Below are 72,089 nucleotides of genomic sequence, written 5' to 3'. Positions count from 1 at the left end.
TGGATTAATCTTCCACCTCAACTTCTTCGGTGTTAATCAGTAACAACTGATGTAGTTTATGCCTTTTGCCCCTAACTTTTGCCTGGATCGCCCCTTCGGGTTTTCAATCCACCGGGACGCTCCTTTTTGCCTAAGTTTCCTTTTCAGGTTTTCAACTTAGCGAGCTACCATTTTTATTCATCCCTAACTTTTGCCTGGACCGCCCTTCCGGGTTTTCAGTCCACCGGGATACCCTTTTTTGCCTAAATCGCCCTTTCAGGTTTTCGATTTAGCGGGTTTTTATTAGGCATAGTATTTTTTAACTGCATCAGAGTTCACGTGGTGTGAGAGCTCTTCATCATCCATAGTTGCGAGAATCAAGGCACCTCCGGAGAAAGCTTTCTTCACAACATACGGGCCTTCATAATTGGGAGTCCACTTCCCGCGTGAGTCCTTGTGTATTGGCAAGATCTTCTTAAGCACGAGGTTTCCTTCTCTGAATTCCCGAACCCGTACTTTCTTGTTAAAAGCTCTTTTAAGCCGTTTCTGGTATAATTGTCCATGGCACAAAGAAGTCATTCGCTTTTCATCTATGAGGTTCAACTGATCAAATCTATTTTGAATCCACTCAGCCTCTTCTAGCTTGGTCTCCATCAAGATTCTCATTAAGGGTATCTATACTTCAATTGGGAGAACTGCTTCCATCCCATATACCAAAGAGAACGGGGTTGCCCCTGTTGAAGTGCGGACGGAAGTCCGGTATCCATGCAGTGCGAAGGGTAACATTTCATGCCAATCCTTATAGGTTTTCACCATTTTTTGCAGGATTTTCTTGATGTTTTTATTAGCGGCTTGAACAGCGCCGTTCATCTTTGGACGATATGGTGAAGAGTTATGATGCTCAATCCTGAAGCTCTCGCATAATTCTTTCATGGTCTTATTATTCAGATTCGTCCCATTATCTGTGATGATCCGGCTTGGAATTCCATAACGGCAAATGATCTCTTTCTTGAGAAACCGTGCAACCACTTGCTTTGTCACATTAGCATAAGAGGCGGCTTCTACCCATTTGTTAAAGTAATCAATGGCAACCAGGATGAAACGGTGACCATTGGAAGCTTTAGGCTCGATGGCGCCAATCATGTCGATGCCCCACATTGAGAAAGGCCAAGGTGACGTCAAAACATTTAGCAGGGTCGGAGGCACGTGTACCTTGTCGGCATAGATTTGGCATTTATGACATTTTCTAGCATAATTGAAGCAGTCGGATTCCATGGTCAACCAGTAATAACCAGCTCTCAAAATCTTCTTGGCCATGGCATGCCCATTGGCGTGAGTTCCAAAGGATCCTTCATGAATCTCCTTGATCAACATGTCCGTTTCACGTCCATCCACGCACCTGAGCAGAATCATGTCGTGATTTCTCTTGTACAACACACCATTGCTTAAGAAGAATTTGGATGCTAACTTCCTCAATGTTTTCTTGTCAAGGGTTGTTGCATCTGTTGGATATTCTTGATTTTGCAAAAAGCATTTGATGTCTGAAACCAGGGTTTACCATCGTCTTCGTCTTCAACTGACTGACAGTAGGCAGGCTCAACTTTCCGCTCGATTTGAATGAGAGGTGCCTCATTATGGAATCTAACTTGGTACATTGAAGCCAACATAGCCAAAGCATCAGCAATTTGATTCTCAATTCTCGGGATATGGCGGAAAGTGATTTCGTCAAAGTATTTTATTAATTCCATGACATAGGCACGATATGGGATCAACTTGGTATCACGAGTTTCCCATTCGCCCTTGACTTGGTATATCACCAAGGCTGAGTCTCCACATACTTCGAGGATTTTGATTCGGAGATCAATGGCTGCTTCGATGCCTAGGATGCACGCCTCATATTCTGCTATATTATTTGTGCAATCAAAACACAACCTTGCTGTGAAAGGAGTGTATCCACCATTCGGATTTAATAGAACAGCTCCTACGCCATGCCCCATGTAATTGGAGGAACCATCGAACATGAGCTTCCACCGAGATCCGGGTTCAGGTCCTTCATCAAGTCCTGGGATTTCACAGTCTTTCACTACCATAATGTCTTCATCAGGAAAGTCAAACTTCAATGGCTGGTAATCTTCAACGGGCTGGCTTGCCAGGTAATCAGACAACACACTTCCTTTAATGGCTTTCTGAGATACATATTGGATGTCATACTGGGATAGTAACATCTGCCAACGGGCAAGTCTTCCAGTTAAAGCAGGCTTTTCAAAGATGTACTTTATTGGATCCATTTTTGATATCAACAAAGTAGTGTGGCAAATCATGTATTGTCTTAGACGACGAGCAGCCCATGCTAAAGCACAACAAGTTTTCTCCAAGAGTGAATATCGGGATTCACAATCGGTAAATCTCTTACTTAGATAATAGATGGCGTGTTCCTTTCGACCGGTTTCGTCATGTTGTCCTAGCACACATCCCATTGACTTTTCAAGCACAGTTAAGTACATAAAGAGTGGTTTCCCCTGAACAGATGGAATTAGAATAGGGGGCTCTTGTAGGTATTGTCTGATCTTCTCAAAAGCCATTTGGCAGTCAGAATTCCATTCAACTGCTTGATCTTTTCTGAGCAGCTTGAATATAGGTTCACACGTAGCAGTCATATGAGATATAAACCTAGAGATGTAGTTCAAACGTCCCAGGAACCCTCTAACTTCTTTCTCTGTACGTGGAGCAGGCATTTCTTGTATTTCCCTAACCTTGTCTGGATCTACCTCAATTCCTCATTGACTAACAATGAAACCAAGCAACTTTCCAGACCGGACACCGAAAGTGCATTTAGCAGGATTCAGTCGTAGTCGGAATTTCCGAAGACGCTCGAATAGCTTTTGCAAGTGGTCTATATGATCCTCTTCACTTTGAGATTTTGCAATCATATCATCCACATAAACCTCAATTTCCTTATGCATCATGTCATGGAAAAGAGTGACCATTGCTCTTTGGTAAGTTGCCCCAGCATTTTTGAGACCGAATGGCATTACCTTGTAGCAAAATGTTCCCCAAGGGGTGATGAATGTGGTCTTTTCCATGTCTTCTGGATCCATCTTGATTTGATTATAACCCGAGAATCCGTCCATAAAGGAGAAGACTGCGAACTTAGCAGTGTTGTCTACCAGAGTGTCAATATGTGGCAGGGGAAATCGTCCTTTGGACTAGCTTTGTTTAGATCCCTGTAATCAACACACATCCTGACCTTGCCATCCTTTTTGGGTACTGGCACAATGTTGGCTACCCATTGAGGGTACTTTGCAACTGCTAGAAAACCGGCATCAAATTGATGTTTCACCTCGTCACAAATCTTTAGAGCCATGTCGGGTCTTGCTCTTCGGAGCTTCTGCTTCACTGGCGGACAATCTGGCTGTAATGGTAGCTTGTGGACCACAATATCAGTATCTAAACCTGGCATATCCTGATACGACCAAGCAAATACATCTACATATTCATGTAGCAACTTGATCAATCTTTCTTTGATGCTTGCCCCAAGCGTAGTCCCAACTTTGACCTCTTTCTTGTCTTCTTCGGTGCCAAGGTTGATTGTTTCCACTGGTTCTTGATGCGGCTGAAGGGCCTTTGACTCATGCTCAAACATCCTTTCCAATTCTTCAGGGAAATCATAATCTTCCTCACTATCCTCTTCCGCTTGGTAGATGGGGAGTTCAAAATTATAGGAAGTAGTGGGGTCATCGAACTCAACTAGTTTATTGATTATTCTGCATGTTTTTTAATGATGGTTTTTTTTAGAAAAATGGAAATAAAATGCAAAAGAAGTAAAAAATATTTTTGTAGTTTTTTGAAAGGATTGCCATTTCAAGAAAAACAACAGATAAATGAACGACAAGAATTTGAACAAAATGCTCTTTATTTGTCATAATGATTTTTGAAATTTTAAAGGGGCCCTACAAATGATCCATTAGCCTTGGGCATAGCTAAGGATTTTCAAAAAAATCACAAAGGAAAACACAATTACTTCGACACGGGAAAAACTTCTGGAATCTCAACCGCTTCCCAATTTGTTAGGGCTGCTTCACATCAGTATATCAGGTTTGATGTTTCTCCATCTTCAGTGTCATCTTCCACTGCACCAACTTGATCTCCATGGATAAATCCTTTGCTCAGGAAAACTTCTTGTATGCTCCGCACACGATCCTTTGCAGGGACCAGGGCTCCTCCATTAGCAGAAGGCTTGTACCCCAAACCAAAACGGTCATTTTTCTCATTGACGTTGATGACTTGCCCCCAACCTGCAGGGCCTCCACCTTCAACTGCCGATCTTGCGCTCTTCAAAGAGGCGAATGACAAACTGGTTTTCTCAATAGGATCCTTAACTTCTTCAAGTGTGGCATTGGATATTTCAAGTGCTTGAAAAGAGGTTTCTAAGGCATCCTCATCGGCTTCAATATAACGGAAACAGGAGAGTTGACTGATGATAAAATCTTCTTCACCCGAGACAATGACGAGCTTGTTATCGACAACGAACTTCATCTTTTGATGCAGAGTAGAAGTCACTGCCCCAGCAGCATGTATCCATGGGCGTCCCAAAAGGCAGCTATAAGCTGGATTTATGTCCATGACTTGGGAATTGATGGGGAATACATGCGGTCCGATCTGTATTGGTAGCTCTACCTCCCCAACTACTGTCCTTCGAGAGCCATCAAATGCTTTTACCACAAGGGCACTGGGTTTCAATTCTGAACCTTGGTAAGACAATTTAGCAAGTGCCCTCTTTGGTAGAACATTGAGGGACGATCCAGTGTCAACTAAAACTCTGGCCAGAGCATCTTCTTGGCACTTTATGGATACATGCAAAGCGCGGTTGTGATTCTTCCCCTCCTTGGGTAACTCTTCATTGTTGAAGCTTAGAGTGTTGCAGGCTGTGATATTGGCGACCACTCCATCGAATTGGCCGACCGTTATATCTTGGGTAACATGAGCCTGAGCAAGCACTTTCAGCAGAGCCTCCCTATGAGCTTCAGAATTCAGAAGCAGAGACAAGATAGATATTTTTGATGGTGTTTGATGTAACTGATCAACTATCTTATAGTCAGATTTCTTTATTATCCTTAGGAACTCACTTGCTTCATCTGTTTGCACAGCCGGCTGTGCCCCTCCACGCTCTGGGGTAGGATTCACATTTGCAGCTTCCCTTGTTGGTTCTTGAGGGTTTACATCAAAATTGGGAGTATAAATCCGACCACTGCGGGTCATCCTGCTTGTCCCTACGATGTTAGTGATGTCGGTGTCAACATTCTCCAAACCTTTCTTACTTTCAGCAGCTTTGGGCTTTCCATCTACCACTCCATCTACCATTATTATGTCGTACTTCCAGGGTACCGCCTTGGTGCTTTCAAAAGGAAATGGGGTAGGCATGCAAACTACCACAGGTGATGGATGAACAACATCTCTTCTGTGATAAGTTACCTCAAACGGTTCTGGTATATTAAAAACGGGTTCAATGACTGAAACTTCCTCGTTTGTTGTTGGACCACAAATTTGTAAAACACCTTGATCCATCAAGTTCTGAATGTCATTTCGTACCACTTTACATCCTCTTAGATGAACGGCACATTCCTCACAGTTGTCGTGACATGTATCAATCAATCTAGCCCCCATCAATCCTGCATGAAGCGCTAGCAACGGAGTTTTAACATCTTCCACGTTTTTGATTATACACACATCAGAAGCATCTTCGACGACATTAACATCACCATGCGCTGGCAAAGGGTTACTTTTGACATTGGGTCCGACGTCTCGAAATGAAAGAATCTTCTTCTCAACCAGGTCTCGCACAATATGCTTTAAAGCATAACATCCTTCTAAATCATGTCCAGGGGCACCCCCATGGAAAGGACAATGGGCATCTGGATTGTACCACGGAGGTAAAGGATTTGGTGGAGGACCCAAAGATCTGGGAGTCACCAACCCTTTCTGTAGCAATGATGGGTACAATTCAGTGTATGTCATAGGGATTGAAGCAAACGGAAGTCTACCTTTCTGTACCCTATTTTGATTTGGAGGATTTTGTGGACGAGGAGCCTGTGCCCTTGGTTGTTGATAAGCAGGTGGCGCTGGCGCTTGCTGGTATATTGGCGCTTGTTGAGCAGGTTGATAGACAGGAGCTTGTGACTGGTTGAAATTTGGTGTGACTGCTGCCACATACGGTTGTTGAACATATTGTACTGGATAAATCGGTTGTTGTTGAGTGAATTGGTGTTGTTTCTTCCATGAATGACTCCTTCTTTGACTGGTTGATACTGCATTTGTATCACCCTCCTTCTTTCTTTGAAATCCTCCAGGAAACTTTTTGGCATTACTACCAGATGTTTCAGAGGTAGTCATCATCTTTCCATTCTTCAATCCAAGTTCGACCTTTATGCCCACGACGACCAGGTCAGAGAAGCTTGCAGATACACTACTTACCATTCTTTCATAGAACATCGGTCTGACTGTATCCATGAACCAATCTGCTAACTCCTTCTCAACAAGGGGTGGTTCGACTTGCGATGCCACTTCCCTCCATCGTTGTGTATATTCCTTAAAAGACTCATTATTCTTCTGGGACATGCTGAGCAATTGCCTCCTATCTGGGGCCATATCCATGTTATACTTATAATGTTGGATGAAAGCATCAGATAAGTCTTGGAAACAACGAATCCTACTCTGATCAAGGCTTAAGTACCACTTAGAGGGAGCACCCCTCAAACTGTCTTGGAAACAATGTATCATAAGTTTGTCATCCTCTACATGCGCAGCCATTTTTCGATAATACATGATAAGGTGACTCTTAGGACACGAGTGGCCCTCATACCTATCGAAATCTGGGGTCTTGAACTTCGCAGGAATCACAAGACCTGATACTAAGCACATCTCTTTAGCAGTAGCACCAAAAACTTGGTCACCTTCCATAGCCCTCAGTCTTTTCTCAAGCATCTGGTAATTCTCCTTCATCCCTCTTATGTCTTCCTGCCTTTCCTCATCTTCATCTGAAAAGTCTGGGACATGTTGTTGATCCTCAAAGTAGGGTTGCACATGTGCACGAACGAGAGGAGGTGCGAACGTGTGGACCACTGGATGACTTTCATTGATGGTCGGTAGAGGAGCCGTCTGCTGAGCAGATTGTGCAAAACCAGGGGCACCTTCAACTGTAGGCGTGAAACTGGGAGGTAAACCATAGGTTGGCCAGGTTGTTGGTACCGTCCTTGCAGGTTGGGGTTCAATCGTGGGACCGACGATTTCTGAAACGACCGTCGTTTGGGCGTCCAACTTTGCCCTGATGACCTGTAGTATCTCCATGACCTGACCCATGTTTCCACGTAGGTCTTCGAGCTCTGAGCTCACTCGCTCCAATTCATGCTCTTGATCTGCCATTCTTTGACGAGCTCTAGCACGAGTATTATACTGGTGTTGAAAATTCAGCGTGAAACTGGAGGAAGAAAGGACAGAATGAGACTCTAGTTTTGAAAATGCATGAATGCATGTATGGATGCATTTTGTTTGCAAAACTCTTGGTTAGTTTCAATCATTCATTTCAAAAATGTCACAACACTTGTTCGCAAATATTTAAAATAATAAGGAAATGAAACACAATAAAATGAATCTCAAAAGCGATTTTTCATTAATCTCATATCAAAGTTCAAATACAAACAACGTGCTCATGGCTTATGGGCTTTCCGAACCGTAGCAAGGTCGGTAGTTAACCCTTCTAACATTGCCTTACAAAACTTAATGAAGTTAAAGACTAGATGCGGTGTGTTCTCTGGACACATGCACCAATTAGCCTCTTGCAGCTTCTCAGGTAGCTCTTGCATGATGGAACTCGCAAATCCGGACAGCTTCAGAAATTTGCCCCTCCACCCAGTGTAAAGCCCTTGGAGATCTTGGATAATGCGCACGTCTTCAGCCTTGGTCACCTCTATGTCCCTATAGAGGTTTCTCCAATATCTGCACTCACCTAGCAACACCATATAGGCAGCATCCTGATCCCCACCTTCAAGTGCCTGGATTCTAGCATCGGCTCGATCCAAATGATATTTCAGCCGTGTGCAAACTCTTTCTGACTCTTCAGTCTTCAACTTCTCGCGTTCCAGAGTATCCTTGTATTTCTGAATGGTGTTCTCCAGTTCACGAGTATGAATCTCAGAAATCAGTCGTGCTTCCCTTTTCATTTCAAGGGTCAGTTCCAGAGTCTTGTTGAGTTTTTGAATCCGGAGTAGAGCTCTATCCAACTCCTCTTCCTTTGATTTGAACACAGATTTAGTGCTATAGAGTGCTTGTCCAAACTTTTCTCTCCTTGCTTCAGACTCTCTAGCTCTTTTGTTGGAGATTTCAAGCTCTTTGTCTTTCTTTTGTTGATCGTCTTTCAAGTTTCCATTCTCTATCGAGACTCGGCCAAGCTTGATTCTCAAATCAGCATTTTCCAACTCCAACTCCTTGATACGGGCATTGAGCTTCTCTACATCTTCAGGTAATATGGGTTCTGGCTCAGGAACCAATGGATAGATAGAAGGATCAAATGGATAAGGGAGTTTAATCATCTGAACCCTCTCTCTAACCCAACAAGTGTAAGGTTCTTGGGCAATGACATTTCTCTTACCCAACTCCTTACCCTTTCTGATGACTGCTTGCCAAGACCTCTTGATCTTTTTCACCATGGGATGCGCCGCTTCAGCACTATGTAAGATGAAAGGCTCTAGAGCTTCAGCTTTTGGGGGCCATTCATAGGGTACCCATGCTGCCTCAGAGATAGCACAGGGTTATAGTTGATGCAACCCTTGGTTCCTATCAAAGGCATATTGGGGAAGTCTCCAATGCTGACAATCACGTTCTCGGTTTCCCAATCCCTGATATACCACTTAACATGACTGGAGGTGAGGGAAGCTAACTTCTGGAAGGGCTTGAGTTCCTTTGAGACAAAAGGACCTTCTTCGGGCATATGGGATCTAAACCAGGCATGTAACAACTGCGCACAACATAAGACGATTCCTCCCTTCTTCTCATGACGATCATGGAGAGTGTAGTAGAGATCTTCCAAGAGGAATGGTACAGGGTTACTAGAGAGGAAAATTCTCACCGCCAGGTGGTCCACAAAATGGTCAATATTTGGGAAGAGAACTATCCCATATACCAACACGGCTAACACAGCATAAAAGGCTTCCCAATTCCCTTCTTTTTCCATCTTCTTGGCCTGATCTTCCAAGAACTTCCTAGAAAAACCACTGAAAGGTCCTTTCACATCCCAATTGTCTACGACTTCAGAAACCTTTAGACCCAAAGCTAAAGTTATCCTCTTGGGAGGAATATCTTCATCGAGCTTAGGAAATGGATTATGATCCTTCAAATTCCGGCTTATGATCCTCTCAACCTCCTCCAAGGTAGGAGCCAACTGGAAGTCAGAAAATGTGAAACAACGTAGAGGTGGATCATAGAACTGAGCAATAGTCACTGCGGTCATCATGTCCATCTTCTCATTTAGGATGTCCAGAATTCTTCCATAGATTTGTACAAAGCTGTTGAGTTTGATTGGTGTTATTTTGGCACTCAACTTCTGCAGGCTAGTAAGGTCCACGTTCTTGTATTTAAACTGAAAAGTGCCTCTTCTCTCAGGATTCATCTTGCTAACAAGTCTTGGATTCCTTAAATAATGCGAAACAAACTAAGAGTTTTGCTTTTTATGCGTATGCAATGAATGGATGGATGCAATGTTTTTTTTGTTTTTTCTTTGGATAGGTTCAAAGGTCTGAGGTATGGATAAATTTGATTGCTTTCCAAAACGGGGTTCTCACTGGGTATGATCTAGGGCTTTGTTACAAAGGATCCCCAGAGTCATTGATTCACAAGAATGTTTGACGCTTACGGGAAATACTTTCCGATCGTCAACTCCATCAAGGGAATCTATTCTGGGTGAGGTTCTCGTACCGACTCTTACGAACTATTCACCTCGGGAGTCCGCACTACGCAACCATCGACTCGATTCTAGACAGGGTACTTAGAGTCATGGATTCAAAAGACTGTTTGACGCTTACGGAAAATACTTTCTGATCGTCAACTCCATCTAGAGAATCTATTCTGAGCGAGGTTCTCGTATCGATTCTTACGAAGTATTCACCTCGGGAATCCATACTACGCAACCATCATTTCTAGTTGGCCAGAGGTTCAATGTTCTAAAATATTCTTAGAGTCATGGACCCCTTTGAAACATCAAAGCTTACGAGGTATACACCTCGGGCGACAATATTTGCAAAAGGATCTACTCTAAGTGAGGTTCTTGTACCGACTCTTACGAAGTATACACCTCGGGAGTCTGTACTACTCAACCATCATCTTATCTTATGTTTTTTCACTCTAGACTCGGGTGTAGAGTCTTTCCCACATGGTTTGCAATCAAATACCCAAATACCAACAATCACAATAGAACCAATATACAACAGATATATCAATAAAATAATAAAGATAATAAAAAGCAATAAATAAGGAAAAACCACACAATTAAACAAACAAAGGCACACAAACGTCCTAACTAGGCTTGACTCGCTTAGGGAACGTGGTTTTCCCCAGCAGAGTCGCCATCTGTCGTACCTCATATTAAAAATGATGGGATACGACCTAGCGAAACGCAATCGCACGCTCGCAATGATAGACTGAACAGAGTCGTCACCGAACTTTATTTATTCCTAAAAAGGAAAGGGAAAATATCGATAAAACCCGAGAAAAAAGAAAGGATAAGATATGGTCATCGCAACCAATATCAGGGTTCGGGAGTCGATTACGCAAGGGGAAGGTATTAGCACCCCTCACGTCCGTTGTACTCAACGAGAACCATTAGGTCAGTTGTGTGCGTTAGTGTTAGTTTGAAATGTTAGGCTTTTCGAATTATTAGGTGGGAAAGAAAGAAGGGATGAGAAGAGAATGTTTTTGGATTTTTGAGGAAGGACTAAACCTAAGTTTTTTATTAGTGGGCCTGACAAGATTTACGAATCCTGCTCCTACGTATCTCAAAAGAGAAATCAAGGCTTACGTAGTTCTGGGTAGAAAAAATGTTTGTTTGTTGGTCGATTTTAGCGAAAGCTATATTGTATTAATCAACGAAAACATTGTTTTACCCAAAAACAGATGAGGAGTGGACGCACACCACACATCGAACGGATTTATAAATCTACATTCGGAAAAGCGTCACTTATCTCGACTCAGCAATCGTGGCCGAAACATTGTTTTGTATCTCTTAAGACAAGATACCTTTCGTTTATGAAAAAAGGTTTTTGATTAGTCGCACGGCGGCGAGAAAAGAGTTTGATCGGTTGGATGTATTTTGAGTGATGGCGAGAACTTGGATGAGCGAGATATACATCTCGAATCCTAGTCTCAGGAGTGCACGGTATACACCATGTTCCATTTCCATCTTTATTGAAAGAGGTTAAGATAAGAATTAAGTGTTTTGGAATTTGATTGAGAAAGGGTTTGAAGAAACCTCATTGACAATTTTAGACGATGGCGAGAGCTAAGATAGGCGAGGCATACGTCTCGAATCTTAACCTCAGGAGTGCACGGTATACACCATGTTCCATTTCCACCTTTATTGAAAAAGTGTTAAATAAGAATTAGGTATTTTGAGTTTTGTTGTGAAAATGACTTGACCCTAGATCAAGTATTGATAGACGTTTAAGATAAATTTGAATGAGTGTTTGAGAGAAAACAAAGTGGATAAATTTGGACGATGGCGAGAGCTAGGATTGGCGAGATATACATCTCGAATCCTAGTCTCAGGAGTGCGCGGTATACACCACGTTCCACTTCCATCTTTATTGAAAAAGTCTTAACTATGAATTAATATTTTTTTGAGTTTTTATCAGGAAAAATGGCTCGACGTTGAATCAAGCGTTTGATGAAAGTTTGAAAAAAAAGTGGAATAGAATTGGAGGGAGAAATGAATTGACTTGTTTATTGAGAAAATACTCGACGTTGGATCGAGTCATATTTTTGTATTTTTTGGAAATGGTTGATTTTATTCTTGTGTTAGTATCTAACTAAACAGTCAAACAAATAAAGAAATAAAACAGTACAAAATTATTACACATCGGGGGAGTGGGGTACATTTTGTCAAATGGGAATCAAAATCATGAAATAATTAAATCGGTCCCAAACAAACAAATGATGCAAAGTATGAGTGTAAGTGCAAGAGAACCGGCTCATTGTAAGAAAGCCCAAGAGTAAGCTATGTGAGGTTGATGGCGATGCTTAAAAGCAATCGACTTACAAGGGTATGGAAATGGGCTCGACATTGAATCGAGAAAAGTGTGATTTTAATAGTTTAAAGCGGTTTTGAATGGATGATGAAATTAAAAGAAATTAAATTTGTGTTATTAAACAATAATGAAACTATGAGTATAGGAGAAATTATAATAAAACATAAACATAAAAAAAATGCTAAAAGAAATAAAATGCTACATATAGGTATCAAACCCACTCCACTAAAGACTATGAAACTACCCTCTCTCCACTAGGCCATTTATGATTAGTTACTATTTACAACAAACACTTGGGTATATAAACCAGAACAAATTGGAATAAAAGTTTTTAAAAAAAATAAAATAGAAACTAAAATGAAGTAGTCTGTTGGACTACCAAATGGGAGAAACCAAGAAAAGATACCCTAGCCGCCTGGCTGTTGGGTTTTTCAATGGACTAATGAATGGAGAATAAGAAAATATTTATTAACTAAAACTTAGGAAGTTTAAATGAAGCTTTTAATGGTTTCCAAAATTTATTCTATTTAAAAATAAATTAAAGAAGAAAATTGAAATAGCGTAACAGATGCTTCCATCTTCGTTCTCTCCCAATCTCACTTTCACAAAAATCAACCTCTCAGCCTCATGTCTCTCTCGTCAAAACCCATTCTCCACGAATCTCTCTCTCAATCGCGCTTTCACCCTCAACTCTCATGATACTATCCTAAATCATTCATCACCTCTCAGGTTCTCTCTTAATCGCTCATAAGAAATGCACAAATTTGGTTTCAAAGAGACTCAAGTGAAAGCTCACATTCGGCGACGACGACGGCTCAGGTAATGATCGAATCTTCTCCCTTCGCCTCTTCAGATACTGGTTTCTTTTTGATTTGGGGATTAGGGTTCTTGGTGGAGTTCTTGTCCACCTCCAATTTCTCTTAGGGTTTCGTTTTCAAGTTTTTTCAATTTTTCCTCCTCTCACTGATTCTCTTCCTTCTCCTTTTATGTCCTGCAGATTTAGGGTTTGGGATTGGCTTCTGCATCAAAATAGGTGTCTCTGCAAACTCCTTTTGATGTGCTCAGTTGGGATTGGCCTTTTTGATGTGCTCAGTTGGGATTGGCCTTTTTGATGCTAGATTCGAAAATGGTATTCTGAACTCATGCTTTCTTCTTCGTTTTTGTCTTAACTCTGTTTTGGGTATTTTCTTGAAATTTTAACGCTTTGGCTAATTGTACATTTTTTTACTGTAGTGAAATCTGGGACATTCACTCCAAGCGACTCTGTTTCAAGAGGAAGCAGCATAATGCCTCAGAAAAGAAATCCAAACCCAATGGAACTTGTTCATGGCAAGTCTGGCAGCGTCATAGGGGGTTTGATCACTCTTCTAACAGTGTGCAAAGGACTTCCACATGCTTATAATCGCGATTTGCAGGTAATTAGATAATCAAAGTGCATGTTTTATGTCCTGTTATCTATCCGTTGGAGTTGCTGATTTGAAAATGTTTTTTTCTTCCAAAAATGAAAGAAGATTGGTTCCATTGTGTAGGATCAGTTCTTTTTGGAGGTTCGGATTTGAGCAGCAGAAAGATCTTCATTAGTCAAGCGAGTCGGAAACTGGACTTTTCCTAAATCAACTTGAGCCAACATGCCTATACAAGACCATGGTACCGCCTTGCTCGATGAGCATAGCTAGCTTGTTTCATCCTCTAGAACATTCTTTCGGAATTATGAATGATGTCTTTCTTGGCATATTGCTCTAGAACGGCAAGATAGGAAGAATATACCGGCTGCAATTTACTTTGTTGGATTGCCTTCTGCTTTGGAGTTTGTCTTTGGAGTTTGTTTGGCAGAATTAATGCAATGGTTTTAGCTAGGTTTGTAGCTTGGTTGTGACTTCTCGATCAGGATTTGGTGGCTGCATTTGGTAAGGTCTGAACTTGGTTTAAGTAGCTTATGTGTATTAGGTACATGTCCACCTGCAATTCTGATCTGGCCATAAATTGTTTTCCTCAGGTCTTTGGCTAACAGGGTCAACATACATTTGCTGCTTGCTGAGACGGTAGCTTGAATGCAGGTACATTCTAACTTTGGTTCAACATGGTTTTGGCTCAGCTTGTAAGTCTCATTTGCCTTGATACGGTTCTGCGATGTGTTTGTGGTTTGCAACAGACCTTGAACTTCTCATATTTGGCTTTGGTTTACAGCAAGGCAGGTTTTGGTGTGAACTGGCCCTTTCTGAATATCAAATTCATTAGCCTTTTTTCTTCAACTTTTCAACTTATTCTGCTGTGAGTTTCAATGATTCAGCTCTCATACTCTTGTTTTTTTCAATATTTGCGTCAAATCTTCCAAGAATGAATGGTGGTGGCTTTAAGATACAGGGAATAGCATTTGCTGCTGCTATGCATGTTTTTCTATCATGAAAGTTTTGCAGGTGGTTTTGATGTAGGACTGGTTTTGGTGCAGGATTGGTACCAATGGTGTCTAACCCAAATGCAAACGCAATTGACCACCTCCCTCACATGTTGGTTTGATAGAGCTGAGCCTCAAGTTTGCAGCCGGTTTTCTAACTGCAGGATGCAAGTTCATGATGAATTACTGCAGGTAATGTCATGTTTGGTTGGTTCCCTCACTAGTTGGATTGGCTGCAAATACCAAGTGATGGTCATGCTGCAATATAATGGTTATGACATGAATTTGATCTTATGATGCTAATGGTTTAGACATTGTGTTGCTGTTATGAAATATGGTCACATGTATTGATGCAAATTATTTGGCATGGAATTGATTATTGTTGATACTAATGATTGGCTGAACTGTGCATTGGTGCTACAGGATTGAGCATGCCATTGTTTAGGCTTGTGCTTTTTGGCCTTCTGCTCTTTTGCTTGAGCTTCTCCAAATTTGCTCTTCAATTTTATTGATTCAGCATCTCTTGACCATTTTCCTTCCTCCACAAACAGAAAATTCATCCTCTTGGGCCGTAGGAGCTTTGTTTTGTCGATACCCATCCTCTCATCAAAATGAGGATTAGATTCAGGATCAACTTCCAATACAGGTTTTAGTATTTCAAATGCATCCTTCTTCTGTTTATTAATGTTGACCTTTAATGTGCTAAGGTTTCTTGGCTTAGTTACATTAACAACATTTCCATGTTCATCTATTTCCCGTCCCTGGGCGTCAAGACGAAGAACAAGAGCCTTTGTTGGTTTCTGAGGGATAGTACCATCTGGTGTTACAATCTGGCCAGGAAACATATTTATTAGAGGGGCAAATTGTGGATCGTGACGGAATCCCATCCTGGCAGCAAGCTCCTGAGCACGTCTGATAGCTTCAAAGTTGGTTGCAGTTGCAACACCAGCAACATTAGTACCACTAGCTGGAGGGTTTGCAGCAGCAGTAGGAAAAATTGGCATATTGGCAACAGAACCTGAAGAAGCTGAGGTGGCAGGTCTTGATGCATGAACTGGGATGAAACCGTAATATGGCTTTATTATGTTTCATTTATTTTGTAGGTATTGAACCGTGTTGGACATGTTGATCGCATGGAATTAGATGCAAGGCTATGAAGTGCATTGGATGGGGGCTGTTTGGGAATTCTTATGGGATTGGAATTGGGATTTGATGTGAATTATGGTTATATCTTGGTTGTGATTTTTGGATGAAATTTGGGAATTGGTTGTAATGTAGGAGTTAGTTGTAGGATATGGATGTGATGCATTGTTATGCTTGAAGGTTAAATGAAAATGTATGTATGAAAATGAGTTTGGAAATGTTTGAAAGTTAAATATTATTGAATATTATGAAATGAGTGTATGCACTATTTTGATTTGAAATGAACTATGGATGGAAAATGGATCATGTTTGGTTATAAAATGGATATGGATTTTTAGGAATAATCCAAAACTAATCTAAATGTCAATTAAGAATCAAAAAACCAATAAAACTAATTAAAATCAAATTAATCTATAATTTGTTAAAACTACTTTGATGTCAAATTCTAACATTTTATTTGGAAATTAAAAATTAATTAGAGTTTGAATCATTAGTAATAACACAATTAAGATTAAATTGAAATTTGGAATTAGACTTAGTTTGAAATTAAAATCAAATTGAAAATTAAAAATTCAAATAGTTAGAATCCATTTTATAATCAAAAAACACCATGATCAAAAAATTAGATAATGACCAATGTTTATAAAAAGATATGGATTTGGGAATGAATGGTTGCCTTTGGTCATGAATGTATGCAAATGAACTTTAAGCCAAGTGCCAAATAAAAAATGAAAAAATGAAAAAAATTCAGGACCAAAATCGGGGTATGACACACTCTTTTCAGAAAGCTGATCATATGGAGGATCTTGAAGACGAGCAAGTCATAGCAGAATTGGAACCCAATAGAAATCCATTTCACATTGCGATTAGATTAATTTCTGTTTTTATCTTTTGTGCGGTTACCTCTTTCCAGGGATTGCTTTCTGACGTAAATGCCTATTCAGAGGCCATTCAATCAATAAAATCATGTTATTCAGTATATCTCTGTTTTCATTTTCATTTTACTGTTTTATTTACAAAAATGACGTCCGAATTTTTTATAAACATTGCATCATGAAACATAAGAGCTTTACAGGTACATGCTTAATAAACATTTAAAATTGTTGTAAATGTTAAGTGCTTTAGATCGTCTATTCAGAACAGGTACCCTCGGGGCATTTCCTTAAGGTTCACCGTCGATGATCGCGATTGTTTTCCCCCAACAATCGAAGTTGGTATCTTATCCCTGCAGAGCTGATCAGAGCATTGGATTCTTCGATCCCCAGCAGGCTCTCACTGCTGTACCTCCCCCAAGCGGTGGTTTCAGATTATACACTCCCCAGTGGAGTTGACAGTGCCAGATTGTATATCCCCAGCGGAGTTGACAGTGTCAGACTGTATCTTCCCAGCAGAAGCGGCTGCTCCTTAGAGTTCGATGCCAGATCGATAATCCCAATGCCAGATCCATGGTCTCCTTCCTTGAAGTAGAATCTCGGTACCGTACCGGTGTTTGCTTCCCCTGCTAAGTCGTCTCTCTCGCAGGTTATGGTTACCAGAACCACTATCGCTTTCCCCAACAGCAGGTTTTCAGTGCCGTTCTCTCCCCAGTCAGAGTCTCGGTATTTCGTCATTGCTAGAACACCGTGTGGCGGGTCATTTCCCCACAGAGTTCTTTGCGTTGTGCATCTCCAACAGCCTTGTCAGGGTCCAGAAGATGGTGATCATTTCCCCAGCAGATTCCCTTGCCTCGGCTTGGCATTCTACTCAGCATTTTGCATCCCTGCATGTAGAATCATATTGCATTGCATCCTCCCAAATCGCGTAGCATTTCCATTTTCATGGAGCATTACGCCATTGAAAAATTCAAACATACGCATGTAAGCATAAAACATTCTCGGTATCCCAAGTGATAAGCCAGAAGTTGTTTCCAGTACTCAGACTGAAGATTGTTCATGACTTACCTTTATCATCCCCAGCAAGTGTCATTTGCCCATGCGTCGCCTCTATTATCTTTCCTTATTTCTGCCGATGCTGACAGGCATGAAGTTTTTCTGGTATTCAGACCGAAGTGGCATTCAGGCCAGTTTTCCGATGTTCAGATCGAAGAAGTTTCCGACGTTCAGGTCGATGCAACTTGTGGCATTCAGGCCAATTTCCCGGTATTCAGACCGAAGTGGCATTCAGGCCAGTTTTCGGTATTCAGACCGAAGTGGCATTCAGGCCAGTTTCCGGTATTCAGACCGAAGTGGCGTTCAGGCCAGTTTTCCGATGTTCAGATCGAAGAAGTTTCCGACGTTCAGGTCGATGCAACTTGTGGCATTCAGGCCAATTTTCCGATATTCAGATCGAAGTGGCATTCAGGCCAATTTTCCGATATTCAGATCGAAGTGGCATTCAGGCCAGTTTTCCGATGTTCAGATCGAAGAAGTTTCCGACATTCAGGTCGACGCAACTTGTGGCATTCAGGCCAGTCTCTCGGTGTTCAGACCGATATTAATAATCTCATATCTTCCGATGTTTAGATCGAAGTCATTTCCAGTATTCAGACTGATGAGCGGCATTCAGGCCATGGTTATCTCTGTGTTACCATTTATTTTGGTATCCAGGTTAACATTCTTTTTCGGTATTCAGACTGACTCTCATCGTACCAGACGGATTCTTCTTTCAAGACCACCTCTTTGCCGATTCTGACAGGCATTGTTACTTCACTTCACTTCAGTGCAAATTTTCGGGCTTTTATTGTATTCAATCCCTTGATACCTTAAAAGTGAGAAAGCCGCTGCTATCTTCTTTTTGGGTCTCCAGTTGATTGAATAGGGGCAGCTGTAATACCTTAAAATTTGCCCCCCTCATTCATGCATTCACTTTTAGGTCATTTAACATTTCATCTTGCATTTCATCATGTCAATCGGAATTAGATCCAAGAAGCTTGAATATCATCCAAGACACTTTGTGGGTCCTATCTGGGTGATCAGTCAACACAAGGGAATGGTTTGAGATACTTCCAACATGTTCAAATGGGGTCTATTCATCAGTCAAAACGTTAATCTTGAAGGAGCAAAAGTTTGTTCATGAACTGTCATGCTCGCTAGGCAAAGCCCACGCGTTTCGGAAAAAAAAAATGAAAATAAATAAATAAATAAATAAAATATAACAGAAAAATCTTGGACTTGGACCTCTCTCTTTTGAGCCCACAAAGTCACAAAAATCAGGTTATAAATTCTAGACTTCCATCTCCCAAAAAACCCTGGGGAAAAAGATAGTGAGAGAAGAGCTAACAGAGTTCAGAGCAACCTCCAGAGACTAAAAGGAACTCATCTGCAAAGAGCCAATTCCATCTCATATAAACCCTCAGATTGCTTTACAAACCCAACCGGGAAATTCAATTTCATTCGATCTCTCCAATCAGGTTTGCCCTATTTCCATTACTCTATGCTTTCAATTTGAATGCTCTGAATGTATGAGGTATTATGGGTGAATTTGGAAGAGTGGGTATCGTTAGGTTTTGCATGTGGGTGTAAGACCCCAATTTTGTCCCTAAGATCCCTCATGACATTATATCATAACATTGCATTGCCTCAAGGATCATTGGACACCTTGCTTCCTTCCCTGTGGGTGGGATCTTTCTTGAGAGTGTTTCTTGATCACCAAGCATTGCTTGCATTTGTATATCATTGCATTTCTTTTAATCACTAACCAAAATGTACAAAAATATGTCATTAACCCTTGTTACTTGCAGCTGAAGCATTTGCAGGTCAAGCAATGAAAGGCATTCATTGAGCAATAGATGGTGGTTATTCTTGAGATTTGGGCCCCATGATCATTATCAAGAGTTCATATGAGCTATGATGTCATTTTGAAGCAAATTTGTACAGATCTATGGAGTCTTGCCATTTGCAGGCTACCATTCCATCAAATCAATTTGAGCTTTTATCCAATTATTTGCACTCTTATTTGTTTCAAATCAACAAATGTTTTGCATGTTTTAATTGATAAAATGTCATTGTTTTAAACAAACAAATTTTTCATAAAATTGTCGTTTTAAACAAAGTGAACATTCACAATGATGAAAGGATACCTAAGAATTTCTCGGTGCTCTCCCAAGGGTGGCATGATTTCTAACAGGGTAAGACATTTGTTCATTATTCCTGGCATGGTTGTATCCTCTTTCTCCAGATTGTTGTTGGGGTTGTTCCCTAAGCAGAGCTTCTGTTGAGATTTTGTTCCCTAAGCAGAGTGTTTGTTGAGAACTTCACAGTCTTCTCCAACAATATTCTCTCCCCAGCATGGGTGCTTTCCTTTTGGAAGATTCGGTAGTTGGTGGATTGACATCCCGGTACTTCGTCTGTTTCCTCAGTATAGTCGCCAGCGGAGTTGTTGATATAAAATACTTCATTTATGCTATATCTCCCCATCAGCGTGCTTGTTAAGGTTTTCACCTCTTATCCCTTCAGCAGAGCAGTGATTATTTCCTCCTCAACAAGTGGTAGTTTCCTCTTGGAAGGTTCAGCATTTGGTGGTTGATCACCAGTTCTCCTTCTCATCCTCAGATAATTCGCCAGTAGATTTGTGGTACGGTGGATTGTGTCTGTGATGCTTCCCTGCAGAAGTTTCGTGATCTCCCTGCAGTATCCCCAACAGAGTTGATTTCCTCAATAGAGTTGCTTTTGTGGCAGTTTCTGCCTGTTGTAAGCTTCTGTTCCCTAGCCGGGTTGGTTGGTGATCTATCATCCATATATTTGGTTGATTTCCTGATGCTTTTGATTCCCAGTAGATTGGCTTGTGGCAGAATCTACTTGTGTGATCTGTTTTCCCTCAGTGGGTTTATCCCCAATGGAGTGGCTGATAGTATCCCAGTAGAGTTGCTTGTGCGGCTAGATTCTACTTGTGTGTTCTGTTCTCTTCAGCAGTTCTTGCTTGTGCAGTGAACTCTTGTTTCCCAGTTGATACTGAGGATCCCCTGCAGAAATATCAGGATTTCTCCTTTTCCCCAACAGATTTGTCTTTGTGGCGGTTGCTGCCTGTTGTGAACTTCTGTTCCCCAGTTGGGTTGATTGTTGATCCATCACTCAGAGATTTTGTGATTTCTTTGATATCTCTGATCTTTTGCTTTCCAGCAGATCTTTGCTTTTTAGCATATAGATCTCCAGCAGATTGACTTTCCTTGGATTTTTCTCTGGAAGTGTAGTACCGGGCGTTTGATTCCTGGGCCTGTTTGTGTTAGATATGTCTGTTTTGTCAGCATTCATCAAATATAAATTACGCATATTCATGCATACTTTCAACATTCAGATATTCATGATTGCATTTTTTTCCATATATCTTTTGTTTGTTGTCTTCTGCTAACGGTGATGTAGATCTCTCCAGTAGATCTTCCCAAGCAGATGTCGGGTGTCTAATCTCTCAATATAGAGTCATCCTCATAAGCAGAAAGTGTCTGTCTTTCCTTCTGCAATTCCCCACTGAGATATATCCTCGTGGATGACGGTTTTTTCCGTTTCCTCCCAACACATATATTGGGATGGATCTTCCTATTGAGTTATATCCTCATTAGGACGAGTCTTGATTCAGTTTGCCTTTTTGGTTTGATCCTGAATTGGCATTTTTCAACTATCTCTTGTGCTTCCCTGTGGAATAAATGAATGAATTGACCAATAACCGGCAATAGTTCTCTTTATCCCCAGCGGAGTTTGGGCCTCTACCCAGTAACCGGTAGTTGTAAGTCCTATGTTCCCTTTCCCTCTCGGCGGAATTTGTGGTTATATACCTTTTATTCCTCAGGAGAGTTGTTGGTTTTCTACCTAGTACCCGGTAGTTGTAAAATCCTATATACCTTTTTTCCCTTTTGTGGAATAGGTGTTTGTGAACATCTTTATTCCTCAGCAAGAGTCGATGGTTTTCTACCCAGTATTCGGTAGTCTTAAATCCTTTTCTTCTTGCTCCTCAGCAGTTGGTGGTTTGTTATAAACCCTATTTTGTTTCCCCGTGCGGAGTTGTGATTCTTTCATTCCCCACGCAGAGAGTTGTTGGTTTTCTACCATGTATTCGGTAGTTACAAATCCTACTTTTATCCCCTAGCAGAGGTAACCGTTGTGGTTCATTCTGGTTGATGGTGGATTTTCTGGTCTTCTACCCCGTATTCGGTAGTTGTAAATCCTATGTTGTTGTTGTATCCCTAGCGGAGTCTGTGCTTTCTTGTGGATAATTGCCGTATGCTAGCAATTTTATCCTCAGCCAGAGTTTTGGTCTTCTACCCCGTATTCGGTAGTTTGTAAATCCTAATTTCTCCCCTTTGCAGAGTTAACCTTGTTGTTCATCCTAACCGATGACGGTTACTCTTTGTGGTTATCTTCATCCAGTATTCGATGTTGATATTCCCTCTTTCTTCTGGGTAATTGTCGTTTGCTAGCAGTTGTACCCCCAACAGATCTTTCCTTGTGGATAATTGTCGGATGCTAGCAATTTTATCCTCAGTAGGTCCTTTCACCATATGCCAGTGATTTGTTCCCTGGATCATTGATGTTTATCAATGCATCCCCAGAGAGTTTCTCTTTCATTTACCCTTTTTGTCGGTAATGATTGTTGCTTCCTTTGATCGGTCATCTTTATATACCTAGTTTTGGTATCCCGATGCCTTTCTTTTCGGTCGATTTATCCTTTATTAACCCAGTAACCGGTTGTGGATAATCTTCCATGCGAGTATGTTATCCACGTTCTGACGGTAATGGATAATATATCTCATGCACTCTTTGGTCGAAGCCTGTTGTGTTTCCCCAGTCGAGTAAGATTCGTATTCCTTTGTGGAATCGAATATTTGTTGTTCTCCTGGATGATTGCCGGATGCTTGCAATTTATCCCCTGTGAGTTATCTTTCGTTTACCCTGTTGGTGTTGGTATCGATTGTCTCTCTTTTCGGTCGGTCACCTATTATATACCCAGTAACCGGTATCCCTGGTGTTCCTTCCATGCGAGTATACTATCTACGTCTGACGGTAATAGATAATATATCTCATGCGAGTATACTATCCACGTTCTGACGGTAATGGATATTATATCTCATGCGCTCTTTGGGTTTTTTTTCCCCAACTGAGTAAGATTCGTTTTCCCGTTGCGGAGTCGAATGTCCATCCCGTAAGTTGATTTGCTTTTTCAAGCCCTCCTTTCGGATGATGAGCGTTTTGGCATATATACCAATTCACGCTTTGGTCGGTCACCTATTATATACCCAGTAGCCGGTATCCTTGGTGTTCCTTCCCTTCTGCTCCCTATTATGACCTTGGTCCCCTGTGGAGTCAGATTTTCCTGAGTTGATGTACCCTTTTTCAGGCCATTTCTCAGATGTTTGGTTGATTGATATCTCTCACCCTTATACCGGTCTTAGATATTCATTCTTCCTGAGCTTGTTGTTCTTTCACCCAGTAACCGGTGTTTAGATCACATGTCTCTTTGAGCTTGTTACCCAGTAACCGGTAACACCTCATCTTGCAGATTTCCCACAGGAGAGTCTCTTTTGTTAGACATTCCCCGGTGGAGTTCTTGTTTGTGATTTACCCTCTGCTGTATTGGCGTTTTCCCCAATATATGCAATTTTCCCCGGCAGGGAGGTTCTGTGTGAATCCTTCCCCAGTCCGAGTCCGGATTTTTATCTGAAGTATCCTTTGTGGTTTGAGTCAGCTTGAGTCTTTCCAATGGATGTGTCTTCCTTTGGGATTCTTTTCTCCCCGGTTTGAGTCCTTTACTCCCCAGTAAGGTCTCCAGTCCAGTCGTGTCCTGCTCACGCAGCATCAGTTTCCCCTAATTCCGAGTCGTGTCCTGCTCACGCATTCTTTTTCTTTTTACTATCCCCATGAGAGTCCTGTTAGAGTCTCTGTTCCTGGTGAGTGTATTACTCCAATGGATCGTCTTTTCTTCTTGGTGGACCCGTATTCCCCACAGAGATTGTTTCTTTTGCATGCATACATTTTGCATCATGAGGTCTCTTAGGGACCAAAATTTGTCTCATTATTGTTATTTAAGCCCATTCTACCGCGTCGAGATGAAGATTTTAACCTTCACTTCTCCGGCTAGAATGACCTTAAATAGGGGCATCTGTAAGACCCCAATTTTGTCCCTAAGATCCCTCATGGCATTATATCATAACATTGCATTGCCTCAAGGATCATTGGACACCTTGCTTCCTTCCCTGTGGGTGGGATCTTTCTTGAGAGTGTTTCTTGATCACCAAGCATTGCTTGCATTTGTATATCATTGCATTTCTTTTAATCACTAACCAAAATGTACAAAAATATGTCATTAACCCTTGTTACTTGCAGTTGAAGCATTTGCAGGTCAAGCAATGAAAGGCATTCATTGAGCAATAGATGGTGGTTATTCTTGAGATTTGGGCCCCATGATCATTATCAAGAGTTCATATGAGCTATGATGTCATTTTGAAGCAAAATCCCAAGTGGTAGAGGTCTAAATTTCATCAGGACATTTCCAGGTCATCTGAAGACCCAGAAAGTCAACTGCAAAGTCAATTGTGGATTTGGAGGTGGGAGATGATTAGAAATACTTCGTTCATGTTCAAACAAGTCTCATTTGACATCTCAAACACTCACATTGAAGAATTTGAAGTTAAGTCAAAAGCTTCCAGAAATGGAAAGTGACCTAATATTTTCAAAAATGGAAGGGTTTTGGACCAACTTCAACTCAATCTTACATCATCAAAAAATCTTCAAATGAAATTTTGTTGAACATGAAAGTAGATGTTTCTCTCCCATTTCCAAAATGTCCAAGATCATGAACTTCTAATGTGTGGTTGAGGAGATATGATCAAATCATGGCAAAGTGTGCTTGAGGATTCAAATGGGCATAACTTTTCAACCAAAGCTCCAAAATGAGTGGTTCTTTTTGCATTTTGATCCTCATAACATGTGCTTTCCAAAAATCTCATCACATGGCTTGAATTCCATTTGCATTGTCATGTGCTCTTTCATGTAGTTTTTAGAAGGAATTTTCATAAAACCATTTTGGATGATTGTATGCATACAAAACCAATTCCAAAGGGTGCATGAACTCATTTTAAGTGGATTTGGGCCAGAAGTAAGCATTGTTCACGCATGCATGGCATATATAAGATTAATCATAACTGCATTTTTGTAACCATTTTTGTACATACACCTCATAAGTTGCTAATCTCATTGGCATTTGGCTTAAACTTGATTACAGAATCATTAGCATGGCATATATAAGATTAATCACCTAACTGCATTTGCCATTAACTACAATTTCAGATCTAGATTCAAAAACTCTCCAAAAAATTTCTCTCAAACTTTTTTCCAATTTCTTCACACAAAACCTTTTCTAGTGATAGATTCATGATTAGGAAGTGTTTCTGAGCAAAATTGGACGTGGAATTGAAGCAAATCGTGCCTGTTTGGTTCATACTCAAAGCTTGAAGCATCCATGGAATTTTCAAAATCTACTGGATTCGTGTGCAATTGAGCTTCAATCTCTCCTTCAACCATCTATACAAGCATCATAGAGAAGTTTTGGACCACTACAAGCCTTGGATAACACGATTTCAGCTTGCTGCTCTTCAAGAGGTCATGATTCGATCTCTCTAATTCTCAAATTTATTGTGATATTTGTGTAGATCTAGGTTTGCTGGTAATCCTGAGCTTTGAATCGTGTGATTTGGTGCTGTTTTGAGTTAGATATGCATGATTGAAAGTCTTGATGTCATTTAAGTTTTTCTTCGATCTGAGCTTGTCATGATGATTTGCGTTTAATTGATTGCGGATCTTGAATGTACGTGACATGATGAATCGCTTGGTGTTATTTTTTTTTATTTCTGGACACCTTTTGGAAAATCTGGAAAATCCAGATGAAGATCATCATGATCTTCATCTTCAACCTATGAACATTCATCGTTTCCAGTTTAGCTACGAAATTGCCTTGATTTTGCTATGAAATTTTGATTAGCTACGATTCTGGACGCACTAGGGTTTAAGGATTGAAACGGTGTCGTTTTGTTGTTGAGCGCGCAAATTCAAATGTGGCTATGGATCGATTCCTGCCGAGCGAGTTTTTTCAAATTGCCATGCTATTTTTCCTTTTCCCTCCCATTTTTTATGTTATGCTCATTTTTGAACTTCAAATTTTTCATCAACTTAGAAAAATCATATAAATTGAAAAATGCATCAATTTCACTCCAATTTTTTGTACAATGCTCCTTATCCTGTCTAGTTTTTTATGAGTATAAGATTGCAAGTTGTGCTTGGCTGGAAAAATATTTTGTGCTAGGATGATTGGATACATATGCATGTGTGACCTTGCCTTGCTTATCTCATTGTGAAATGCTTGTTTCTTATCCAATGAACTTGAAATTTTGCATGATGAATCTAGACACATTGCTTGACATTTTGGTTTTGGTTTGGTATTTTTCCTGTGCTCCATTGCTGTTTTATGCTTGTGCTAACTTGGTGTGACAATTTGTGTCACACCTTTGAATGATCAACTTGTGCAACTTGATTTCTATGCCAAATGATCTCTGATTCTTCTGATTTTTTGTATGTTAATCATGTTAGATGTCTTGAATGTGCATGAATTTTTCCAGATTATTTTGCATCATTTCTGTTTTGTTTTGAATTTTTCATTCATGTTAATCACATATGAGCTTTGAAATTGTCTTGAACTTCTTTTGATGATGAAATGCTTTTGGTGATTGATTTTGATGTGAGCCTTTTTAGGACTTGTCAATAAGTGTTTGAAGTTGCTTCATGTTAAATTTCAGCCCCTGTTTTAAATTTTTTCTCCATCTTTGACCCTAGGCTTTGACCTAGTGGTTTGTTGCTTACATTTGAGCTTTGATTTCAGGTTAAGCATTCAAGTTCCATAATTGGTGATGCTTCATGATGTGAATATTGATGTTTGCTTGTGATTACTAACATTGTGTGTTTTGTAGGTTGATGATCACTCATTTGTGTTTGCTTTATGGTTTACACACATTGCACATTGAGATCATCTGTTGCTTATTGACTGTTATCTGTTTGTCTGAGTATTGTGCTGATTTGCTTAGTTGTTTCCACAGGTACCTAAGTTGCTTTAAGTTCATTTGAACTTTGCTTTTGCTTGGTTGCTTAACCACTTAGGTATTATCTCTCATCTTCATGTAGTCTGGAAGACCTACTGTTATTGGTAGGCACCTGTCTGAAGCCCTCCTTAAGAGGCAATGCTTGTGACTGTTTAATTTTTGTGCTAAGCAGGTAAAGTCCTCTTATGAGGCAATTGGCAGATAAAAGAGATGTGTAATCCATCTCCTGCTACTCAGTGTGTCATTCACCTTGCTCACACCATGTGTTGATGCATGGTGAATAATAACCCAAGATCTTATATAGTCCACTTGTGGAGAAGAGTTCCAACTTTCTGAACTCCCACCCTTTCCATTGATCAAAGCTTTCCCTGACCAGGGATAAGAGCTATGAGGCACACCCCTCATCTCCTTTTCATCTGCTTCACCCTAAATCTCAATGTTAGGGTTAAGAGCTCAAAATACCCCATTCCAGTTGGCTGTAAAGCCTAACCTTGCTTGAGCCTAATTGATTGTATATAGTGTGTGCTAATTGACTTATTTGTTTGCTCACTTGATTCATCTGTGCATATTTGCTTGAGTGTGCCTTTGTGCATTTATCATCATCACTTGTATATCATTTCATAAACATTGTTCATTACTTTATAACATTTGGTTTTGTCCATGGAGGAAGCAAGCATAAGTCCATTGATTGGCAGTTGTTTCCTATGATATGGTAGGAGATTGGAATAAGTCCATTGATTGGCATCTGGTATCCATGTTTCTTTTTGTTTTAGGAGACTAGTATAAGTCCATTGATTGGCATCTGGTATCCATGTTTCTCTTTGTTTTAGGAGATTGGTATAAGTCCATTGATTGGCATCCGGTATCCATTTTGTTTTAGGAGACTAGTATAAGTCCATTGATTGGCATCTGGTATCCATTTACTTTGCTCATTTGTTATTTGCTTGTTGTCTCATTCCAAAGGAATCACTTGAATCATCTACATATGATCTCAAGAGGTGAACATCTAAGAAGTTTTACTTCCTCACCCTCCCACCTTTTGTTTCTTTAAGCCTCCATTTGCATGTTAACCCAAAAACCTGAAAACTATTGTGCAAACATCTTCATTTCTTTTCAAATTAGAAACCTAGGCTTTAGGCCTTTGATTTTTCAAACTTCATTTTCATGATACTTCTTTTGAATTGAATTCTAATCATATCTTGACCACTTTTTTGTGAATAAATCCTAATTGGTTAATTTCACTCATTCAATTGTTTTGTGGCTTTGTCCATTCTTGATAAGTTTTCATACATTAGCCATAGGTTTGATTTATCCTAGTTGGTTGATGTTAATCTCACCTGTTGTCCTTAGTGACTGAATTGTAAGGCTTCCTTGCTTATTATAGGGTTAACCCCTCACTAGCAAGTTGAAGCTTTTCTCACATGGTGGACTTGTTGTTTGTATAAGGTTGAGTTTTCTCCCGTGGATAACGAAAGACCTTAGGGCTTTTGTTTTAAAATCAATTCACTTACTTTTGGAAATCTTTTAGCCGAACTACGGCGTTTTGATCCTTACCTTCCATGGAAAGGTACGTAGGCAACGGGTTCATCCGTTCAAACACAAAAATAATAAACTTGTATATTTTTTTCTCATCCCTTCAATCCATGTTTGCACAATAAATATTTCATAAACAATTAAAATTTCATACAACAAGTTGTGAAAAGGGATCCCTAGGAGTACCTAGGACGTTTTGGGTGCCTAACACCTTCCCATTGCGTAATTAACCCCTTACCCAGATCTCTGACCTTTTCATTAGTTTTCTATGTGTAAAACTTCTTAGGCTTTTGTTCGCTTTTTAGCCATTCCTTTGGATAAATAAAAGTGCGGTGGCGACTCGATTCTTTGTATGCTTTGTTTTTGATTTAATCAATAAATCATAAAGTGACGAATACACCGCTACAGTGGGCACATGTTTTAGTATGTATGTCATGTCTTGATGTGTGGATCCTTACCCCCTGACTTTGAATTTTGATACCCTTTTGATGCATGTGTTTGACAAGAGGTTTAGGCCTCATACACTTGGTTGCTTTTTGTGAGCTTTTTGTGAACTTTAATGGCATGATTCATGTGACTCTATTATTTGGGGCAACTCTTGATTGCACCCCATCTTGTCACTCTAACCTATTTGTTGAGTTTTTTTGTGAGGGCTCACATGACTCCTGAAAGGATAGCTTGCTTGGCATTCCACTTTATTTGTGGGATACCACTTGGAGGTTTATTCTGATTACCTGTGCTGACTTGCTTTCTTTGATGGTGCCAGCTTGAGAGATCTCCGGGTTTCTTGTCTCTTTAGTTGCTGTTACTTCGGATCTTTATCCGTGTGGTACTTTTACATCTTTCCCGCATTTTACCGCTTTCTTAGCTGGAAGACCTCGATAGGAGGCAATGTTTTCTTTTGTTTATTTACTTTTGTGCCTAAAGACCTCCACAAAGAGGCAATTGACGGATAAAAGGGATTAGTAATCAATCCCTCGTTATTCAGTGTGTCGTTCTTTAAGATCACACTACGTGTCGATGCTTCAGAAGATCTTTTGTCCGGTCAGTCAGTGAAGAGGGTTCCACCTTTCTGAATCCCCACTTTTTGTCATGAGCTCACCCTGTCCAGGGTTAAGAGCTATGAGGTCTTATCCTCATTACCCGCTTGATCTGCTCACCCTGATGTTCAGTGTCAGTGGTTCAGAGCCCATTTGATTACCTTTCCATGGCTTATTTGTCGAGGTTGATATGATCCCTCTTGACTAAAGCCCTACCCATGTATGTTTAAGCCCCCTTGGTGGCATTTTACTTTATGCATGTTTGTTTTGTATGGTGTGATCGTCTCCCCATAGGATTGCTAGGCTTCGTATAGTCTCTCGCTTGCATGTCAATTAAGGTAGCATTGTTCCTTCGTCTAGGACTTCCTTTTTGCATGAGCATTCCTAAAAACCAAACAAACTCATTGATTTTTATTCTCCTAAGAACACGTTAACTCCTTCTACTACAGGCGAGTAAGTCTCCAAAGGTCGAGCATCCGGTAGATTGCGTAGTAACGTCGTTCATCTAAAAAACACAACCCTTAACCCGTAGCTAGCCGAACTATGGCTTGCTCTGATTCTCATTCCAGATGAGATACGTAGGCATAAGACGCGATGTCTTAGCGAGCACACTCCTCTTTAACCCCTAGGTATCCGAGCTACGAAGACTCTGATTCTCATATTCAAATGAGATACGTATGCAGTGGATGCGACATCCGTGTGAGTCATTTTCTTTTGACCCCCCTTTTAGTAAGTAGTACATTAGATATACACGCACCCTTTAGACAAGAACAACAAAAGTGGATCCCGTAGAGTACTACGGATGCGTAGGGGTGCTAATACCTTCCCTTCGCATAATCGGCTCCCGAACCCAAGATTTGGTTGCGAGACCTTGTCTTTTCCTTTCCTTTTTCCAGGTTTACTTCGAGCGTTTCCTTTCCCTCCTTTGGGATAAATAACGCACGATGGCGACTCTTCTGTCATTTCTCTCTCGCCGGTCGTTTTTCGCATACTATATTTTTTAGGCTGCGACAGTAGGTAAGATTCGGCAAGCCAGTGCCAAAGTGGTTTAGAATCTTAGCAATCATAGAGGGATAGTATAACGATATGCCATTGTTGCATTTTTTGATAGAGAACATACGAGATACAAAGTAGTGAGGCCAATTAATTTTGACCTTGTGCAACAGAATGTATACCAAATGAATCTCAACATTGTCAGTTCTTGAAAACCCTTCATTCTTTGACCGCAAGATATGAGATACCACCCATAGCAGAATTCTTGGCACCATCTTCAAATGACCAATGGTAATAGAATCATAATAATCCTCGGCACAAGGAGCCTTGAGTAGCTCATTCACATGAACACTTCAATCAAAATTTACATGAGTGTAAATATTAGTTACCAACGGGTCAATCTCGTCATCCGCATCAGCATCACCCACAGTAATACCAAACAAAGTTTTCCACAAATCATTGGTAAATTGGTAAACTTTGTTACCTATAGAGAAATTGAAGCAAGAACTTTATTTTTCATGTAGTTCTGAATAGAATACACAAATAAGATCCTCATTGTAATCCTAAACAAGTTGTAGGAAATAGTCAATATGTTGATGCTCAACAGGCTTAACAAAATCAGGTATATCCAGGCAACCAACAGTAACATGCTTCCACATAAATTGTTTCACTACAAGACGGGTTTGATGCTTTAACTCAAAATCCTTTGCATACCTCTTGGAAACCAAAGTAAATAGATTTTCAGCAGCAGTAGTAGAGGTAGTAGCCTTGCTTTTACCCTTAGCATCACTCTTAGACTTAGAAATCTTTGAAGTCATGAAAATGTTGAAACGGAAGTGCGCACACCAGGTTTTTGACGAAATGTTTGAATGAAAAATGAATGAGTATGGAATATTTTTGAATATCCACACACTCAAACAAGACACACAATCACGGAAGCACACAAAGATGAGAAGATAATCCAAAAACAAGTAAGAATTTTGAACTTTTGTGACTTAGGGTGAAAAAGAGGGTTTTTGAAAGAACAAGAGGGAAAAATAAGATGAATGGAGGAGATTTGATGAAAATGTGAATGAAGATGTAATGGGTTGAGAGAGACAAATAAGATTTAATAAGATTGAATGACTTTTATGAGATGAGATGAAGCTTAGAGATTTGAGGGATGTGGGTGCATGAATGTTAAATTAAGAATTTTTTACCAAAGAGAGAATATGAGTCGACCTCTGAGTTAATGTGCCAACCTGTTAAGGTTATGTGTCGACACATACTGAAGCATTTAATCAAGAATAGAAAAAATAATTCTACAGGTCCACCTATCCATGAATGTGTCGACACATCCTGAAGCATTTTTTACAAACACAAAAATTCAAATTATGCGTTGACCTATACGACCATGTGTCGATGCATTATGGATAAAACTCGACAAAAATCACATTTATGACTTATGAAATGATTTTTGATGACTCATAATGACTTATGCATGACTAGTGAATAAGAAACTATGCATATACAATAATTTGATAGCTTGAAAGCAATTAACATGCAAACACAAAAGTAAGCATGAAATGACAAAAGATATAGATCAAGTATGATGACAATTAGTACAAATCCACTATAAACATATGAAATAAAATACACAATGGTTGCATTGAAATTTTTGGAAGTGAACAAATATTACACATATCATACACATACTACATCATATACCTTTGAAAAATAAACAGGTAAAAGAAATACCCACTTACAAAATAAGAAAAAGGATTGAAACGATATAACCTGATCGTACGGAAGACGGAGGATGCACAAGCATTCCATGAGAAACTTTCAAACTAAAGTTGAAATGAATGCAACAAGTTACACAAACATAAAAAAAACATTCTTACCACTTTTCTCTTTGTACAATTATTTGAGAGTGCTATTATTAATGTACCAAAGAGTCTCATTGACTTGATGATCATCCTAATACTTGGACTTTAAATCTTCTTCAATCATGATAATCATCTCGCTCCTCCTCACATTTTCTCATCTTAGGTTGATCAATCCCAATTTGGTGAACTTGAGTATGTCTTGTCGAAGATAACCTACATCATTAAGAATAATACCTTTTTTGATACTTCTCGGATAGAAAACATTAGTAATAATCAATACACTTTTACCAATTAAAAGAACTCTAAACATTAACATATTTAGTAACATATTCTATCTTCCTTGTCACCAAGTCAAGAAATAGAGAAGTGTTATAAGTATTATGTCTTGAGCTTCCACGAACGAGATCCCATACTCTCTTCATAGTGCCAAGACATTTATCCTGCAAGATCAACGACTAGTGCTAGGTACCCAATCTCCATTGGGTCTTTGATGATTAGTGAAACCTTGGTTGCATTTAGGCAACCATTGATGAGTGCCTTTAGGGACCAAGAGTCTCCTAAAGTTACACTTTGTAATGGATAACCCTTCATGCAATAATAATGTCAATAAACATTATGGCAATATGCTCTTTTGCTAATCGAACTCTTTTCAACATAATTATACCTTCTATAAGGGTTATGAGAAGTCATATCATATTTTGAAGTGTCAATAGAAAAAGTGACTTTGGGTTTCAAAGCCTTGTTCAACTTGGCTTTAAGATCTCTTGACTCTTTTTGCCAAATATGATAAGTCTCACACCCAAACCAAGAGGTTATATTATCATCACATTTATCTTTTAAAATATCTATCATAGATTTCCTTAGATCTTCCATATTATTTTCATTTTTCAACATTTTAGCTTGCAAATGAGAGAAAAAAAAATTGTTTGAAGCATACTTTTTGAAAGATTTTGTGGCTTGTCTTTGTAGATTTTCAAAAGATTCCCGCAATTGAGAATAAGATATGTCATTAGTAGATTTAGGTTTAGAGAGACTTACATTCTTTTTCTTTCCTTTTTTGTCCATGTAAAACATTTTTTCTGATTCATCACTTGAGCTGGAACTTTCTCCACTTGAAGAACCACTTTCGCTTTCCCAAGCAACATAAGCCCTTCTAGGCTTATTAGATCTTTTGTGATGACATTTTTCATTTTCTTTCACGATTTAAGGATACTCCGACCTAATGTGACCTTCTTTGCCACAATGGTAGCATGTACTTTTACCCTTATTTTTCTTCTTCTCATCTTCCTTTGAGGAATTTGAAAACCTTATGTATTTTCCATGATCCTTATTTTAGGAGTGTTTATTTGCTTGTTCCCACATATATCTATTATACCTTTTGATAAACAACCCCATATCTTCTTCATCGGAGTCTTCGCCATCTTTAGTTTCACAACCACTAAGCTCACTATTTGAGGACTTTAAACTAGAAGTCTGTAGATCAATGGACTTCTTCTCTTCCACCTTGTCTTTACCTTTCTTTTTCTTCATATTCTTCTCATACTCGTTTTCATGTTTTGCCAAGCAAGTGAGTTCTTTCTCATGTTCTTCCGATTTACCAAACAAAGTAGTAAGATTAAGTGCTTTAAGATTATTCGCTTCTTTAATCACAATGACCTTGGGTTTCCATTCCCTATTAAGACATCTTAAAACCTTGATAGTAGTAATAGAATTAGAGATAGGATTACCTAGAGCAGTCAATCTATTAATAAGATGTGTGAATCTCTTTTGCATGTCGGCAATGGTTTCACCATGATTCACACGAAAGAGTTCAAACTCTTGATTTAATGTGTTGATTATAGCTTGTTTGACTTCATTAGTTTCCTCAAGGGCAACTTCTAATGCGTCCCACATAGCTTTGATGGTTTCATAATGAGAAACACGATAAAATTCATCAACACCTAAAGCGGATATAAGAATAATTTGTGCTTTCCAATCATGTGACCATAACTTTCTATCATTATCATTCCATTCACCTTCCGATTTTGGTACGATGACGCCTTCACCATTGGTTATTGTAATTTCGTTAGGACCGTTGATGATGACGTCCCATACACCCTTATCAATGGAGTTGATATGGATGCGCATACAAGCTTTCCAATAGACATAATGTTTACCGGTGAAAATAGGTGCTCTATTATACGCCCATTTAGGTTCGGTAGCCATTATCTAATAAGCAAATCTTAAGACTGGAAACAACGGGACTTCGTGATACCACTTGTTAGACGATAGGCCTAGATCTAGAGGGGGTGAATAGATCCCAAGTTAAAAATTTATCCAAAAGTTTGATTTAGAAAAATTTATGGCGCGGAAGCAAGTTTCAAATATTTCTCATATCAAAAATTGTCTAACCGAAGCTACCATTGAATAGCCTGGATATGCGTAAAGGTGTCAATGTTATGATAATGATCCACAAGTTGATTAACAACACTTTAAACAACAAATTTAATATTATACTATAGTAAAGGTCTATCTCCAATGATAATAACACAAAAAAAACTAGTTGAAACAATTTGTCAAACATGTTGTGTGCGATCAATAAAGTTTGGATGTTTGTATAGTGTTTGGAGTTTTTAGAAATCCAATCACTACCAAATGGCATGTGATTACTACAACAACATAAATTTTATAAATCATTCAAAAATTATTATCCAAACAATGTTGATCAAGAGATCAAAGTAATCAACAATTTGCAAACCGAAAAATAAAAGAGAGAGAGAGAGAGAGAGAGAGAGAGAGAGTACACAAGGATTTGCTTAGACAATTCCCCAATCGACTTTGCTATGGGTATGCATGCCCTCAATTAGGATGTGAATTGAGATATTATAATAAACCATACTTTACAAATGTATGTATACAAGAGATGAGAAATCAAATCCCACAAACCCTAAGTTTGTTCTTGACTCTAACACCTATAAAAACCTTTATCAAAGATTGATCAAGACACCAATAATATCGCTTTAATTCATCTGTTATTGCTACTTCCTTGCATGACCTCCTTGTCTCAAGGCTTTCACTCGAATGACTTAATATCAAGCACACACTTGTTGAACCCAAGATTTATCAATACGGTCCACTATTTCACGCCACTCCCTTGCACGAGACACGTAGTCCCAAGGCTTTCACTCGATCAAGTTATTAAAGTTAATCTCTTAAGGATAGCACCTAATGGTAAGCGGCATTTGGTGGAATCCCTAATACTCTCTAGTCAAGAAATCTCTGATGATGTCTATCAAGAAATCCTATAAAGCCTCATTAGATAGAAGATGTCAAGTCCCATATGAAATGTTAAATCAATGATGAACCAAGCAATGGATCTTAAAGATTCAAAGATTATGAAAGAGAGGTGGTGTGAAAGCTCGCTTGTTCTATGCCTAAGTGATTATAGTATTGTAAAAAAATTAGATTAATTCTTAAATTACTAAGGCAACACACACATTTACCTAAAAGTGTTTTTATCCTCTCTAAATTTTCTAAAACACCTTAAAACATTTAGTGAACCATAAAGGTGCTTATGTGATTGATCAAGGAAGTTCTTAAACATTTAGGAAGCATGTATGCACTGCTTAATGATTAAGGCTCTTAGCCAATCGATTAGAGCAATGTATGGAGCTTCTTAATCGATTAATAACACTTATAACTAATTAAGACACTAGTTGTTGTATGTTTTACTTTTTGGTAATTAGGGTTTCACTCTTTTTGAAGCTCATAATCGATTAACCCTATGGTATAAACGAGTATGACATTTAAAGGCCCATACATCATTTTTCTTTTTGAACCAAAATTTCCACCTATAAATAAATGGCTTCTCCTCACTTTCAAAATACATTGGAAATAATTTTTATATATACTTTCTCACTATCTACTCTCTTATTTCTCATTTATTTCTTTTTCACTAAATTGCCTTAGGGCTTTGAGAGTGAAAAATACTAGTGAGGAATTTTTTGTTTATTCTGGCGCTAGGGTATTATTGTAATTTATGCAAGAGAAGTTTATCTCTTATGTGATATCTCATGTGAAAAGTTTTTGTTTGGTTTATGAGCTTAGCAAATAAAAGTTATCATTTGGTTTGTGAAATTGTCCGTTAAAATCTTTGTCTGGATCGTGAGCTTTTCCCAGTGTAAAAGCTCTCAATTGGTTTATGAGATTGTCCGTCAAAATATTTGTTGGTACTGATGGGTGTGCAATTTGCTATCCGCAAGTATACGGAACACGTCAAAGTAATACAAAAGATTATTGTTCCCACAGAGACCAAATTGTCAATCTATCGATTTCTATTTGTACGGTGTTTATCTAAGGTAGTCAAATAAGTAGGTTCAAGTACACTGAAAGGGAAATAATGAAGTAAATAAGTTCAGATAAAACGCAGGCTCGGATGTAAATCACATCAGTTAGGAAATACTCCTATTGTTTCTAAACGTATCTACTTATGGGGCAATATTTTCTACTTAGAGAAGAATCAATTTAACAGGAATTGTCGCTCTCGCGTATTCAGAACCGACTTTACTCTCTAATTAATGCCCTACATTGTCACAGATGAAGGGTGCTTGTCGCGTTAAAGTAGTAAACCTATTTTTAAGAAATTAAATTCTTGACTTAGTTAAAAAGTGATTTTGATTTGGAAAGTTTAACTTAAAAGGGATCCATGGCTTTTGCTCAAGGATCCAGATTTTAAACCTACAAACGCGTCCGAAAATAGTTTAAAAATCGTTTTCTAATAGTGTTAAGAATTCCCAATTAACCGGACAAAGTGCTTTCGCTACTTTTGACCAGTTAAAACTAACCAAGTTTATCTTTAAGAGTTGGAAGACTTTCAATCTTACCCAACTATACTTCGGCTTTACTTTCATAGTTACCGAACAAAATAAGCACATGAAAACTTGTGTTAAAATCAAAACAGCCCCTAAAGCATTTCTATAGATACAAATAATGGAGTATCATCTTAACGATGATCCTTACATCCTAACCTTTAAAGATTTAGCCAGACATGGAAATAGAAATCAACATAGTAGAATTAATCATGTTTTAAGGAAACAGGTAAATAAAATGTGCAAGTTAAATAAGCGAGTAGGTAAAAGCAAGACAGGAAAGTAAATAAAGTAAAGCATGCAAAATAAAACGTAAATGTGAATAACTTGAATAAGAAACCTGCTCCAAATTGGATACTCTAATATGATACACTTGAAAAGAAAACTTCATTGGAGAGTAAAATGGCGGCAAGATTATTTTTACAGTGCTCCAACCTAACTACAACTCAAGTGAGATAACCCCCTGATGTGACGGATTATCATTTTTACAATGGTGAACTTTAGGCTTAGTGTTGTGAACTAAGTTGGATGCCATTTCGTGAAGTGAAAATGCCTATTTATAGAAGTTCTAAAAAGCTAGCCAAATATAAAATTGTCCTTCAACTTCCCTTAGTGGGGTCGTGCCAACAAAAGTGGCGCCCGCCATCCCCACCAAGGCGCCCTCCGTGTGTACAACATGGAAAGATCATGGAAAACGTGGCAGTTACCACTGGTTGACAGCTTACACGTCATGGCACCTTCCTTGGTGGCCCCATGTTGGACGCCGTGTGAACAAATGTCCACAAAAACTTTGATTTCTGGCTTGTTTGGCTTCGTTTCTTCACAAAAGGCTCCTGTAGGGCAAAATATCCGAAAATAGGACAAAAGGAAAACATAACGCAAGAAAATGACAATAATAACCTAATAAGCGTGTGCAATCCGAGTCAAATATGCAGTGTGTTTCAGTGTTATCAAATTCTCCCACACTTAAACTTTTGTTTGTCCTCAAGTAAAACTTTTATGGATCATGAAATAAGAACAACAACACACAGGCATTCAATTTAGGCTAAAAAATTTTAAGTTTACTCAAGGATGTGTCGATAGGTACTAACTGATGAATGAAAAATATCGGGTCTACACTTTACGCAAATGCGGTCATAAGCTTCTTTCCTATACAAACTAATCCATATCATGTTACTATAATTAATCCAACATTTTTCATCCCTTCTTTTAAATCCCTTTTCATTCAAGCGCAATCACATTAAGCCCGTTATCCGTACATACTTATAGCAAGACGACCGAATAGTGATTTTGATCTATTTACATAGGGTTCTGGTATATAAGTTTGGTAACCCCTTTTTATTTTACCCATTTGCAGTTGTGGGGGATCGAACCGTGATCCGCCCTACCAAGTTCAGCACCAGACATGTCTGAATCAACTAATAATGGGTATTTTATTTTATCATTTTTTTCTCTTTTTGTACGGGGCTTTGGTATATAATTGGTGTAACCCCTTTGTTTTCCCTATTGTAGTTGTGGGGGATCGGACCGTAATCCGCCCTTCCAAGTTCAGCACCAGATACCTCTGAACCAACTACAACGGGTATTCTTATTATTATTTTGGTATACAAGAATCATTCACTTATTTTCATCGGTTTCCTTGCATAGAGTATGCTTAAGCTGGAGCTTACTACTGAAATAAACTACTTAAAGGTTTTATTATTTGGGATTTAAATTAAGGCTATAATATAGTAAGTACCGAGATCAGTTTCCAAAGTCAAGAAGCTTACGGTGTTGAGGCGATATCTATTTTTAAAAGTTTTCCCTAGTCTTTAACATCCTATCCTAAACTGTCTAAAAACCCAAATTTTTCAAAATAAAAGTTGTTTTCTTTGTCAATTTTTTTTATAAGGCTCAAGAAATGGGGAAGTAAGGTTACACTACACAAAAGACTCGTCTAACACATGCAGTTTATTGAAAAGAAACTAACAAACTAAAATAAATAAATAGCAAAAAAAAACGATAAATCCAAACTTAAAAGAAAGGGAAAGCATAGAAATCTCCTCCCACACTTAAATCGAACATTGTCCCCAATGTTTCGATAAAAGATGAAGAAAGGAGTAACCTGGAAGACACTACTGCTGACCACTGGTACCTTCGCCTCATGGCTTTGAATGCCTGGGACGACGGCTCCTGTTACGACGACGCTCCTCTCTTGAAACCTCCAAGCGATCAAATCTAGCGGATAATAAGGCATTAGATTCTCGCAACTATCGAAGGTTACCCAATATGGAGCCTTGAGTGGACTCCATCAGGGTAAGGTGACTCTAAAATTGCGCTTGCTGACACTACTGGTTATAGATGAGGGTTTGTTGGGATTCCATAATGATGCAAAGTGAATTATCAATTTGCCACTGTGATTCATGCATGAAGTCCATGTTGTCCTTAAGCTATTGTCTCATGGCAGATAATAAGACATCCCACCTTTCTTCTCGAGCTTGCAGTAATATGGAATCCAAAGGATGTACCTGCAGAAGGGTGAGTAAAAGATGGTGCAGTGTGTGCAGGTGATGCATGGTGTGAAGGCATGGTCAGAATGGGAGACTGGTCTCTCCTCTCATACCCATCATCGGTCTCGTAACCTTCTTCAAAAAATACGTTGGGTGGCAACGGGCCGGTAAAAGGTGGAGCCTGCAGATCATAAATCCAATTTCTCTCAAGGCGCACATTTGTACATCGAGAGCAAGGTAAAACTACACTCGGGATAGCTACAATGTGGACCATGAGGTTAAAACCGCCCTCTTTCCTCACTCTGCATAATCACATATCTTTTAAAAACTTTAAATTTATAATATGGTGAGGTAATGGTTCTAATGTAGCCAACTCAGTGTCAAGGTGCAAAGCTCTAGCAATGAAGGTAATTAAACCTCCAAAAGAAATAGTTCCTCCCTTTTTCCGAACGGCACACATATGTGCAATCATAAAGGGAACAAAGTTAACTCTTATTTGTGTGAGGCTACCCTGTAAAAATAAAAGTTTTTTGGCATTGATTTTATTAGGATTTTCCCTGCCAAAAATTGAGCAAGCCAACAAATAGCGAAAAACGCGTATGGTCGGGTTATGAATACTTAAGGCCAGGTTCCCCTCAAAAGAGTTGGTGTCTAAACCTGTTAGTTTCCTCCAAAATCCAAATGCCTCAGATGACCATTCTAAGTCCAAGGGTGTCTCACAGAGGGTACCTTCCCCGTAAGGAAATTCTAATAAACATGCTAACTCATCGGTGGTGTACTGATATTCAACATTAAATATTCTAAATTGTATTGTATCGGACGTGCTAGCAGTGTTAGGATGAACATTATAAATCAGGGAACTCAAGAATTCCCGGGTCAGGTACTCAAGTGTAGGTTCCTTCCTAATGAAAATATCATGCAATCCTAAATTGTCTAACATATAGCAAACATCGTGATAAATTCCCAAATTATACAGACAGTCTTCATCGATATACCTGGTGGAAAAAATGCCTTTTGTCTACAACTCCTCGAATAATCTCATTTTCCTTTCTCCAGGGTTTCCTCTGCGGAAAATGATTTGATGATGCTCCATTTTTGCTCTTGGTGGTGAGTGAGGATGAAAATGGGTTTTATAGTGGAAGATGGTGAAATGGGATTTTAATGGCGGAAATTGGAAATGGAAGTAGGATTGGTATTGGGTTTTTGGTTGAGTGGAATTTTAATGGGTTTTAATGGAGGTCTAAGATGGAGAAAATGGGGATTTTAGGAGGTTGAAGATGAGTTTTTGAGTGAAAATGGAGGTTTGGTTCGCTTCTTCCCGAGATAGTGCTCAGATCCCATGGCGCCCGCAATAGCCAGATGGTGCCCACCATCTTTGTAAATCAAGTTGGGCCAGATTTGTTGAATTGGACTTGGGCCTTGTGGTTTTGAGTTATTTTGGGGTGTGTAATCTTCTAAATGTTCTTCTTTCTTGTATTTGTACATGCATGATATAATTCATTTTTTAACATAATAAAATAAAATAAAATAAAAATAATTTAAGGAAACAATAAAATAGAAACATAAGAGAAATGATATTATATGATGAGATAATATCATAAGAAAAAAAACTAAAAAAGACAATTCTATGCGGAAATAAAATAAATCTAGAAATTAGGAAATAGATATAGATATATGTTTGAATATGCGGAATAAATAAAACGATAAAAGCTGGAAAACATAGTCCTCAGTGCCTCGAAGGTTCCTCAATGCTACCAGAGTCTCGTGCCTCTTCTAGCTGACGACGGAGTTCGCCGATTTCCTCGTATAGGCAATCAGATTCTGTGGCATGAGTAGCATCGGATACCTCTAACTACAAGGTAAGGTCAGTAACTTCCTGGCGAAGGACAGCCAGTTCTCTGCGCAACTCAATAATCTTAGTGTGAACGTCGCGTCTCTACAGATCGAAATCATTAGAAAGCAATGTGATCATATCTGATGGTGGCAAGGGATGGTATTCTGGTACTTGAGGGGATCTAGGTACATCAGGTGTCTCATCCTGGCCTTCTAAGGCGTATGTCCAATTTTCTTTGTCATGGATATTAGTCTTCGTGGGATCAGGTAAAGTAAAGTAATGGACGGTCTCATGATTGATTAGGAGCTTATAGCGATTCGGGTTAAAAGAGTCTCTCGTCATCAGGCCACGGTCTAAAACAGAAGGTAGCATCCATCAGGGTGTAGCCATAGAAAGAAGTTAGGTGGACTAATTTTCTGTCAAGACCTAGGGCAGATGTTATATGTGACATAGTTCCTCCTACATGAATAAGTCCTTCAGAAGAGTTGGTTGTAAGGTTAAGGTTGTCAATCAGGAAATTTCCAAAGGCTACAGGGCGTGACTGAGTGATACAAAATAGGAAAAGGATTTCCTCAGCACTAACATGGGTATCAATATCACTCTTTCCAAGGAAAGTGTGGGCTAGGATCATCTGGAAGTAGCGGAAGGTTGGGTTATGGATTTTGTTGGACAACTGGGTGGAAGGGTCAGGGTTTCCTCCTTTTGTGATATCACTCTAGAATTTGTCTATCTCATCCTGTATAAAATAGCCTAAAGTAATTCCAGGCATAGCATCAGGGCCATACTGAAAACCAAGTAACTCAGCAAACTCCTTATGATTGAAGGTGTACTCAATTCCAAACAATCTGAAGTTAATATAGCCTATCTGAAAGCTGATTCCAATGTAGGGTTCATAGTTGAGGGAGCTTAAGAATTCCAGGGTTAGGTTCCTGTAGGTTACATGCATTGCACCAACATATTCCTCCCATTGAAGTTGATTGCATAGATACCTCACACTTGCCTCAAGACCTAAGGTTTCCATGAAATCAGGGTCAGGGTACCTAGTGGGTAACATGGGACGCTCAGATAGGATCGCATAATGCTTTCTCTGAATTTCGTCTCTGAACGCAACATGCATATCATCGAAACTCTGCATCCTGAAAAATACGGTTAGTGGAGAAATGCTACGGAGAGTAATGAGACATGAAACCTGAAACATAAACATTACTAAGGTTAGTCCAGTTAAATACATAAGTATAACATCGAATAAAGATAACGCAAAAATAATAAAGTGAGAAAATAGAGAAAAATCATGGGTTGCCTCCCATGCAACGCTTGTTTAACGTCTTTAGCTTGACGATTAGAGACTCATATTTGAGAAACAGGGACAGGTGGATCGATCAGAGTGTGGCAAGAGTAATTTGTAGGGATGTTACCTCCTTGGTAGTGCTTCAGCCTTTGCCCATTTACTACGAAGGGATTACAAGAGTGGTTCTTGATTGCAACTGCTCCAGACTTTAGGATCTTTGAGACCTCGTAAGGGCCAGTCCATCTTGAGTGCAGCTTACCAGGAAAAAGTCACAACCTGGAGTTAAAAAGGATCACATTATCGCCTATGTTGAAATCTTTTTTACAATTCTCTTATCATGCCACGCTTTGGTTCTTTCTTTATATATTATGGCATTTTCATAAGCATTGAGACGTAGTTCCTCTAATTTATGAATGTCTAGAATGCGCTTTTCACCGGCTACTAGGTAATCCAAATTCAGGGTTTTAATGGCCCAATAGACTTTGTGTTCTAGCTCAAAAGGTAAGTGAAAAGATTTTCCGTAAACTAATTGGTACGAGGTGGTTCCTATAGGGGTTTTATAAGCGGTTCTATAGGCCCATAATGCTTCTTTAAGCTTTTGAGACCAATCTTTTTTAGATATTGAAACCGTTTTCTCTAAGATTTGTTTAATCTCCCTATTTGACACTTTCACTTGTCCACTAGTCTGCGGGTGATATGGTGTTGCTACTCTATGCTTAACTCCATATTTATCTAAAATTTTATCAAAAGTTTTGGATATGAAATGTGATCCACTGTCACCTATAACAAGGCGCAGTACTCCAAATCTAGGGAAAATGTTATTTTTGAATAATTTAATCACTACTCGTGTGTCATTTGTAGGTGAGGCTATAGTCTCAATCCACTTAGACACATAGTCAACAACTACTAAGATATATTTATTTCCCATTGATGATGGAAAAGGTCCCATAAAATCAATCCCCCAAACATCGAAGATTTCTACTTCTTGGATATTTCTTAATGGCATTTAGTCACGCCTTGAGATGTTCCTAGTACGTTGGCACCAATCACATCTAGTAATGTAAGCATGAACATCACTCCATAATGTTGGCCAGTAAAGGCCGACTTGGAGAATTTTAGCGCATGTTTTAGATGTGCCTGCATGTCCATCATAAGGTGCGGAGTGACAATGTTTTATGATGTTTTCTACCTCTTCTTCAAGGACACAGCGACGAAAAATGCCGTATGTCCCTCTTTTGAAAAGGAGTGGTTCGTCCCAATAAAAATATCTTACATCACTAAAGAATTACTTCTTCTGTTAGTAGTTAAGGTCGGGGGGTATGATATCAACATCTAGGTAATTAACAAAGTCAGTGTACCAAGGTATGTTGGTCATTGCTAGAGTTCTTTCAATGTTCCAATCCATTTGAAAATCAGAGTTATCGTCTTGAATGGTTTTGATTTTATCCATGAGTCTATCATAGGTAAAATCGTCATTTATTGGCACTAGGTCTGGTTTTAAATATTCAAGCCTAGAAAGGTGGTCAGTAACTACATTTTCCATGCCCTTTTTGTCTCGAATATCCAAGTCAAACTCTTGCAGTAAAAGGACCCATCGAAGTAACCTAAGTTTATCGTCCTTCTTGCTTATTAGATATCAAATAGTTGCATGATCTGTATAAACTATAATTTTGGCTCGGACCAGATAAGATCGAAATTTATCAATAGCAAAAACAACAGCGAGGAGTTCTTTCTTGGTTGTTACATAGTTAAGTTGGGTGGCATCTGGGGTTCTACTGGCATAGTGTCGCATCCGTGAAAAACAATCGGCGGGCTAAAACAAAAACAAACACAGCCGCCACCGTGCGTTATTTATCCCAAATGAGGGAAAGGAAATGCTCGAAGTAAACCTGGAAAAGACATGGTCTCGCGACCAAAGAGAGATGGGATCGGGAGTCGGTTACGCAAGGGGAAGGTATTAGCACCCCTCACGTCCGTCGTACTCGACGGGATCCACGCTCAAAAGATAGAAAAAGGTTGCTAAAACAAACATCACACACACACACTGAAGACAACACAGGTGGAGGAAGAGGGGAGAGGGCTCGCTAGGATATCGCATCCTATGCCTACGTATCTCGTCTGGAACGAGAATCAGAGCTACCGTAGTTCGGCTCACGCACGCCAAAACAAAACACACGCAAAACAGGCAAACATGGAACCCGAACGCCAATCGCTGGACTTACATCAGCTTCCGAACCAAACAAACCCACACTGGAAACCAGATGCCACTTGATGGACTTATACCGGACTCCAAGCACACAACCATAGGATACGGACTGCCAATCGCTGGGCTTATGTCCATCTCCTAACACACACAAGAAGAAACAAGCAACTAATTACTAAGGAGTCGAGAACTCGAGCCTAGCAACTGTCAAGCAAACACACACAAAAAAGAAAAAGAATGAACATACAGACTAACAGGGAGTCGGGAACTCGAGCCTGATAGCTGTCAAGCACAACACACTCAAAAAAAGAAAAGGGTGCCCGGAGAGATCTCGTACGACCTCCTGCCTACGTACCTCATCTGGTATGAGGATCAGGGCAGCGTAGTTCCCCTTAACAGGGGAGAAACTTTCTCCTAACCAGATAACAAAGGGAGACACAACTAGGGAGACTAACTCGAGCCTAGATGTTATCATGCAAATCATCCCTATGTTAAGGTTGGCTATCTATCTTGCTCAGGAAAGCTAATCCTAAACAGGCAAAGCAAAGCATGCAAGCATAATCAAAACAAAGCAAACATTCACAATTAGCACACACTATATACAGACAGAAGTGGCTCAAACAAGGGTTAGACTGCCAAAGCAAGTCAACTGTATCAGGGTGATGTTAGCTCTTAACCCTAACATTGAGAGTTAGGGTGAAGCAGATGAAATAGGAAGTGAGGGGTGTGCCTCACAGCTCTTATCCCTGGCCAGGGAGAGCTTCAGACAAAAGAAGTGTGGGTTCATAAAGTGGGAACCCTTCTACACTTATGACTGACTCAACATTGATCTTGGGTTAATATCCTCAAGGCATCAACATGTAATGTGAGCCAAGGGATGACTCGACTGAGTAGCAGGAGATGGATTGCACATCTCTTGTGTCTGCCAATTGCCTTATTCAAGGTCTTTTCCTGCTTGGGGACAAAGATAAACAATCACAGGCATTGCCTCTTAAGGAGGACTTCAGACAGGTGCCTGGCCAAGTAACAGGCCAGGTCTTCCAGACTACATGGAGAAAAGAAATTCTACCTCAATTGGTTTATACAACCAAGCAACAGCACAAGCAAGTTCAAAATGAACTATAGCAACTAAGGTACCTGAAATCAATCCAACATAATCAGTACTCAGCTTAAACAGTCAAACAGACAAACTGAAAATCAACAGTTAATTGTACACAAGCAATGCATCAAGCAAAGCACAAACCAATGCTCAACACAAATGACTTATAAGCCACCTACAAAACAAACTTAATGTTAATCAACATCAATCAAAACAAGCAACTCAAGCCAGGTGAATTAATTCCTCCATGCCATATGCCTTTTGTCCTGAAAATACAACTTAAACATGAGAAAACCCCTAGGACAAAGCCTAGGGTCAAAAAGGGAGAAATATTTCAAAACAGAACATGAAAATTGGCAAAAATCAAGTTCAATCAATTTAGAAACAAATCCAATTGATCTCATGTTCATATCATCCATCAATTTCATTTCATGAAAGAAATAGTGCAAAGCATGCAATTTGAAAGCTTATTGGACCAAACAGAATGAATCAATCCAAACTCAATCAAAAATAATTCAATAAATCCCAGGAAAATTCATGGCTAAACAGCATTCCTAACATGATTATCATACCAAATTTCAGGCCATTTGGACAAAATGAAGCAAGTCAATTAAATTCATAAAGTCAAGGCATATTCAAACAAGCTCACACAAGGCACCAAAACATGCATCCACTTCAAGCAATCATAAAACAGAGTAGGAACATGATAAATGAGTGAAACCAAAACCATGACAAACTTCAATGTGTCTATAATCACTCCACAAAATTTCAAGTCCATCCAATGCATATCAAGAATTTCACAAAACATCTAAGATCATGACTCACAAAAGATCCACAATTGGTTAAACAGAAAGGAAATTCTCAAACAAATTGGAAATGCATCCAAAAATTCCAGGAAAATTCACAAGCATTCTCAACATTCATAAGTATCCTCATGTAAAAATCCAGATCATTTCATGTTCAATAGGCATGGCAAATAAAATCAGGAAGTTAAGTAAGACATGGTGTGACACAAATTGTCACACCTAGATTCAACAGCTCATATCTCACAATCCAGGAAAGAAAAAATCACAAATTCTATACCAAAATGTTCATTGAGATGTCTAGATTACACATGCAAAATTTTAGCTCCATCCAATTAAGCATCATCATTTCATGATCAAAATACCAAGCAATGTGTAAGAAAGAATACATGTGAACAAACCCTAGGCCATTCCAAAAACCACACGTGCAAAATTTCCACAAAAATCACCAAAAAATACTAGAGATTACAAGGATCATGGTGGAAAAAACTTCAGTCAATTTGGATTAATGGTTTGTGAGTTATGAATTTTTGAATGTTGAAGAAAAATAAAAGAAATGAAATGGAAGCATATGAAATCATGTGAGCATATGAAAATAAATTGCCAAGCCAAAGGTGGAATTGTCCTAGCACGGAATCGAAGGGAGTCCAAGTTCAAAATGTAGCGCGCGCTACTGTAGCTACTAACACCAATCAGCATGGCAAAACGCGCTAACATGGATCAAACAGCCAATTCTGGAAAAATTCAAATGTTCTTCATGCGTTCATACCAAACCCTAAGCTCAAGAACTTTTTGTCACGAAAATGGACAAACCATATATCACTAGAAAGATCTTTCCAAGCACATCATGAATATCACATCCAGTAAGCCTAATTCCTCCTTATTAAAGAGATTCGATAGAAAACATAATCATGCACAAAACTTCTAATTCACATAACTCTCTCATTTCTCAACCAAATCCAATGGTTCAAAGTGCAGAATTATCTACTAAGCAAGATCTACAAGAATCATCAATTAATTTCATGAATTATCAAACTCGAAATCTGACCTTCTTTGAAGCACAGGTGTTGAATCGCGCGTATCAAGCTTTGAAAATGCAAACAGAAACTCTATGATGCTAGCATTGATGAATGGAACAAGGTTTGTGTGTTGATTATGCACGATCTTGATGAAATCTCAAATTGCCATGGATGACCTTCACTTCAACAGTTCCAAATTGAGCTCGAATTCCACTAGTTCTTGCTCCAATCCACTTCAATTATGCATGTAAATGATGAATTGATGAAGATCTTGGCAAGGCTTTTGAAGAAAATTGCAAAAAAAGTGAGAGAAGAAGTTGAAGAATTTTGTGATTTTCAGATCTAGATCTGTTAGAATGAAGTGTTAATCTGAAAAACAGTTAGGATTAGCAATATATAGCATGGCTTAATCATTTCCTTAATCCTAATTAGCCAAAACCAAAGTGATTAGTGAAAATGCATTTTCATGCTAAATGGCAATTTGGTCAATTCACCCACACATGTGCAATGCAATGTAACAGTGCCAATTTCTGGTTTGAGCAAGTTTTAAAACATGTTTGTGAGCTAATGCAAATGGAATGGAGTGAAAACAATGAATATTTTGCAAAAACACCTTTTTCCCTCCAAAATTCAAATTAAGTCCACTTGAAAAATGGACTTTTTGTGTGAGCAAAATTCATGACATGTAATGCTTGTTTTGGATAGAGGACATCAAAAGAATTTTGCTCCAAAAAGTCTCACTCCATTTGGCCTTGTGAATCAAAAGTTATGCACTTTTGAAAATTCAACTTTTTTGACAAAGATCAATCCATAACTTGTCAACCACAAATGAGAAATTCATGTTCTTGGACTTTTTGGAAAGGTGAGAGCAAGATATACAACTTTCATGTTGGACAAAATTTCATTTGAAGCATTTTTGGATATGTAATTTTGAGGAGAAAACCTTTCCATTTTTGGCAATTTTAAATTACAAGTCACTTTCTATTTTTGGAAAGTCTTCATCTGACTTTATTTTCTTCATTCTTGATGTTTGCAATGTCAAATGAAACTTGTTTGGACATGAATGAAGTGTCTCTAACCCTCTCCCACCTCCAAATCCATCAGTTGACCTTTGGTTGACTTTTTCTGACTGATAGATGAATTGGCTGTGCATTGATGAACTTGAGCTCCAAACTCCTGATGAAATGGCTCAATGATGAAACCCTAGCTTCCATAAGCTCAATATAGCCATATGATGATCCCCATATCCATTGAAAACCTCATCTCCTTGACAAGCCCTGATTGGTACAATGCAGATGATTAGGGTTGACCAGAGGTCAAAACCCTAATCCCAAGGAATCTGATCAAGCATAGTGAATCCTTTGGTGATGACAAGCCCATGAAGATGATGATGTACCATTTCTACCAAGATGAAGCTCAATCTCCTTGAGGAATCAAGAAACCCTAATTAATGCACAACCCTCAGATGGCTAGTGATTAGTCCAATGAAAACCCTCAGCTTGAATCCCAACCTCTTATCTTCTGACCAAGACTTAGGAGGATGACTTGCTTGTTGTGGCCACATGATATGCCAAGATGCAATGACTAATGACCTAAAAAATGATATGCAATATGTTAAGCTAGTCCCAAGAGAGGAGGGAAAATTTTGAGGTGTTACAACTGCCCCTATTCAATCCACTGTGAACCTGTCGATATGAATAGCCTCGGCTTTCAGATGATCAGGATGAAGAGTGGTTGAATACCAAGAACAGACGAACAATTTGCACTCTGATGGGAAAATAATTAACAATGCCTGTCAGAATCGGCAAAGAAACAATCTTGAAGAAAAATCCGTCTGGTACGGAGAAAGTCGGCCTGAATACCGAAACAGAAATGTCGACCCGGATACCAACATAAATGGTAACACAGGGATAACCATGACTTGAACACCACATCCACTGGGGATTATTATCTCTTTTTTATGCTTTTCTTGAACCCCGAAACTTTTATGATTCCTCTTTTTTCATTTTCTTGAACCCCGAAACTTTCTGATTGATAATCTTTTTCCTTTTCTCTGATTGAACTGTATTTTCGCGCTGGTCGCGTAACGTCCTTTGGTTTTATTCCTATCTTCGCCCGACGGAAAAGTTTCCTCTAGTATCGTACTACTGGGGAACATTGCTGACCTGACGCCATGATGTTAAACTCATCCGAGTAACATCTTCACCATCCGGTGAAACCAAATCTCAAGCGGTAACCACGGCTTGAATCGCGCTGATCGCGTCATGATGTTAAACTCATCCGAGTAACATCTTCACCATCCGGTGAAACCAAATCTCAAGCGGTAACCACGGCTTGAATCGTGCTGATCGCGTCATGATGTTAAACTCATCCGAGTAACATCTTCACCATCCGGTGAAACCAAATCTCAAGAGGTAACCACGGCTTGAATCGCGCTGATCGCGTCATGATGTTAAACTCATCCGAGTAACATCTTCACCATCCGGTGAAACCAAATCTCAAGCGGTAACCACGGCTTGAATCGCGCTGATCGCGTCATGATGTTAAACTCATCCGAGTAACATCTTCACCATCCAGTGAAACCAAATCTCAAGCGGTAACCACGGCTTGAATCGCGCTGATCGCGTCATGATGTTAAACTCATCCGAGTAACATCTTCATCATCCGGTGAAACCAAATCTCAAGCGGTAACCACGGCTTGAATCACGCTGATCGCGTCATGATGTTAAACTCATCCGAGTAACATCTTCACCATCCGGTGAAACCAAATCTCAAGCGGTAACCACGGCTTGAATCGCGCTGATCGCGTCATGATGTTAAACTCATCCGAGTAACATCTTCACCATCCGGTGAAACCAAATGTCAAGCGGTAACCACGGCTCGAGTAACTGATACTTGCAATGCTGTTGATCTTCCAACTAACGAAACCACTTCTCAAACGGTAACCACGGCTTGAGTAGCATCTTCACCCACTGGAAAAACCATATCTCAAACGGTAACCACGGCTCGAGACTAGCTTATGCTTGCAACTATGATGCATGACTTTTTTTCAGCGTAATGCTCCATAATCATGGAAATGCTACGCGATTCATTATGCAGTATGCTATGCTTATCTACATGATGAATGCATAAAAGTATCCCCCTCAAGGGACTCTTCTGAGAAGCGCGAGGCGCTCTGCCGAGGAACTCGCCATTGCTTCAACTCCACCCTGCTGGGGAATAACACTGCTACTGGGAAATAGGCAACCCTTGCTGGGGAAAAACCTCCTTTGCACCCGATCCGCTTGGTGTCAATGCTGGGGAAGAAATCACCAACGTACTCTGTGGGGAAACCAACAATCTCTGACTTGCTGGGGATACAACAATCCCGACCCTGCTAGGGACGTCACCACCCACAGATACCTCCGCTGGGAACTAGCAACCTTCAGGCCTGGCGACTGGGGAAGCATTGATCTAAAACCTGCTAGGGATAACCATCTTGACCCTGCTAGGGAGCCCACAGACCTTGAATCTGTTGGGGAATTAGTCCTCACAACTCTGCTTAGGGAAATGAGGAAAGTCTAATAATGAACACCCGTCGACTCGTCGAACCAGGGCACTCGATATCCAACTCCAGTGTCAGCTTTCCACTTTTGAGAGCTCCCAGACTCGTCTGGACTTTTCTGATTCATCACCTTGTATTCTCAACTACCCCGTACTCGTCGAAGAGCGACTTCCTGGGATGTATACAGACTTTTCAATTTCAGACTTTGAAGAGTCTTCTTGATTAATTCCAAGGATCGTCGTACGTCTCGTCGTCTTTTCACCGTTCTTTTATTCATTCGTCCCTTATTGGACTCCGTGGGGATTTTCTTGTCAAGAGCTTCCACATCACAACCTGCAAGTGAGTGAAAGAATATCTAACAGTTCCTGCAAAAGAGATCGTTAGATAAAACCATGCCCCAGGCATGTCAAGATTTCAACACTTGGTTCACTCAACCTTCCGAATAAGATTTCAAGCTTTCAATCTTATAAGCACGCATTGGAATGGACCTGTATGTCTTAAAATGCAAAGATTCTTTATCAAAAATAATCGGATGTTTTTGCAATCAAAGCGGTAATGAAAACAAAAACAAAACTATTTGACCGAATATGCATTTTATTGACTGAAAAAGGTGTGGCTCAAACTGAGCAATACAAAGGAAGCAATTCCTGAAAAGAGGTAATTGCGCACAAAAGGAAAAATCTATCCTAATGGCAATGTGAAACCCGTGATCTCATCGAGTTCCAACTCGGTTACACCCCATATGTCCTCAGACTCTCCTTGCTTTCTGCCTTCTGAACAAGACGATTCCGATTGATCCCTACCGGGTATTATCCATGTGCCTTAACCAAAGCAAACGATCATGCTGGACGCAGTTGTTCGTTTCAATCCCCCTTTTGCCTGGACCGCCCTTTCGGGTTTTCAGTCCACCGGGATACCCTTTTTTGCCCAAGTCGCCTTTTCAGGTTTTCGACTTGCCGGGTGTACAATTTTTCTTTTTTATCCCTAATTTTTGCCCGAACCTTTTCTTTCTGTTTTTGGTTCGCCGGGATGCCCATTTTTGCCTGGACTATTTTATTCTTTTCGTCCAGCGGGTCTCTTTATACGAAGTATTTTTTAACTGCGTCCGCATTCACAAGGGATGGAAAATCTTCGCCATCCATGGTCGTTAGCAATAAGGCTCCGCCAGAGAAAACCTTCTTGACCACGAATGGGATCCATAATTGGGTGTCCATTTGCCCCTTCGATCATTTTGAGGAGGAAGGATCCTTTTCAGCACCATATCACCCACGTGATATACCCGAGGTCGTACCTTTCGGTCAAAAGCACGCTTCATCCGCTGCTGATACAACTGCCCATGACAGATGGCTGCCAGCCTCTTTTCCTCAATCAGGCTCAACTCTTCGTACCGGGTCCTTACCCATTCAGCCTCTTGCAATTTCATGTCCATCAGGACTCTCAAAGAGGGAATCTGAACCTCAACCGGTATCACGGCTTCCATTCCATACACTGCTGGAAAGGCTTTGTCCCAGTAGGCGCACCGAGGTTCGATACCCAGGATACCAGCTTCATACTCAATCACACCGTTGGTGCATTCAAATGCTAGTCAGGCAGCACAAGGAATGTGGGGATCTCTTTGGTATAAGCAAAGCAGCACCAACTCCGTTTCCATTCATGTTAATGGCCCCATCAGACATCAGAATCCGTTCGGATTTAGGGTCAGGCCCCTCCTCCGGGATCGGTTACTCTCAATCTTTCGATTTAAGCACCTCAAGATGTCCTCATCAGGGAAATCAAACTTCCTTGGTTGACAATCCTCAATGGGTTGCTGAGCGATGTAATCAGACAATACACTCCCATTGATTGCTTTCTGAGAGATATACTGGATATCACATCTGTCAAAATCATTTGTCTTCTCGCAACTCGTCCGGTCACTGCTGGCTTCTCAGATATGTACTTGATCAGATCCATCTTGGAAATCAATAAAGTGGTATGAACCAGCATATACTGTCTCAGTCGACGAGCAGCCTATGCCAAAGTACAACAAGTTTTCTCGAGCAGTGAATGTATTGTTTCACAGTCGGTAAACTTTTTACTAAGGTAAATTGCATGCTCTTTTCGACAAGACTCGTCATGCTGCCCCAGTACGCACCTCATAGACCCTTCGAGGGTTGTCAAGTACCAGATTAACAGTCTATCTCCAAAGGGAGGCAACAGAATCGGAGGCTCCTGCAACTCATTCTTTTATTTTTCAATGCCCCTTGGCAATCATTATTTCACCTGACCGTTTGATCCGTTTTCATACGGGTTCATACGTGGATGTTAGAGGAGATGTGAACCATGACATGTAGTTCAATCTACCTAATAAACCACAAACCTCTTTTACTGTTCTCGATTCAGGCATTTCTCGTTTTTTTTTTTTTTTTTTAGGATCGACCTCGATTCCTCTCTTACAATGAACCCCAGCAGCTTACCGGCCCGCACTCTGATAGTGCACCTATTTGAATTCAACCTCAGTTTGAATTGTCTCAACCTGTCGACCAACTTGATCAAACCTACCAGATGCCCCTCTTCTGTTTGGGGACTTTGCTATCACGTCATCAACATAGCATTCAATTTCATGATGAATCATATCATGAAACAAAGTCACCATGGCTCTCTGATAAGTAGCACTGGCGTTTTGCTTCACTAGAGGACGGTTTTCTCTCGATGGTAGCTTGTGCACAACGACACCGGTTTCCGACCTGGCATATTCTGACACGACCAGACAAAAGTATCCACATGCTCTTTCCGCAGGGCTACCATTCTGCTCTCGACTCGCCTCTGAAATGGCCCCAATTTCACTTCCCTTCTGACCTCGGCGGTGCTTGGAATAACAATCTTAATCCGCTCCTCATGCGGCTGAATCACCTTCTCCTCTTGTTTTAACAACCTGGCTAATTCCAGCAGATCACAATCTTCTTCGCCTTCTTCTTCGGCATGATAGATCGGATTGTCGAAGTCATATGAGGTGTAACCAAATTATTGTCAACGAGATCCGGAGAATTTTTTTTTTTTGAAGTCGGAACGAGACAAATCAAAAAAGGGAAAAAATGAAAACAAACATTGCCATTTTTATTTTTAAAACTGCAAAAATAAATGAAAAACAGGGGACACCGCTTTTAATTGAAAAACATTCATTTATTAATGATGCAAAATGTTGCAAAATGAAACATGAGGTGGCCCTTACAATGGACCAATACGTTTCAGGCAAAACGTATGGCTTTCATGCAAATAAAACTGAAAACAGAAAGTATTACTCTTCCAGATGAATGATAGTGATGATCTTTTTTAGGCCTTCCAGTTCCCTGGTACGCACGATTTTATCCACGACTCCAGTTCACAGTCACTGTCAGTCTCTTCCCCCGCCGCACAGACGCGATCTGAATTTTCAGCGATTACACCCACCATCACCTGACCCTGCACCGGCACGGGATCGGCATTAACATTCAATGACAGTGTAAAATTGAGGGCCTTGGAATCCACCAGGTCTTGGACAGCATGCTTAAAGGCTCTACAACCCTCAATGTTATGCCCAGACGCACCAGAATGGAATTCACACTTGGCGTTCTCATCATAATTAGGTGGCCTCTGATCTGATCTCAATGGAGTTAATGTCCTCAATTGTACCATTCCGAGATCTTTCAACTTCTTCAACAGAAGAGCATACGTCATGGGTGGCCTATCAAATTGACGATCAACCCCCTTTCCTCTCACTTGGTTCCCAGCTCTCTGTGCTCTCTGTGGAGTTGGCTGATGTTGCTGTCGGACTGACTGATTACCAGCAGGGGTGGTTACTGTAACACCCTTCTAAATTACCCCAAATATTTAATTAAAATAACAATATATCAATCAGAGTAAATATGCAATTAAGGGTGTCACACAATCATTACACACCATTCACCATAATAACTGTCATGCTCTTTTATTAATTCAAAACATAAGGCATTTGCACAATACGCAGCGGATAGAAATCAAATCAATCATGCAAAACATGTAACACATTACATGTAAAATTATTCAACAAGGTAAAACATCCCGTCCCGATGTTACATCTATCAGAGCATGACCCACTAAGGAGACTACACTAGACTCCAAGCACTAGCTTCTACTCAATCACTGCTCGTTACCTGAAAACATAGTTGTAAGGGTGAGTTCCTCAATCGATATAATAAGCATTATAAAATATCATGTAATGCTAAGTAAATAACACATTAATCACCCTAATCATATCACACATTCGGTAACGGTAACCTCCACTCAAACATCATAATCATGCTCAACATAAACATCAAAACACACGTATAATATTGGAACACATCCATTCATATTATACACAATACATACATTATGCAATGAGACTCCATGCATGCGGTACCGACTATTCGTGAACACATAGTTCAACCTCACCGATCAAATCCAGATACGGCTACCAAGCTCACTAGTCCCACTCATTTGAGACCTAGTGACTCACTCACTAATTCCTCACCATGGGAATTAGCTACCACCCCAAGGGCTATGATATGCACGCTAATCACCTAGCATGCAAACATCAACAACAATCCATAATACTCACTCATTAATTCCTCACCATGGGAATTAGCTACCACCATAAAGGCCACAATATGCAAGCTAAATCACTTAGTCATGCAAACATCAACAATCATCCACAATGGACATATGCTCACACTCTAAGCCATAAACAGTCCATTCATAATTTCATACATGATAGATACATTCACAACATTATGCATACTATCATACATCATCAACATATTTACCACATAATCATATCATGTCATACCACATAATCAATCACAGTATTAACACACTCTACTAATACCTATACTGCTCAAAACAACGGGAAATGATCCCTACCCTATCATACATCAGCTAAATTACATTACTCAGCTGAACAACCAAAAACTGCACAACAACAGCACAGAAAAATCACAATCCTGCCCATACGCGTACTGCTTAGTCCCATACGCGTATGGCCCATTTCTACGCCAATCCCATACGCGTATCACCTGTCCCATACGCGTATGCTACGCGTACCACTTCCTCATACGCGTACCAACAGAGACCAAATCGCGTTCAAAACATCATCTTCCTCATCCATACGCGTATTGCCTAGTGCCATACGCGTACCAGGCCATCTCATACGCGTATTGCCTAGTGCCATACGCGTATGACCAGAAACCAGATTTCCAGATCTGCTATGGTTTTCTCTGCTACGAGATCTCCCAATTCCAACCTCCTACAATCCAATTTTACACAGTAATCGTTCATATCATCTAACACGAATCATACCCTATTCAATTTCACCAATTCTAACATTTTTACATCTAATTCCTACGAATTCCTTTCAATCATAATCCAATTTCGTTCATCCAAAAGTTCACAATTTCATCATGCATCATTCCAATTAGAGTCAAATCAATGGTCTATCACTACCCACTACATGTTATCCCATAATACCCATTAATCGACGATAAACCCCCCTTACCTGAATTAATCCGGCAATCTTTAAGCTCCAAGCTTTTCTCTTCTCCAACCTTCTTCCTCTTGCTCTGTCTCTTTGCCCTTTTCCTCTTTTCAGCCGCTTCTCTGCTTTTCACGTAAAAACCCTTTTTCCAAAATGGAACTCTTTTCTTATTTCCAACTTATATACTTTCCAATAATTATTATTCCAATAATAATAATAATAATCCAATAATTCCAATTATTTAATTAAATTAATAAATATAATATTAACTTAAATTAAATAATTATCTTATTTTTATCGGGGTGTTACAACTCTCCCCCACTAAAAGAGTTTTCGTCCTCGAAAACATACCTCAAGCGAATAACTCCGGATAAGACTCCTTCATCTAACTCTCAAGTTCCCAAGTCACATTTCCACCTGCTGGTCCTCCCCAAGTTACATTTACCAAAGCAATCTCTTTACCCCGCAACTGCTTCAACTCTCGATCCTCGATCCTCATAGGTGATGTTTCAACAGTCAGGTTATCTCTCACCTGTACATCATCTCTTTGGACTACATGCGACGGATCAGGAATGTACCTCCTCAACTGAGACACATGAAAAACCTCATGCAAATTCGCAAGTGACGGCGGTAAAGCGATACGATAGGCTACCTCCCCTATCCTCTCCAAAATCTGATAAGGACCAATAAATCGAGGTGTCAACTTCTTCGACTTCAAAGCTCGACCAAATCCAGTTATCGGAGTAACACGAAGAAACACATGATCTCCCTCCTGAAACTCAAGTGACTTTCTCCTCTTGTCGTGATAACTCTTCTGACGACTCTGAGCAATTCTCATCTTCTCCTGAATCATCTTAATCTTTTCCGTAGTTTGTTGAAAAATCTCCGGTCCAACCACAGCACTCTCACCGGACTCATACCAACATAAAGGTGTCCGACATCTCCTACCATACAAAGCTTCAACATTCCCAATTTAACACTATTGTGAGTACTCTCACACACCAAACTCAAGTCTCTAAACTGCTCAATTAAATCCAATTCCTTAACCATTAACATAGACATATGCAATGATTTCCGACTCAATGCATCAGCCACTACATTTGCTTTACCCGGATGGTAATTCAAACCAAAGTCATAATCCTTCAGAAACTCTAACCATCTCCTCTGTCTCATATTCAGCTCTTTCTGATCAAACAAATACTTTAAACTTTTATGGTCACTGAAAACCTCAAATCTTGACCCGTACAAGTAATGCCTCCATAACTTCAGAACAAATACCACGGCTGCCAACTCTAAATCGTGTGTCGGATAGTTCCTCTCATGAACCCTCAGTTGTCTCGAAGCATAGTAGCTATAACCTGCTTGTTCTGCATCAACACACCACCCAAACCCAACAATGAAGCATCACAGTAAACCTCAAATGATTCTGACGAACTCGGTAATATCAGAATAGGAGCAGTAGTCAACCTTCTCTTTAACTCTTGGAAACCTTCTTCACATTTTGAGTCCCAAACAAACGCTTGCCCCTTTCTAGTCAACATCGTCAACGGTAACGCCAACTTAGAAAATCCCTCGATGAAATTCCTATAATAACCAGCCAAACCAAGAAAACTCCTTATCTCCGAAACTGACTTCGGAACTTCCCACTTAGATACCGCTTCTATCTTAGAAGGATCAACAGCAACACCATCTCTTGAAATCACATGACCAAGAAAACTAACCTCTTCTAACCAAAATTCACACTTTGACAGTTTAGCAAATAACTTCTTTTCTCGTAGAACTCCTAAAACCACTCTCAAATGCTCAGCATGCTCTTCTTCAGATTTCGAATACACCAAAATATCGTCAATAAACACGACAACAAACTGATCTAGGTACGGATGGAAAATCCTATTCATATACTCCATAAACACTCCAGGCGCATTAGTCACACCAAAAGGCATTACAGAATACTCATAATGTCCATACCTCGTTCTGAAAGCAGTCTTCTGAATATCCTCAGTTTTCACACGTATCTGATGATAACCCGATCTCAAATTTATTTTACTGAACACACTCGCACCAACCAACTGATCCATCAAATCATCAATCCTCGGCAAAGGATACCGATTCTTGATCGTCACTTTATTCAGTTGCCTGTAGTCCACACACAACCTCATAGTACCTTCTTTCTTCTTAACCAATAACACTGGTGCACCCCACGGTGACACACTCGGACGAATAAATTTCTTATCCAACAGATCTTCCAACTGACTCTTCAATTCAGTTAACTCAACAGCAAACATACGGTACGGAGCCATTGACACCGGCCTAGTACCAGGTACCAAATCAATTGAGAACTCAACTTCACGCTCTGGCGGTAATTCATTCACTTCTTCCAGAAACACATCAGGAAAATCACACACTATGGCTAGATCGCAAATCACCAGTTTATCTTTAGCCTCCAAAGTCGCTAACAGCATAAACAACTCTGCCCCATCGGCTACTTCCTCATTCACCTGCCTTGCTGATAGAAACAAACTCTTCCCTTCCTCAATCTCAGGAAAGATCACAGTCTTATCAAAACAATTGATATAAACTCGGTTAAACACCAACCAGTTCATACCCAGGATAACATCAATCTGCACTAGTGGAAGACACACAAGGTCCATCCCAAAGTCTCTACCAAAAATACTCAAAGGACAATTTAAACAAACTGAAGTAGTAGTCACTGAACCCTTCGCAGGAGTATCAATCACCATACTTCCATGCATCTCAGATATCTCTAATCTAAGTTTCACAGCACAATCCAAAGATATAAAGGAATGAGTCGCACCTGTGTCAATAATAGCTACAAGAGGAAAGCCATTAATATAACACGTACCTCGGATCAAACGATCATCTGCAGAAGTCTCAGAACCCGATAAAGCAAAGACCTTGCCTCCCGACTGGTTCTCTCTCTTCGGCTTAGGACACTGTGGGCTAATATGACCCAACTCTCCACAGTTGAAACAAGTCACAGTCTTCGACCGGCACTCTGCAGCCAAATGACCACCTTTTCCACACTTGAAACACTTCCTCTCAGCACTGGTACACTCATGGACACGATGTCCAGCCTGACCACATCTGTAACACTTAGCAGGGGCACTAGAGTCTCCCCCACTAGGCCTCTTCATTCCACTCTGTCTCTGGAAACCTTTGCCAGCTGCATACGGTTTCCCACGATCATTCTGATTCTTGCCTTTCCTATCAACCCTCTGCTGATAGCTTTCCGCTCTGGCCTTGGTATCCTGTTCAAAAAATCCTGCAATAGTCAACCAAATCAGAAAACACTCTAATCCGCTGATATCCAATAGCCTGCTTGATCTCGGGACGCAACCCGTTCTCAAACTTCACACATTTCAAAAATTCCCCAGTAGCCTCATCATAGGGAGTGTAATACTTCGACAGCTCTGTGAACTTAGCAGCATACTCCGTAACAGACCGGTTGCCCTGCTTCAATTCCAAGAACTCTATCTCTTTCTTTCCTCTGACATCCTCTGGAAAGTACTTCCTCAGGAATCTCTCTCTGAACACAGCCCAAGTGATCTCAGCATTCCCAGCAGATTCTAACTCAGTGCGGGTAGCAACCCACCAATCATCTGCTTCTTCTGACAGCATATGCGTACCGAACCTGACCTTCTGGTTATCGGCACACTCAGTCACTCGGAAGATCCTCTCGATCTCCTTCAACCACTTCTGAGCACCATCTGGATCGTATGCTCCCTTGAACATTGGAGGATTGTTCTTCTGGAACTCACTCAGTTGACGAGCAGCTCCCATTCCCACAACATTCGGATTCCCTCCAAGTACTCCAGCTAGCATACCCAGAGCCTCAGCAATCGCAGCATCGTCTCTACCTCTTCCAACCATCTCTATTCTGAAAACCCAATTAAGCTAAAACAATAAGTACTGATAGGGTTACACAACACCTATCACGTACAGGGAAACAGAATAATTACGACTCGACTCGACCGACTATGCTCTGATACCACTAATGTAACACCCTTCTAAATTACCCCAAATATTTAATTAAAATAACAATATATCAATCAGAGTAAATATGCAATTAAGGGTGTCACACAATCATTACACACCATTCACCATAATAACTATCATGCTCTTTTATTAATTCAAAACATAAGGCATTTGCACAATACGCAGCGGATAGAAATCAAATCAATCATGCAAAACATGTAACACATTACATGTAAAATTATTCAACAAGGTAAAACATCCCGTCCCAATGTTACATCTATCAGAGCATGACCCACTAAGGAGACTACACTAGACTCCAAGCACTAGCTTCTACTCAATCACTGCTCGTTACCTGAAAACATAGTTGTAAGGGTGAGTTCCTCAATCGATATAATAAGCATTATAAAATATCATGTAATGCTAAGTAAATAACACATTAATCACCCTAATCATATCACACATTCGGTAACGGTAACCTCCACTCAAACATCATAATCATGCTCAACATAAACATCAAAACACACGTATAATATTGGAACACATCCATTCATATTATACACAATACATACATTATGCAATGAGACTCCATGCATGCGGTACCGACTATTCGTGAACACATAGTTCAACCTCACCGATCAAATCCAGATACGGCTACCAAGCTCACTAGTCCCACTCATTTGAGACCTAGTGACTCACTCACTAATTCCTCACCATGGGAATTAGCTACCACCCCAAGGGCTATGATATGCACGCTAATCACCTAGCATGCAAACATCAACAACAATCCATAATACTCACTCATTAATTCCTCACCATGGGAATTAGCTACCACCATAAAGGCCACAATATGCAAGCTAAATCACTTAGTCATGCAAACATCAACAATCATCCACAATGGACATATGCTCACACTCTAAGCCATAAACAGTCCATTCATAATTTCATACATGATAGATACATTCACAACATTATGCATACTATCATACATCATCAACATATTTACCACATAATCATATCATGTCATACCACATAATCAATCACAGTATTAACACACTCTACTAATACCTATACTGCTCAAAACAACGGGAAATGATCCCTACCCTATCATACATCAGCTAAATTACATTACTCAGCTGAACAACCAAAAACTGCACAACAACAGCACAGAAAAATCACAATCCTGCCCATACGCGTACTGCTTAGTCCCATACGCGTATGGCCCATTTCTACGCCAATCCCATACGCGTATCACCTGTCCCATACGCGTATGCTACGCGTACCACTTCCTCATACGCGTACCAACAGAGACCAAATCACGTTCAAAACATCATCTTCCTCATCCATACGCGTATTGCCTAGTGCCATACGCGTACCAGGCCATCTCATACGCGTATTGCCTAGTGCCATACGCGTATGACCAGAAACCAGATTTCCAGATCTGCTATGGTTTTCTCTGCTACGAGATCTCCCAATTCCAACCTCCTACAATCCAATTTTACACAGTAATCGTTCATATCATCTAACACGAATCATACCCTATTCAATTTCACCAATTCTAACATTTTTACATCTAATTCCTACGAATTCCTTTCAATCATAATCCAATTTCGTTCATCCAAAAGTTCACAATTTCATCATGCATCATTCCAATTAGAGTCAAATCAATGGTCTATCACTACCCACTACATGTTATCCCATAATACCCATTAATCGACGATAAACCCCCTTACCTGAATTAATCCGGCAATCTTTAAGCTCCAAGCTTTTCTCTTCTCCAACCTTCTTCCTCTTGCTCTGTCTCTTTGCCCTTTTCCTCTTTTCAGCCGCTTCTCTGCTTTTCACGTAAAAACCCTTTTTCCAAAATGGAACTCTTTTCTTATTTCCAACTTATATACTTTCCAATAATTATTATTCCAATAATAATAATAATAATCCAATAATTCCAATTATTTAATTAAATTAATAAATATAATATTAACTTAAATTAAATAATTATCTTATTTTTATCGGGGTGTTACAACTCTCCCCCACTAAAAGAGTTTTCGTCCTCGAAAACATACCTCAAGCGAATAACTCCGGATAAGACTCCTTCATCTAACTCTCAAGTTCCCAAGTCACATTTCCACCTGCTGGTCCTCCCCAAGTTACATTTACCAAAGCAATCTCTTTACCCCGCAACTGCTTCAACTTTCGATCCTCGATCCTCATAGGTGATGTTTCAACAGTCAGGTTATCTCTCACCTGTACATCATCTCTTTGGACTACATGCGACGGATCAGGAATGTACCTCCTCAACTGAGACACATGAAAAACCTCATGCAAATTCGCAAGTGACGGCGGTAAAGCGATACGATAGGCTACCTCCCCTATCCTCTCCAAAATCTGATAAGGACCAATAAATCGAGGTGTCAACTTCTTCGACTTCAAAGCTCGACCAAATCCAGTTATCGGAGAGTAACACGAAGAAACACATGATCTCCCTCCTGAAACTCAAGTGACTTTCTCCTCTTGTCGTGATAACTCTTCTGACGACTCTGAGCAATTCTCATCTTCTCCTGAATCATCTTAATCTTTTCCGTAGTTTGTTGAAAAATCTCCGGTCCAACCACAGCACTCTCACCGGACTCATACCAACATAAAGGTGTCCGACATCTCCTACCATACAAAGCTTCAACATTCCCAATTTAACACTATTGTGAGTACTCTCACACACCAAACTCAAGTCTCTAAACTGCTCAATTAAATCCAATTCCTTAACCATCAACATAGACATATGCAATGATTTCCGACTCAATGCATCAGCCACTACATTTGCTTTACCCGGATGGTAATTCAAACCAAAGTCATAATCCTTCAGAAACTCTAACCATCTCCTCTGTCTCATATTCAGCTCTTTCTGATCAAACAAATACTTTAAACTTTTATGGTCACTGAAAACCTCAAATCTTGACCCGTACAAGTAATGCCTCCATAACTTCAGAACAAATACCACGGCTGCCAACTCTAAATCGTGTGTCGGATAGTTCCTCTCATGAACCCTCAGTTGTCTCGAAGCATAAGCTATAACCTGCTTGTTCTGCATCAACACACCACCCAAACCCAACAATGAAGCATCACAGTAAACCTCAAATGATTCCGACGAACTCGGTAATATCAGAATAGGAGCAGTAGTCAACCTTCTCTTTAACTCTTGGAAACCTTCTTCACATTTTGAGTCCCAAACAAACGCTTGCCCCTTTCTAGTCAACATCGTCAACGGTAACGCCAACTTAGAAAATCCCTCGATGAAATTCCTATAATAACCAGCCAAACCAAGAAAACTCCTTATCTCCGAAACTGACTTCGGAACTTCCCACTTAGATACCGCTTCTATCTTAGAAGGATCAACAGCAACACCATCTCTTGAAATCACATGACCAAGAAAACTAACCTCTTCTAACCAAAATTCACACTTTGACAGTTTAGCAAATAACTTCTTTTCTCGTAGAACTCCTAAAACCACTCTCAAATGCTCAGCATGCTCTTCTTCAGATTTCGAATACACCAAAATATCGTCAATAAACACGACAACAAACTGATCTAGGTACGGATGGAAAATCCTATTCATATACTCCATAAACACTCCAGGCGCATTAGTCACACCAAAAGGCATTACAGAATACTCATAATGTCCATACCTCGTTCTGAAAGCAGTCTTCTGAATATCCTCAGTTTTCACACGTATCTGATGATAACCCGATCTCAAATTTATTTTACTGAACACACTCGCACCAACCAACTGATCCATCAAATCATCAATCCTCGGCAAAGGATACCGATTCTTGATCGTCACTTTATTCAGTTGCCTGTAGTCCACACACAACCTCATAGTACCTTCTTTCTTCTTAACCAATAACACTGGTGCACCCCACGGTGACACACTCGGACGAATAAATTTCTTATCCAACAGATCTTCCAACTGACTCTTCAATTCAGTTAACTCAACAGCAAACATACGGTACGGAGCCATTGACACCGGCCTAGTACCAGGTACCAAATCAATTGAGAACTCAACTTCACGCTCTGGCGGTAATTCATTCACTTCTTCCAGAAACACATCAGGAAAATCACACACTATGGCTAGATCGCAAATCACCAGTTTATCTTTAGCCTCCAAAGTCGCTAACAGCATAAACAACTCTGCCCCATCGGCTACTTCCTCATTCACCTGCCTTGCTGATAGAAACAAACTCTTCCCTTCCTCAATCTCAGGAAAGATCACAGTCTTATCAAAACAATTGATATAAACTCGGTTAAACACCAACCAGTTCATACCCAGGATAACATCAATCTGCACTAGTGGAAGACACACAAGGTCCATCCCAAAGTCTCTACCAAAAATACTCAAAGGACAATTTAAACAAACTGAAGTAGTAGTCACTGAACCCTTCGCAGGAGTATCAATCACCATACTTCCATGCATCTCAGATATCTCTAATCTAAGTTTCACAGCACAATCCAAAGATATAAAGGAATGAGTCGCACCTGTGTCAATAATAGCTACAAGAGGAAAGCCATTAATATAACACGTACCTCGGATCAAACGATCATCTGCAGAAGTCTCAGAACCCGATAAAGCAAAGACCTTGCCTCCCGACTGGTTCTCTCTCTTCGGCTTAGGACACTGTGGGCTAATATGACCCAACTCTCCACAGTTGAAACAAGTCACAGTCTTCGACCGGCACTCTGCAGCCAAATGACCACCTTTTCCACACTTGAAACACTTCCTCTCAGCACTGTACACTCATGGACACGATGTCCAGCCTGACCACATCTGTAACACTTAGCAGGGGCACTAGAGTCTCCCCCACTAGGCCTCTTCATTCCACTCTGTCTCTGGAAACCTTTGCCAGCTGCATACGGTTTCCCACGATCATTCTGATTCTTGCCTTTCCTATCAACCCTCTGCTGATAGCTTTCCGCTCTGGCCTTGGTATCCTGTTCAAAAATCCTGCAATAGTCAACCAAATCAGAAAACACTCTAATCCGCTGATATCCAATAGCCTGCTTGATCTCGGGACGCAACCCGTTCTCAAACTTCACACATTTCAAAAATTCCCCAGTAGCCTCATCATAGGGAGTGTAATACTTCGACAGCTCTGTGAACTTAGCAGCATACTCCGTAACAGACCGGTTGCCCTGCTTCAATTCCAAGAACTCTATCTCTTTCTTTCCTCTGACATCCTCTGGAAAGTACTTCCTCAGGAATCTCTCTCTGAACACAGCCCAAGTGATCTCAGCATTCCCAGCAGATTCTAACTCAGTGCGGGTAGCAACCCACCAATCATCTGCTTCTTCTGACAGCATATGCGTACCGAACCTGACCTTCTGGTTATCGGCACACTCAGTCACTCGGAAGATCCTCTCGATCTCCTTCAACCACTTCTGAGCACCATCTGGATCGTATGCTCCCTTGAACATTGGAGGATTGTTCTTCTGGAACTCACTCAGTTGACGAGCAGCTCCCATTCCCACAACATTCGGATTCCCTCCAAGTACTCCAGCTAGCATACCCAGAGCCTCAGCAATCGCAGCATCGTCTCTACCTCTTCCAACCATCTCTATTCTGAAAACCCAATTAAGCTAAAACAATAAGTACTGATAGGGTTACACAACACCTATCACGTACAGGGAAACAGAATAATTACGACTCGACTCGACCTCGAGACTATGCTCTGATACCACTAATGTAACACCCTTCTAAATTACCCCAAATATTTAATTAAAATAACAATATATCAATCAGAGTAAATATGCAATTAAGGGTGTCACACAATCATTACACACCATTCACCATAATAACTATCATGCTCTTTTATTAATTCAAAACATAAGGCATTTGCACAATACGCAGCGGATAGAAATCAAATCAATCATGCAAAACATGTAACACATTACATGTAAAATTATTCAACAAGGTAAAACATCCCGTCCCAATGTTACATCTATCAGAGCATGACCCACTAAGGAGACTACACTAGACTCCAAGCACTAGCTTCTACTCAATCACTGCTCGTTACCTGAAAACATAGTTGTAAGGGTGAGTTCCTCAATCGATATAATAAGCATTATAAAATATCATGTAATGCTAAGTAAATAACACATTAATCACCCTAATCATATCACACATTCGGTAACGGTAACCTCCACTCAAACATCATAATCATGCTCAACATAAACATCAAAACACACGTATAATATTGGAACACATCCATTCATATTATACACAATACATACATTATGCAATGAGACTCCATGCATGCGGTACCGACTATTCGTGAACACATAGTTCAACCTCACCGATCAAATCCAGATACGGCTACCAAGCTCACTAGTCCCACTCATTTGAGACCTAGTGACTCACTCACTAATTCCTCACCATGGGAATTAGCTACCACCCCAAGGGCTATGATATGCACGCTAATCACCTAGCATGCAAACATCAACAACAATCCATAATACTCACTCATTAATTCCTCACCATGGGAATTAGCTACCACCATAAAGGCCACAATATGCAAGCTAAATCACTTAGTCATGCAAACATCAACAATCATCCACAATGGACATATGCTCACACTCTAAGCCATAAACAGTCCATTCATAATTTCATACATGATAGATACATTCACAACATTATGCATACTATCATACATCATCAACATATTTACCACATAATCATATCATGTCATACCACATAATCAATCACAGTATTAACACACTCTACTAATACCTATACTGCTCAAAACAACGGGAAATGATCCCTACCCTATCATACATCAGCTAAATTACATTACTCAGCTGAACAACCAAAAACTGCACAACAACAGCACAGAAAAATCACAATCCTGCCCATACGCGTACTGCTTAGTCCCATACGCGTATGGCCCATTTCTACGCCAATCCCATACGCGTATCACCTGTCCCATACGCGTATGCTACGCGTACCACTTCCTCATACGCGTACCAACAGAGACCAAATCACGTTCAAAACATCATCTTCCTCATCCATACGCGTATTGCCTAGTGCCATACGCGTACCAGGCCATCTCATACGCGTATTGCCTAGTGCCATACGCGTATGACCAGAAACCAGATTTCCAGATCTGCTATGGTTTTCTCTGCTACGAGATCTCCCAATTCCAACCTCCTACAATCCAATTTTACACAGTAATCGTTCATATCATCTAACACGAATCATACCCTATTCAATTTCACCAATTCTAACATTTTTACATCTAATTCCTACGAATTCCTTTCAATCATAATCCAATTTCGTTCATCCAAAAGTTCACAATTTCATCATGCATCATTCCAATTAGAGTCAAATCAATGGTCTATCACTACCCACTACATGTTATCCCATAATACCCATTAATCGACGATAAACCCCCCTTACCTGAATTAATCCGGCAATCTTTAAGCTCCAAGCTTTTCTCTTCTCCAACCTTCTTCCTCTTGCTCTGTCTCTTTGCCCTTTTCCTCTTTTCAGCCGCTTCTCTGCTTTTCACGTAAAAACCCTTTTTCCAAAATGGAACTCTTTTCTTATTTCCAACTTATATACTTTCCAATAATTATTATTCCAATAATAATAATAATAATCCAATAATTCCAATTATTTAATTAAATTAATAAATATAATATTAACTTAAATTAAATAATTATCTTATTTTTATCGGGGTGTTACAACTCTCCCCCACTAAAAGAGTTTTCGTCCTCGAAAACATACCTCAAGCGAATAACTCCGGATAAGACTCCTTCATCTAACTCTCAAGTTCCCAAGTCACATTTCCACCTGCTGGTCCTCCCCAAGTTACATTTACCAAAGCAATCTCTTTACCCGCAACTGCTTCAACTCTCGATCCTCGATCCTCATAGGTGATGTTTCAACAGTCAGGTTATCTCTCACCTGTACATCATCTCTTTGGACTACATGCGACGGATCAGGAATGTACCTCCTCAACTGAGACACATGAAAAACCTCATGCAAATTCGCAAGTGACGGCGGTAAAGCGATACGATAGGCTACCTCCCCTATCCTCTCCAAAATCTGATAAGGACCAATAAATCGAGGTGTCAACTTCTTCGACTTCAAAGCTCGACCAAATCCAGTTATCGGAGTAACACGAAGAAACACATGATCTCCCTCCTGAAACTCAAGTGACTTTCTCCTCTTGTCGTGATAACTCTTCTGACGACTCTGAGCAATTCTCATCTTCTCCTGAATCATCTTAATCTTTTCCGTAGTTTGTTGAAAAATCTCCGGTCCAACCACAGCACTCTCACCGGACTCATACCAACATAAAGGTGTCCGACATCTCCTACCATACAAAGCTTCAACATTCCCAATTTAACACTATTGTGAGTACTCTCACACACCAAACTCAAGTCTCTAAACTGCTCAATTAAATCCAATTCCTTAACCATCAACATAGACATATGCAATGATTTCCGACTCAATGCATCAGCCACTACATTTGCTTTACCCGGATGGTAATTCAAACCAAAGTCATAATCCTTCAGAAACTCTAACCATCTCCTCTGTCTCATATTCAGCTCTTTCTGATCAAACAAATACTTTAAACTTTTATGGTCACTGAAAACCTCAAATCTTGACCCGTACAAGTAATGCCTCCATAACTTCAGAACAAATACCACGGCTGCCAACTCTAAACGTGTGTGTCGGATAGTTCCTCTCATGAACCCTCAGTTGTCTCGAAGCATAAGCTATAACCTGCTTGTTCTGCATCAACACACCACCCAAACCCAACAATGAAGCATCACAGTAAACCTCAAATGATTCCGACGAACTCGGTAATATCAGAATAGGAGCAGTAGTCAACCTTCTCTTTAACTCTTGGAAACCTTCTTCACATTTTGAGTCCCAAACAAACGCTTGCCCCTTTCTAGTCAACATCGTCAACGGTAACGCCAACTTAGAAAATCCCTCGATGAAATTCCTATAATAACCAGCCAAACCAAGAAAACTCCTTATCTCCGAAACTGACTTCGGAACTTCCCACTTAGATACCGCTTCTATCTTAGAAGGATCAACAGCAACACCATCTCTTGAAATCACATGACCAAGAAAACTAACCTCTTCTAACCAAAATTCACACTTTGACAGTTTAGCAAATAACTTCTTTTCTCGTAGAACTCCTAAAACCACTCTCAAATGCTCAGCATGCTCTTCTTCAGATTTCGAATACACCAAAATATCGTCAATAAACACGACAACAAACTGATCTAGGTACGGATGGAAAATCCTATTCATATACTCCATAAACACTCCAGGCGCATTAGTCACACCAAAAGGCATTACAGAATACTCATAATGTCCATACCTCGTTCTGAAAGCAGTCTTCTGAATATCCTCAGTTTTCACACGTATCTGATGATAACCCGATCTCAAATTTATTTTACTGAACACACTCGCACCAACCAACTGATCCATCAAATCATCAATCCTCGGCAAAGGATACCGATTCTTGATCGTCACTTTATTCAGTTGCCTGTAGTCCACACACAACCTCATAGTACCTTCTTTCTTCTTAACCAATAACACTGGTGCACCCCACGGTGACACACTCGGACGAATAAATTTCTTATCCAACAGATCTTCCAACTGACTCTTCAATTCAGTTAACTCAACAGCAAACATACGGTACGGAGCCATTGACACCGGCCTAGTACCAGGTACCAAATCAATTGAGAACTCAACTTCACGCTCTGGCGGTAATTCATTCACTTCTTCCAGAAACACATCAGGAAAATCACACACTATGGCTAGATCGCAAATCACCAGTTTATCTTTAGCCTCCAAAGTCGCTAACAGCATAAACAACTCTGCCCCATCGGCTACTTCCTCATTCACCTGCCTTGCTGATAGAAACAAACTCTTCCCTTCCTCAATCTCAGGAAAGATCACAGTCTTATCAAAACAATTGATATAAACTCGGTTAAACACCAACCAGTTCATACCCAGGATAACATCAATCTGCACTAGTGGAAGACACACAAGGTCCATCCCAAAGTCTCTACCAAAAATACTCAAAGGACAATTTAAACAAACTGAAGTAGTAGTCACTGAACCCTTCGCAGGAGTATCAATCACCATACTTCCATGCATCTCAGATATCTCTAATCTAAGTTTCACAGCACAATCCAAAGATATAAAGGAATGAGTCGCACCTGTGTCAATAATAGCTACAAGAGGAAAGCCATTAATATAACACGTACCTCGGATCAAACGATCATCTGCAGAAGTCTCAGAACCCGATAAAGCAAAGACCTTGCCTCCCGACTGGTTCTCTCTCTTCGGCTTAGGACACTGTGGGCTAATATGACCCAACTCTCCACAGTTGAAACAAGTCACAGTCTTCGACCGGCACTCTGCAGCCAAATGACCACCTTTTCCACACTTGAAACACTTCCTCTCAGCACTGGTACACTCATGGACACGATGTCCAGCCTGACCACATCTGTAACACTTAGCAGGGGCACTAGAGTCTCCCCCACTAGGCCTCTTCATTCCACTCTGTCTCTGGAAACCTTTGCCAGCTGCATACGGTTTCCCACGATCATTCTGATTCTTGCCTTTCCTATCAACCCTCTGCTGATAGCTTTCCGCTCTGGCCTTGGTATCCTGTTCAAAAATCCTGCAATAGTCAACCAAATCAGAAAACACTCTAATCCGCTGATATCCAATAGCCTGCTTGATCTCGGGACGCAACCCGTTCTCAAACTTCACACATTTCGAAAATTCCCCAGTAGCCTCATCATAGGGAGTGTAATACTTCGACAGCTCTGTGAACTTAGCAGCATACTCCGTAACAGACCGGTTGCCCTGCTTCAATTCCAAGAACTCTATCTCTTTCTTTCCTCTGACATCCTCTGGAAAGTACTTCCTCAGGAATCTCTCTCTGAACACAGCCCAAGTGATCTCAGCATTCCCAGCAGATTCTAACTCAGTGCGGGTAGCAACCCACCAATCATCTGCTTCTTCTGACAGCATATGCGTACCGAACCTGACCTTCTGGTTATCGGCACACTCAGTCACTCGGAAGATCCTCTCGATCTCCTTCAACCACTTCTGAGCACCATCTGGATCGTATGCTCCCTTGAA

The 72,089-nt window shown here is 40.0% G+C and overlaps 1 protein-coding gene across 1 annotated transcript; it reads right to left on the bottom strand.

The window, feature by feature from the left end:
• Window positions 1-42,182: 42,182 nt before the first annotated feature.
• LOC127095638 (uncharacterized) lies at window positions 42,183-43,761 on the bottom strand. Its single transcript, XM_051034302.1, has 3 exons — window positions 43,081-43,761; window positions 42,457-42,656; window positions 42,183-42,339 (listed from the first exon to the last, which is right to left on the bottom strand). Exons 1-3 carry the CDS (start codon window positions 43,759-43,761, stop codon window positions 42,183-42,185), a joined length of 1,038 nt encoding a protein of 345 aa, XP_050890259.1.
• Between the last annotated feature and the right edge of the window lie 28,328 nt (window positions 43,762-72,089).

The sequence above is a fragment of the Lathyrus oleraceus genome, chromosome 6 (genome assembly GCF_024323335.1).
Source record: "Lathyrus oleraceus cultivar Zhongwan6 chromosome 6, CAAS_Psat_ZW6_1.0, whole genome shotgun sequence".
NCBI lineage: Eukaryota > Viridiplantae > Streptophyta > Magnoliopsida > Fabales > Fabaceae > Lathyrus > Lathyrus oleraceus.
The sequence above is the reverse complement of the archived record's forward strand: the minus strand, read 5'-3'. Positions and strand labels throughout refer to the sequence as shown.

What these genes read in the sequence shown, in the direction of transcription:
- LOC127095638 (XM_051034302.1), bottom strand. Translation starts at nt 43,761, where the DNA reads ATGCCATTAAGAAATATCCAAGAAGTAGAAATCTTCGATGTTTGGGGG. An exon ending in CGTGGCATGATAAGAGAATT is followed by an intron (nt 42,657 to 43,080) that starts GTAAAAAAGATT and finishes TTTATGTTTCAG; the next exon opens with GTTTCATGTCTCATTACTCT. An exon ending in GGTCTTGAGGCAAGTGTGAG is followed by an intron (nt 42,340 to 42,456) that starts GTATCTATGCAA and finishes CATTGGAATCAG; the next exon opens with CTTTCAGATAGGCTATATTA.